Source organism: Oncorhynchus gorbuscha, linkage group LG17 (genome assembly GCF_021184085.1).
Source record: "Oncorhynchus gorbuscha isolate QuinsamMale2020 ecotype Even-year linkage group LG17, OgorEven_v1.0, whole genome shotgun sequence".
NCBI classification, from domain to species: domain Eukaryota; kingdom Metazoa; phylum Chordata; class Actinopteri; order Salmoniformes; family Salmonidae; genus Oncorhynchus; species Oncorhynchus gorbuscha.
In genome coordinates this window covers 50,910,507-50,963,613 of record NC_060189.1, presented here as the reverse complement: position 1 = coordinate 50,963,613, position 53,107 = coordinate 50,910,507, and the positions used below count along the sequence as shown (strand labels likewise).

Here is a 53,107-nt window from a genome sequence, read left to right as displayed (position 1 = left end):
ACTTTGTCATTACAGGGTATTGTGTGTAGATGGGTAAGAAATAAAAAAAAGGATTTAAAATCCATTTTGAATTCAGGCTGCAACACAGAATGTGGAATAAGTCAAAAGGTGTGAATACTTTGAAGGCACTGTATATTACAAATAGTACAAATTGATTATTGTACACAAATATGTATTAAGGTATTTACTATACAACTTTGTTGTGGAACCAGTACATTTTCAATCCTGGTCAACCACACCACAGGCACCTCTGAAGAATAAAATGCTGTCAAACAATCAGTCAGGTAGTCCCACAAGGAAGTGAAATGTGCTTTTTGCTAAATTCCAGTCACGCGCCCTTTTGTTCACATGAATTGATACAGCAAATAGTTTATAGTCAAATACTTTTTATTTAGTGTGATTTCATATCACCCTTAGTCAGTATCGTACAGCGAGTTAACAAAGTCTTTCATTTGTATGTGTGTGTGTGTAACGCCTACTGTGACCAGTGTGAAATTCTACTCCTGTTTGTCTCTACTAAAATCTTCACGCTACCAGAGACACATTTTCAGTTTGAAACACAAAAAAACAAAACATTGGGGGGGCTTGTACAATTAAAGGTCAAGGTCAGCAATAGGCCACACCCCCAGAACACTGAAGAGGCCAGAGAGAGGTCACAGGTTAAAGGTCATCGTCTTCATCTGGGAGCGCTGTTTCTGCGGCCACCTGGAGGTGTGAGTAAAAATTGTGTATTCATTATTTTTGTCACCTGTAAAACTAAATACTAGTATGCAAGTTCCTGATGTAAATAAATACAATTTCAATAAAGAACACATTAAACACTGACCCAGCCTGTGTGTGTACGGCGTGTGCGACTTCTGCATTTGTGTGTGTTCTGCATGCGGGTCCCCTGCATGTGTGTTTGTGTACGCTTTCAGCATGCGTGTGCGTACTCACTTTAAGGTCGTTCTCGTACTGCGCGGCCAGGGAGGCGTCCATGACAACCTCCGGGGGGGCGAGGGCAGGCATCTCCACAAACTCCAAGTTGGGGTCTCCTACCAGCTTCCTGGCCAGCCACAGGAAGGGCTTCTCAAAGTTGTAGTTACTCTTGGCTGAAATGTCGTAGTACTGATGAGGAGGTGGAGAGTGTCTTGATTAGGTATAGTCATATCTCTCTCAATATATATGAGAGATTAATTACTTAAAAATCATGTGATTTTCTGGATTTTTTTTTCCGATTCCGTCTCTCACAGTTGAAGTGTACCTATGATAAAAATTACAGACCTCTACATGCTTTGTAAGTAGGAAAACCTGCAAAATCAGCATTGTATCAAATACTTGTTCTCCCCACTGTGTGTGTGTGTGTAGTATATATATATTGCTCAAAAAAATAAAGGGAACACTAAAATAACACATCCTAGATCTGAATGAATGTAATATTCTTATTAAATACTTTTTTCTTTACATAGTTGAATGTGCTGACAACAAAATCACACAAAAATTATCAATGGAATTCAAATTTATCAACCCCTGGAGGTCTGGATTTGGAGTCACACTCAAAATTAAAGTGGTAAACCACACTGCAGGCTGATCCAACTTTGATGTAATGTCCTTAAAACAAGTCAAAATGAGGCTCAGTAATGTGTGTGGCCTCCACGTGCCTGTATGACTTCCCTACAACTCCTGGGCATGCTCCTGATGAGGTGGCGGATGGTCTCCTGAGGGATCTCCTCCTAGACCTGAACTAAAGCATCTGCCAACTCCTGGACAGTCTGTGGTGCAACGTGGCGTTGGTGGATGGGAGTGAGACATGATGTCCCAGATGTGCTCAATTGGATTCAGGTTTGGGGAACGGGCGGGCCAGTCCGTAGCATCAATGCCTTCCTCTTGCAGGAACTGCTGACACAATCCAGCCACATGAGGTCTAGCATTGTCTTGCATTAGGAAGAACCCAGGGCCAACCGCACCAGCATATGGTCTCACAAGGGGTCTGAGGATCTCATCTCGGTACCTAATGGCAGTCAGGCTACCTCTGGCGAGCACATGGAGGGCTGTGCGGCCCCCCAAAGAAATGCCACCCCACACCATGACTGACCCACCGCCAAACCGGTCATGCTGGAGGAAGTTGCAGGCAGCAGAAAGTTCTCCACGGCGTCTCCAGACTCTGTCACATCTGTCACATGTGCTCAATGTGAACCTGTTTCATCTGTGAAGAGCACAGGGAGCCAGTGGCGAATTTGCCAATCTTGGTGTTCTCTGGCAAATGCCAAACGTCCTGCACGGTGTTGGGCTGTAAGCACAACCCCCACCTGTGGACGTCGGGCCCTCATACCACCCTCATGGAGTCTGTTTCTGACCGTTTGAGCAGACACATGCACATTTGTGGCCGGCTGGAGGTCATTTTGCAGGGCTCTGGCAGTGCTCCTCCTGCTCCTCCTTGCGCAAAGGCGGATGTAGCGGTCCTGCTGCTGGGTTGTTTCCCTCCTGCGGCCTCCTCCACATCTCCTGATGTACTGGCCTGTCTCCTGATAGCACCTCCATGCTCTGGACACTACGCTGACAGACACAGCAAACCTTCCTGCCACAGCTCGCATCGATGTGCCATCCTGGATGAGCTGCACTACCTGAGCCACTTGTGTGGGTTGTAGACTCCGTCTCATGCTGCCACTAGAGTGAAAGCACCGCCAGCATTCAAAAGTGACCAAAACATCAGCAGAACCACTCCTTTATTGGGGGTGTCTTGCTAATTGCCTATAATTTCCACCTGTTGTCTATTCCATTTGCACAACAGCATGTGAAATGTATTGTCAATCAGTGTTGCTTCCTAAGTGGACAGTTTGATTTCACAGAAGTGTGATTGACTTGGAGTTACATTGTGTTGTTTAAGTGTTCTCGTTATTTTTTTGAGCAGTGTATATACACACACTTCTAAAGATATGTGAACCAGGAAAGGAGAAACACTGCAGACACACAACACTCCAGCTGAGGAATATAGACTTGTACAGACAGGTGTGGCAGTTGGCAGGTACAAAACACTTTCTAAAAGTGTGTGCGTTGGGCTGCCACGGTTACCTGAAGGTTCTTCTTGCGGTGGAACACGATGCTCTTGGCTTTGACCTTCCTGTCCTTGATGTCCACCTTGTTGCCGCACAGGACTATGGGTATGTTCTCGCAGACACGCACAAGGTCACGGTGCCAGTTGGGCACGTTCTTGTAGGTGACGCGAGATGTCACGTCGAACATGATGATCGCACACTGGGCTGGAGAGAGGTAGGGTACAGAAAAGTAGAAGGGGGAGAGTGATTGAGTGTTTCAGATAATCATCCGAGTCATTTTGCACCAGAGGGTAAGATTGTGTAGAGATCTGAGGTCAGGATGTGACCTACTCTGTATGTACTACAATAAACAGACATGTGACCCACACAAATGTGACGTACCCTGTATGTAGTAGCCATCTCTGAGCCCCCCAAACTTCTCCTGGCCGGCTGTGTCCCAGACGTTGTACTTGATGGTCCCTCGAGTGGTGTGGAAGACCAAGGGGTGCACCTCTACTCCCAGAGTCGCTACAGGGGAAAGAGGAGGGGGAGCGAAGGGCAGGTCAGCCATGGTTCAGGGATGTAGAAGGGTTTCAACTCTTGTATGGATAGCATATTTTGTTCATCATGCTACCCTTGCCTGCAAACTCAATTTCCCTCTGGAGAGAATTAAGTCTGATTATTGATTGAAGGTATGGTGGGGTTATGAAGGAGAAGAAGCAGAAGACGGCAAATAAGAGGTATGTAAAGCTGAGAGAGAGAGAGAAGAGGGAGAGAGGACTGTCTGGATTCTAAGGAACTCACCAACGTATTTCTTCTCAAACTCTCCCGTTAAATGCCTCTTCACGAAGGTGGTTTTTCCTGTGCCTCCATCTCCACACAACACTAGCTGAAACATGGACAGTAATTAATTAACACATTTGTTAAAGGTAATAGCAATGGAACGATGGAACAATTCCAAATGACACCTGTATTTTATTTTAGTCAGTCGAGAACAAATTCTTATTTACAATAATGGGCTACTTGTAAATCGTCAAAGATTCACCTTAAATTGTACATCTGGTTCTGCCATAGCGGTCTGTTCTATGAGTTGGTGATTAAACACTGGAATAACAAGAGGAGAAGAACAGGTCAACAATTGGCAGTGTTTGTGTCTCACCCTTTACAGTGCTGCTCAAAAGACAGCATCAAATCATCAATATTAGAAGCCACAAAGGGTGCTGCTGGTGTGATGTGGCGTCACAACAATACCTGCCAAAAGTGGCAACAGACAGACAACCATGTCCTATTAGTGTTAACTACTTGAGTAATTCACATGTTATTCAGTTATTGACACTTGGTTGACATGACTGTCTTGGCACTAGGAAAGCCATTTCAATGTGTTTTGTTTGAGACACGGTGGAGAGAGAGGCTGAAAAACCAGCCTGGTCTCAGACTAGGCGTAACAAATATGATAGGAGGGTGGTTGGTCAGGGTGGATAGGTAGGTACATAATGCGAACGTCTAGCAACCAAAGTTTGTTAAAATGGTGATGAGATTTGAACACGCAAACTTCTTAGCTACTTTGCAACTACTTAGCATACTAGCTAACCCTTTCCCTAAACCTTTAACCTAACTCCTAAACTTAAACCCCTAACCTAGCTAATGTTAGACACCTAGCTAAAGTTCAAATCAAATGTATTGGTTGCATACATGTTTAGCAGATGTTACTGCGGGTGTAGCGAAATGCTTGTGCTTCTAGCTCCGACGGTGCAGTAATAACTAACAAGTATTACTGCACCGTGCTTCTACACCTGCATTGCTTGCTGTTTGGGGTTTTAGACTGAGTTTCTGTACAGCACTTTGAGATATCAGCTGATGTAAGAAGGGCTATATAAATCAATTTGAAGTAATATCTAACATTTTCACAACATATATCCAAAATACACGTAAATCTAAGTAAGGAATGATTAAGAATATATTTACATACATGTCAGAGCGGCATTGGACTAAGATGGTGGCATAGAATAGAATACAGCATATAAACTCAGCAAAAAAGTAACAGCCTCTTTTCAGGACCCTTCCTTTCAAAGGTAATTCAGAATAATCCAAATAAAGTCACATATCTTCATTGTTAAGGGTTTAATCACTGTTTCAAGTGCTTGTTCAATGAACCATAAACAATTAATGAACATGCACCTGTGGAACGTTCGTTAAGACATTAAAAGCTTACAGACGGTAGGCAATTAAGGTCACAGTTAGGAAAATTTAGGACACTAGAGGCCTTTCTACTGACTCTGAAAAAAAACAAAAGAAAGCTCCCTACTCATCTGTGTGAACATGCCTTAGGCATGCTGCAAGGAGGCATGAGGACTGCAGATGTGGCCAGGGCAATAAATTGCAATGTCCATACTGTGAGACGCCTAAGACAGCGCTACAGGGAGGCAGGACAGACAGCTGATCGTTCTCCCAGTGGCAGATCACGTGTAACAACACCTGCACAGGATCGGTACATCTGAACATCATACCTGCGGGACAGGTACAGGACGGCAACAACAACTGCCCGAGCTACACCAGGAATGCACATTCCCTCCAACAGTGCTCAGACTGTCCACAATAGGCGGAGAGAGGCTGGACTGAGGGCTTGTAGGCCTGTTGTAAGGCAGGTCCTCACCAGACATCACCGGCAACAACGTTGCCTACGTGCACAAACCCACCGTCGCTGGACCGGACAGCAGTGCTCTTCACTGATGAGTCACAGTTTTGTCTCAACAGGGGTGATGGTCGGATTCGCATTTATCGTCGAAGGAATGAGCGTTACACCGAGGCCTGCAGGCAATCAGGCAATCTCAACGCTGTGCGTTACAGGGAAGACATCCTCCCTCATGTGGTACCCTTCCTGCAGGCTCATCCTGACATGACCCCCCAGCATGAAAATGCCACCAGCCACACTGCTCGTTCTGTGTGTGATTTCCTGCAAGACAGGAATGTCAGTGTTCTGCCATGGCCAGCGAAGAGCCCGGATGTCAATCCCATGAGCACATCTGGGACCTGTTGGATCGGGGGGTGGGGGCTGGGGCCATTCCCCCCAATAATGTCTGGGAACTTGCAGGTGCCTTGGTGGAAGAGTGGGGTTACATCACACAGCAAGAACTGGCAAATCTGGTGCAGTCCATGAGGAGATGTGCTGCAATACTTAATGCAGCTGGTGGCCACACCAGATACTGATTGTTACTTTTGATTTTAACCCTCCCCCCTTTGTTCAGGGACACATTATACCATTTCTGTTAGTCACATGTCTGTGGAACTTGTTCAGTTTATGTCTCAGTTGTTGAATATTGTTAAGTTCATACACAGATTTACACATGTTGAGTTTTCTGAAAATAAACGCAGTTGACAGTGAGTGGACGTTTCTTTCTTTTTCCGGGTTTACATATTAGATGGGTGATGCAATATTTACACACAATTAAAGTGACTAAGATACCATAGAATAGTATAGAGTACAGTTTATACACATGAGATGAGTAATGCAAGATACAGAGACATTATTAAAGTGGCTAGTGATCCATTCCTAAAAGTGGCCATTGATTCCTAATCTATGTCTATAGGCAGCCACCTCAGATGTGCTAGTGATGGCTGTTTAGCAGTCTGATAGCCTTAAGATAGAAACTGTTTTTCAGTCTCTCGGTCCCAGCTTTGATGCACCTGTACTGACCTCGCCTTCAGGATGATAGCGGGATAAACAGGCAGTGGCTCAGGTGGTTGATGTTCTTGATTATCTTTTTAGCCTTCCTATGGGATCGGGTGCTGTAGGTGTCCAGGAGGGCGGAAAGTTTGCCCCTGGTAATGCGTTCCGCAGACAGCACCACCCTCTGGAGAGCTTTGCTGTTGTGGGCGTTACAGTTGCCATACCAGGCAGTGATACAGCCCGACAGGATGCCCTCAATTGTGCATCTGTAAAAGTTTGAGGGTTTTAGGTGTTAAGACAAAATTCTTTAGCCTCCTGAGGTTGAAGAGTCTTCACCACACTGTCTGTGTGAGTGGACCATTTCCGTTTATCAGTGATATGTACGGCGACGAACTTGAAGCTTTCCACCTTCCCCACTGCGGTCCCACCGATGTGGATAAGGGGTGCTCCCTCTACTGTTTCCATGATCATCTCCTTACTTTCCTGGCACCACACTCCCAGAGCCCGCACCTCCTCCCTGTAGGCTGTCTCATCATTGTTGGTAATCAAGCCTACTACTGTTGTGTCGTCTGCAAACTTGATGATTGAGTTGGAGGAGTGTCATGAGTGAACAGGGAGTACAGGAGGGGGCTGAGCACGCACCCTTGTAGGTCCCCAGTGTTAAGGATTGGCGAAGAGGTGTTGTTAACGAGTAAAATACTTGGGAACGGTGGTCAGACCAGAAGACAGCCTTGAGTAGTTCTCCTCCGCCGCCATTGTTTTGGGTCAGCCTATGGAAAAGGTTGCTACGGGTTGGATTTTTTCCAGAAATTTTCCAATGGGACGTTAAGCAGAATTCTCAGGCTTAAATTCATCAAAAAAGTTAGCTTATAACAGTGAATATTTTTTTGTGGGATACACATAAGGCAATTCTAGGTCTTGTGGCATATTTTGGTTAATTTAAAGTATCCCCAATTCAATGGAATTGCAACCCTCTGAATGCACAGTGCATTCTTCTATCACATGTGCAGTGCGCTCTTCCATCACATGTACAGCTGATTCTCAAGATCTTGCACACTAATGAGATGCTATTGAGCCCTACGCTGTCTGAGCCAAGGGCTACATGCTTTCGGGTAAGTTTTGATTACCATACTGGGTGGGGTGAATATATTTTATATGATATACATGATTTTTTGTTAAGTAGTAAATAGTAGCCTACATCAAAGTGTGTTTAAATCATTTCTAACTTGTTAACAATTTCTGTATGTGTCTGTATGTAGCCTCGCTACTGTATATAGCCTGTCTTTTTAATTCTTTACTTACCTATTGTTCACCTAATACCTTTTTTTGCACTATTGATTAGAGCCTGTGAGTAAGCATTTCACTGTAAGTAGTAAACCTGTTGTTACGGATACAGTTATCCTGTGTGTGTGTATCCTGTGTGTTTCTTTTCTCTCCTTCTCCCCTCACAGGTGAAAATCATCACTCCCCAATCAGTCAACAATCAATCATCAATCAGAAGACACACCTCCTATTTCCTGACCTATCACAGTTCCTTCCCCATGGTTTAAAAACCCCATCATTTGTTTGTTCATGAGCTCAGCTCAGCTCAGCTCAATCTCTCTGTAAATGCCATGTCTGTAGGTCTCTGTGTTTCACTCTCGCTTTGTGTCTTAAACCTCTCTTTTGTTTAAGCACCTCCATAGCACTTTGTCATCACCTGTGAGTATTGTTTTTGTTTATGGTGTTTGTGTTTGATTGCTGGTGGGGAAAAAGGGGAAACCAAGACCAGTCGCCCATGGGCATACACTACCCGTAGGTGAACTTTGTTAAATAGACTAGGTAGAACTGGGCGGACCACCCACTGTATTTTTGGTTAGTTAGTTAGTTGTTGTTAAAGTAGGCTAGTCTAGCTTAGGGGTGTGTTTTTGTATATTTATTGTTTCTTTCCTTGGGTCCAGCTCAGCCCCTTTTCCTGCTCCCCCCATTACCGTGTGTTTATAAATAAACCTAGAGTTTGACGGTAGATTTCTGTTGTCGTGGTTATTTCGTGCACACTTTTACTTTGTCACAATAATAATTTGCATGAGTTATGTTACGGGTCTCATTACCATCCCCCCTAGACTGTCGGGCCAAAAGGGATTCGTAACACCTGTTGTACTCGGCGCACGTGACAAATAAACTTTGATTTGCTAGTTAGTTTTTGCTACCATGTGGGTTTTAGCTTGATTGAGCCAGCTAACTGAGGAGTGTTGATTCACCTGTTTCCATACATTTTCACCTGTTTAATTTAAAAACATGTATCTTACAAAGGAGTTGTTTAGTCTAACTGCTTAACTATTTATCTGTACATGGAATTGTATTTGGGTTTTCTAATCTTTACAGGAAAATCACTATCTGATGTAGAGCAACATTTCTCTGCAGCTGATGTAGAGTGAAAAGCAGTGTACATTTGCAAATACTGTGCCAAATCATATGTGAAGAATGCAACAAAAATGCAGAATCATCTGGCCAAGTGCATAAAGTTCCCTTAGCGCTCACAACAAGCAATCTCTGACTAAAGTCCCTCTACTTCTATTCGAGGTGAAAATGGTGAATCAGACACCTTATCGATTTGCAACAGCTCATGGTCCTCCTGGAATCAAAGTGTTTTTGACTCAATGGAGGAACGTAGTCAGGGAAATGCTGATTCATGTTTTGCTCGAGCTTTGTATGCAACTGGTTCACCTCTGATGCTCACAAGCAGTGTGTATTGGAAGGGATTTCTGAATGTTCTTCACCCAGCATACACCCCTCTAACCAGACATGCTTTATCTACTCATTTGCTGGATGCAGAGTTCAACAGAGTTCAAGTGAAGGTCAAGTAAATCTTAGAGAAAGCAGACTGTATTGCAATCAGCTCTGATGGGTGGTCGTATGTTCGTGGGCAAGGAATAATTAACTACATCTCCACCCCCGAATCAGTATTCTACAAGAGCAGAGACACAAGGGACAACAAACACACAGCAGATGAGCTGAAGGCAATCGATGACCTTGGACCACAGAAGGTTTTGGCACTGGTGACAGACAGTGCTGCGAACATGAAGGCTGCTTGGTCTAAAGTGGAGTCCTACCCTCACATCTCACCCATTGGCTGTGCTGCTTGTGCATTGAATCTGCTCCTCAAGGACATCATGACACTGAAAACAATGGATGCATTCTACAAGAGAGCCAAGGAAATGGTTAGGTATGTGAAGGGTCATCCAGTTATAACAGCAATCTACCTCACCAAGCAAAGTAAGAAGAATAAGAGCACCACATTGAAGCTGCCCAGCAACCCCTGTTGTGGTGGTGTTGATGTCACCATCCCTCCTGTCTCCTGGAGGGGAAGGAGTCTCTCCAAGAAATGGCCATATCACAGTCTGCCGATATGGACAGCACCATCAAGAGGATCCTCCTGGATGATGTATTTTTGGAAAGAGTGGTAAGCAGCCTGAATCTCCTGAAACCTATAGCAGTAGCCATTGCGCAAATTGAGGGAGAAAATGCCATCCTGTCTGATGTTCAGACTCTGCGTGCAGATGTATGAGAAGAAATCCATACTGCATTGCCCACTGACCAATACAAGGGTTGAAAAATTGGTGGCCATCCAGGCAACTTTTGAGGCTTTTAGAGCCTGACAGCGAGCCATCATCAACAAGGTTGGAAAGTGACAGTGAAGATGAGGCCTCAGAGTCTGATGTTGAAGAGGTGGACATTGAGGAGGTCCAGGGAGAAGGTATGTAGTAAGTCAGAGGAAGACAACCAAAGCTTTAATTTCTAGACTATCATTTTATGTTGAAAACGTTTTCGGGAGAGTCAAATAATTTAATTACAGTTCAATTCGTAACTATTTTTTATTTTTTTTACATTTCTATTGGAAGGATTTAATAATTTGCAATTATGTCTACTTATGATAAGTTAAAATGTTTATGTTTCTGTCTCCATATGATATGGTAAATATATCCAATGCAAAAAAAATCTACATTAAAAATGGTATTAATATTAATTTGCATACATTTCCGTTAATTCCCATATATTTCCACGGTAAGTTTCCACCTCTGAATATTCCCCAAAATGTGCAACCCTACTCTGGAATAAATTAAATTGCCCTGGGGAGAGAAACCAAAGGATTCGCTTCAGGGAAGTTCTGGTGAGGTACCGCCGCTCTTTATCTTTATATCCAATAGTTATTCCCAGGTGTATGTAATGACATAAAACCATTTCTGAGCTAAATAGTAAAAAAAAAAAATAGTACACAAACAAACAAAATAGTGGAGAGTTTCGTAAGCTAGTCGGGATGCTGTCATCTCCGTCAACACATCTGGACTTTTTTGGAGCAACAATTCAAACGTTTGCGTAGAAAATATACTGAACAAAAATATAAACGCAAAGATTTTACTGAGTTACAGTTCATTTAAGGAAACCAATCAATATTTATGACACCTTGAGTCTGGACCAGCCCCCCCCCTCCAAATACGGAAATTTCTATTAAAGAAAAACGCACCGGTCATACGAATAGAAATGTTATGGGCTTTAAAAAACGGCCATTATATCTATCGTTTCCATTACAAGTTGCAATGATTTTATTTGCGACATTTTTGTCGAATAAACCTGGGCCAATAGAAACCTGCCTACTGTTGCCTTATGGAAGTGGTCCAACTGTATACACCGTTTTGCTGCAGTTATAGCGTGCTATAGTTACATATGCAATAAGTCCAGTCAAACCGCCTACCCCTTATATTTAGCTAACTACAGCACTTTTTCACGAGGCTTCGCGTCACACTTGGTCCAGTATCTAACAACTTATTTTTACGACAATGTACCAAAACAAAACTGTTGCATTTACAACCCTGCATGACCATGATGCACTGATAAATCTCAGCTCGAGCGGAACAAGTCGATATGCTAACGTTAGCCACCGTGAACGAACGTCTTCTCTGACTATGCTAACAAGCTATACAACGTTAGCTAGCTAAATAACATAATTGTAAACGTTGTTTAGGACGAGGCACGAGTGTCAATACAATAATTATCATTCTGTATTCAGATCTTTGAATTGATGTCTGTGTTTTGACATGGATGAGTACATTTAGAATATTTTCAAAAATCTTACGTCCACACTTACCCCCACGATTTCGGATGGGACAGTTAGCTTGGTGCTGTTGGCCTTCGATTAATTTGGCTAATGTATGTGACGCTTTTGTGTCTATCACGTGATCTCTGACGGTCAACAGAGAAGGTTGTTGATGGTTTTATCAAAGAGTACAATATGAGTATAGGCAGAAACAGACGGGTTGTTTGTTAAGCAACAAAACCGACGGGGGTTGGCCTAGATTGTTGACAACATGTAAACGACACTGAGTGAGTGTACAAAACATTAGGAACACCTTTTCCCAAGACAGACTATCCAGGTGAAAGCTATGATCCCTTATTAATGTCACTTCAAATAATGTAGATGAAGGGGAGGAGACAGGTTAAATAATTATTTTTAAAGCCTTGAGACATGGATTGTGTATGTGTGCTATTCATAGTACATAGCAGAGTCGATTTCCGCGCTTATAAACCCAGGGTCGTTACAATATGAATGGGAAAAACAAAATATGCTATGATATATTATTTTGCCATGAAAATACTATAGAATGATTATAGGAGTCTCTAAAGTATGTATTTTTGACCTATAATAACTTTCAATGGTAATAAGATTTCAATGGTATAAATATTCTGCAGTATTTCTATAGTATTCTTCTGAATTTAAATAGCGTTCCTGCATTATTTTTTGTAGTATTCCCCTGAAGTTATTGAAGGCTATTCCTGTCGGGTTTGTAATAGTATTCTAGTTGAGGTGATGAAAATGATCCAAGCCAAAACATTTCCTGCAAGCAAAAACAGAAAGCCAACCAATATTTATTTTATATGCCAACATGGGTATAGCCAGGTTACTTTTAAAGTAGTGTGTATTTTTGGAATGGATACTTTCAATACATTACATCCATTAAAAACACGTTGGATCTTAGTAAAAACAGACCAGTAATATTAATTTAAAAAACATATATTTTTTTTACTGAACATGTGGTTAACATGTACAATACAATATATAAGTGATGGGCCTTGCATCACTGATGTATGTCCCTGATAAGTTATCAATGTGTGATACTATTAGAATCACACAGATTCAATGACATACAACACACATTCTGTGATCTCCAACTATTCCTCAAAACTAAATGCATGCGTTTTACCTGGAAGCTGCCCGTCCCTAACATGTCCTCACACTGGACGGACCTGAACTAAGGTATGTTGATGCTTTTCTTGGCCAGGTCACCATTGCAAATGAGAATCAGCTCTAATGATCAAATCAGCTCAATAACATCAACCAGCACACTAAAAAACAGCCATAACTAATCTCTCTCATAAGTGTTTGGCAGAGGGACAAGCCAGCAACCCACATAAATACATTTACACTTGATATCTTTTTTTTTTTGTCTCGAGCTCTCACCTTCACACTTTTTTTGATGATGAGATGCCTAGATTGCGGTTGATGAACATGCTGTCAGCTTGAATTACATATGGTTGAACCACAACAATGGGAACAGGTGGACATAAGCAGTTTGTTTGACAAAAGCAATTCAGTCTAACAAAGAACAGCAGTTGTGCACAACGTCCATTTTTGAACACGACTGAGGTAATTATCCCTTTTTTTCTGAGATTTTGTAGTTAGTTGTGTGATAAACAATCTGTTCATAAATGAATCGGCCTTATGTCTCCACAGGCTGGGACGAGGCAGATCCGGTAATTAGTTATTCTACAGCAAGTTTTACACAAGCTGTGAGGTGAAGAGGTACAGATTTTCCAAGAGTGTTGAGGGAGCCTGAGATTTTTTCTCCTTTCAGTCTCCTGTCTGCAAGGTATGTAAGGAATATACCGAACTCTAACTCTGGGTGAAATCCTAAAACACTAAGACGCTTGGGAATGACTTGCCAAAGAAAGAAAAGCTGGCAAATTCGTTCTGGAACGCACTGCGTCCCATGGAAAAGAGATTTCAAACTTCCATTGTTACCCTCAAATGTAAAAGATGACATTGCCCTGAGAGGCCTCCAATTCAGTACACTATCAGTAAGGTGGATTAGCTGATGACAATTGAAAGAAACATTTTCTTTCCATATAATTCTTCCATTTTCTTGACAAAGACGACTAAAGAAATGTGAGCTCGTCTAAGGTCACGCTGTGAAATAGATCCTTGAAGCAAAATGTGCATGCTGAATGGCAGAACAGTCATTGAATAAAACAGAAGAAATCCACAACACTCCGATGCTTTTCAGAATGTTCTTATATGCAGTGATCGCGGCATTCTTGTGGTTTCCTTTGGGGGCTTGAGATTTGGCAGTCGTGAGTCTAATTCTGTCATTTGTCGACCTATGTACCGTGGATTCAAACAGTTGCATGTATCCCGTTTTTGCTTCCGTCGTTCAACATTGTGTTTGGTTTTGTGCTTGACCACATGCATTCCTCGGCATAACTCTACAACTTCTGTCTCTTCGGTTGGACAACAGAAGCACAAACAGTGTTGACAACCCCTTTACACCATTTTACAGAATGTCAGTGCGAGCAGCGTGAAATGCATTATCACTTAAATTGATTGTGTGATCTGTCAATTTGGAGTTGTTGACTGTAAGGATCTTACATATCCTCTGCCTTTGGGGACAACTTTACCAGGGTGCAAGCACCAGTCACAACCATATTCACCATTGAATTGCTTACAGTAATGAAGGATTGGCCTGGCAATTGCATCTGAGGAACAAATCAAGGAGAAGACCTTTGTCCTCTTCAGAATCCCACTGTTCTCTCTTCAAAGTTATGGGTTTTCGGGCTAAATCGCAACATGAATCAATAAAAAGGTATCCATTCTGTGTTTTTCTGGGCCAAACCAAAGTCCTGCAACCATCACATTTTCTTTCCAATGTATGTAAGGCAGTTCATTTATGGTAAATTGGAAGGGGCCAAACTGAGTAATTTGAGGAGTTAAAAATGGGTACTCCATCACAGTTCCAGGTTCATGTTAAATCATCAGCAGATAGCCTCTTCTCTTTCAGTAATGTTTGGTACATCTTTCCATCCATGACATCCTCGATTTCATATTCTTCTTCCTTCACCGTTTTCCTCAAAATATCTATTCTATGGTTCTCCAGTGTATCTTGCAGAAGGTGCCTCAAAGGTATTGACAAAATTAAAACATTTTGTTTCTCTGATGAAGGACGTTCCACAATGTGAGCAATTTGTGTCTTCGGGTTGCTTTCCTAAGTAATTTTGACATTCATCACAAAATAAATGAGAGACAGCTGTCAGGGCTGGATTACCCAAAAACCTTTTGAAGAGATATTTAGATGTTTGAGACAAGCAAATTCAGCAAGGCAAGTAGGTCTATCAGGGCAGTTCCAGTCAGGTGATGACGCAGAAAAAATAGCATTATTGCCATAAGGCATTGCCCTTTTGTCACGATCGTCATATGGAGTAGAAGGTGAGGACCAAAATGCAGAGTGGTTAGAATACATTTCTTTAATGAATCACGAAAAAAACACGAAGTACACTGAAATAAACTATACAAAACAATAAACAAATAATGACCGAGTAGCTATACTGAGAATTGTGCTGACACAAGCAACAGACATAGATATAGAAAATCACCCACAAAGTACCCACAGAATATGGCTGCTTAAATATTGTTCCCAATCAGAGACAACGATAGACAGCTAGCTGCCTCTAATTGAGAACCAATCTAGGCAACCATAGACATACAAACTACCTAGAAAGGAAACAGCCCCATAAACATACAAAACCCCTAGACAAGAAAAACACATACACCCCCCATGTCATAACCTAACCAAAATAACAAGGAAAATAAAGAACACTAAGGTCAGGGTGTGACACCTTTTTCTACTGATTCCCCAGGGTAAATCCTTTCTTAATTTTAAAAAGAGTTAGATGCAAAGTATATTTAGACATTTGTTTAAGCCAGAAGGAAACCTATACTAAATCTGCAAAGGTAGAACAGATTGCTAAGGCCTGAGAGTTGTGTGTGTTTGTGCACCTGACACTAACCATCTCAGGGGCATCATCATAGTCTAAATGATCAGAGCCAGGTTGATTGGGGAGTGTCAGGGGGTCCTAAATTAGGAATACATGGAGAAAACCAATACAGAACATTATCTAACTGCAATATTTGCTAGAATAACACTGACTTCACAAGGGTGAGGCTAAGAAACTGAATGTCTGTGTGTGTTTGTACCACATTTATGTGGGTACCTGATGTCCCCACACGTATACAAAAACCTGACAAATTGGACCTCGTGGGGACATTTGGCAAGTCCCCTTGAGGGGAATTGCGATTTCTGGCTTAGGGGTTAAGTTTAGGGAAAACATACAAATGGATATAGTGTTAGAATTGGGGTTACTATTAGGTTGAGGCATTGCGGGTTGAGTTTAGGGTTAGGCATTAGGGCCAGGTGATTTTTAGGCTGAACAATTAGGTAATTGAGGTTAGGATCAGAGTTAGGGTTACGTTTAGGGCTAGGGAACATGTTTTTTTGGGGTCAAGTTTAGGTCTCAAGTCCCTACAAGGATAGAAAAACAAATGTGTGTGTGTGTGTGTGTGTGTGCATGTGTTTGTGCACCTGACACTAACCATCTCAGGGGCATCATCACGGTCTAAATCATCAGAACCAGGTTGATTGGGGTGTGTTAGAGGGTTCTAAAAAAGTAACAGAGAAAACCAACACAGAACATTATCTAATGAAAATATTAGCTAGAATACATGACACCGACTTCACAAGGGTGAGGCTAAGAAACTGAATGTCCGTGTGTGTGGGTCAACATGGCTCTAAATAATCAGAGCCATGTTGATTGAGGTTTGTAAGTAGCTAGCGAGAAACTAGATACTGAATACAAACACTGTCAGTGTACCATCTACCTAGTAAGTTCATTAGCTACTGTATCTAGCTAGCAGATATACAGCTAGTGTATACATACTAGTAACAGCATAGCATAAGCAACTGAACACACCAAATAGTAATATGGTTGTAGCTACATAAACAAATGAATCTAGTTTTCTAGAGCTCACACCGAGCAAAGGCAATGTAACAACAACACTTTAATATTCCTGCTTGACCTGGTGTGTCGAGGAAAAGGGAAGTTTTCATCACGCATCCATTTTTTATATTGTCGCCTTATCACTCAGACTGGAGGCATTTCTTACTAAGCAAATGAGCTAATTGTTGAAAACTGCTTGCATCATGTCTGATTCCGTATGTCTGAAACTGATTCCGTAGCTAGCTATAAAATAAACTTTGCAGCAAAGCATAAAAGATGAAAAAAAATTTTTAAACTAGGCGCAAGCAAAGAAACCGGTTTACTCTCAGAGCTAACATTAGTAACCTAACTAATTCGCTATAGTATTAACTGGTATACGACTCTTTGCCACTCAAGTTATAACATGTTAGTTGCTTACTGGACCCTGGAAATCTGTGTGAAATGTTAACTAGCTATCGAACAAACCACTATCTGTTAACTCATGTTTTCCCTCTACAGTATGTGGTTAATTTTTGGAATGAGAGAATTAGGTGAAAATGAGTGGATTCAGGGATCAAGTGGAGCTGGAGCTGGACCTGGCTTAAGCTGGATGCCACTATAGATGTGAAAGGACCACCACACACTTTCCCTCTTTCTCACTTTTGCTCAAACACATTGTAGAACAGATGTCCACAGGCAGAAAGGGTATAATTAGCAGTGTAGCCCAAATATATTGTTTTTGTTGTGTTGAACTTGACAGTAACACGTGTGTGAGTGAGGGGGATTATATTTATATTTTTTAATTTAGTGAACGTTATTTTTGCACACATGTTGCCTTGTGCACTTGATCGATGTCTATTGTATAGTGTGTATATATATATATATATAATAGAGAAAAAATAGAATGCATGTTTGGTTCATTCTTTTCTACTTTAAGATGTTTTTTTCCCAAGTGCAATATTTATGTGTGTGTGGTCACAAGCATTATATTATAAAGGCTGTCATGGCTAACTGCAATATTAGTGTATTGTTTTTTTCACAAGACTTAAGTGGCATTTGCAGTAAAGTTTAGGCAACAAATAACATTGGATTGCTATTTTGAATTTTTTTAGCTGTGAGTTAGGTTCCCATTAACCACTTTATTTTACACACAGAGACTGACCATGTAGATCATATTCTTTGTTGTTTAATTAGATAAAACCTGCATTTCTCCCTAGAAGTTTTTATTTTTTATTTTTCAGTGCAAAAAAAAAAGTGGCTTGGAAGACTAACGGGGCATTCATCAACCCGTACGGCATGACGAGGTACTCATAATGCCCTGAGGTAGTACTGAACGCCGTCTTCCAATCGTCTCCCTCCCGGATACGCACCAGGTTAAAAGTGCTCCTGTGGTCTAGTTTAGTGAAGAAGCGCCCCGTGCATTGACTCAATCGCCGTGGCTATGAGAGGTAGCGGGTAACTGTACTTCACAGTGATCTGGTTTAGGGCTCGATAGTCAATACACGGGCGCAGACCTCCCTCCTTCACAAAAAAATAAACTCGAGGAGGCGGGTGAGGGGAGCGTCAGGGGTGGACCAAATGTACCCCTGACGCAGAGATTCGGAGACATGTCTCCGTAGCCGCCGTCTCCGCCTGTGACAGGGGATACACCTGACTCCTGGGAAGTGTGGCGTCTACCTGGAGGTTTATCGCACAATCCCCCCTACGATGGGGTGGTAATTGAGTCGCCTTCTTCTTGGAGAAGGCGAGAGCCAAGTCGGAATATTCGGAGGGAATGCGCACGGTGGAGACCTGGTCTGGACTTTCCACCGTAGTAGCACCAATGGAAACCCCTAAACACCTCCCCGAGCACTCTCACGACCACCCCGTGAGAGCCCAGTGAGACCACCACGTCACTCGCTCTGAGACTTGGAGTAGTTGTTCCCCTTGCCCTGCAAGGGCCGTGGCTTTTGTGGAGCAATGTGTAACGCTGCTTCGAGGGTGGCTGTTGTCGATGTGTTCCTGGTTCGAGCCCAGGTAGGGGCGAGGAGAGGGACGGAAGCTATACTGTTACACTGGCAATACTAAAGTGCCTATAAGAATGTCCAATAGTCAAAGGTATATTAAATAAAAATAATATAGAGAGAAATAGTCCTATAATAACTATAACCTAAAACCTAGGAATATTGAAGACTCATGTAAAAAGGAACCACCAGCTTTCATATGTTCTCATGTTCTGAGCAAAGGAACTTAAACGATTAGCTTTTATTACATGGCACACTTTTACTTTCTTCTCCAACACGTTATTTTTGCATTATTTAAACCAAATTGAACATGTTTCATTATTTATTTGAGGCTAAATTTATGTTATTGATGTATTATATTGAGTTAAAATAAGTGTTCATTCAGTATTGTTGTAATTGTCATTATTACAAATACTTTTTTTTTTAAATCAGCCAATTAATCGGTAATGGCTTTTTTGGTGCTCCAATAATTGTTAATCGTAATCGGTCGACCTCTAGTAAGAACAGAACCCAACTGCGCCACAGAAACAAATGCCCAAAGAACAAGTGAGGCAGCACAAAGTACAACATCCAAGTACAAAGTACCGGCTGCCACAAATCACAGGTAACAAATAAAACCAGGCGCAAACCAGCCGGAAGCGTGCCAACCTAGACAATAAACAATACGCCACACAGACATGGAGGGAACAGAGGGCTAAATACACATAGTAATCATGAGGAGATGTAAACCAGGTGTGCGAGAAAAGAAGACAAAACAAATGGAAAATGAAAGGTGGAGCGGCGATGGCTAGAAGACCGGTGACGTCGACGGCCGAACGCTGCCCGAACAAGGAGAGGGACTGACTTCGGTGGAAGTCGTGACATATGGTCAGAAATACCTGGGCGAAGAAATCATCCATAAAGGCTTGGTTCTCCACTGGAACCTCCACATCGTCCCCAGCCACATCACTTCTCTGTTGACAAACACAGAGCCAGCAGAGTTGTTGTGGTGGTAGGTTTGTTGTGAGATAATCACACTCACAGGCTTTTTAGTGGTTCTTATGTCAGTGAAACAATGTGTTTTAAATCCACTGTAAAGTTTCATAAAAATAATTACCAGACAGAATAAGGCTTCCGATGCACACAAGCTGCAATGAATAACCTACAGTACATCGATAACCTTGAGACCTTGGAAGAGGTGGAGGAAATTAGGATAAAACAATCATTTCATATTTCCTTAATCAACCCTTCTGTTCCCATCTCTCTACCCACCCACCTCCATTTGTAACGCACCACCAATAAACAGCCTAAATATCATCACACCCCAATTAGGCCTACCTATTTCCTAGAATAACTTAATACCCTAATGTTTATTAGCCCAATGTTCAACGAGACTATTTCTGCTTTTCTAGGCCTGAAAATGGGATCAAACAGTGTGGTCAAACCGCTCATCCGGAATCAATTGCATCTGGTGCTCAAAAAAACCTAATAAATCGGATAAGTCGACAAAAACACACTCCTAAATCAGATACCTCGACAACAACACACTCCTAAATCAGATACCTCGACAAAAACACACTCCTAAATCAGATACCTCGACAACAACACACTCCTAAATCAGATACCTCGACAACAACACACTCCTAAATCAGATACCTCGACAACAACACACTCCTAAATCAGATACCTCGACAACAACACACTCCTAAATCATCCAGTGACTTGGCCAAAAATAAGCTTCAAAGTTAGTTGTAAAAAGATTTAGTAGGCTAAATGGTCATTAGCATATGGTCATTAAACAAACAAAAAAAGCAATATTATTTACAAAATGTCTGTTCAATATGGCTTTATTGGCGTGGGAAACATATAAACAAACGTGAAATACACAATACAAATTTACAGTAAACATTACACTCACAGAAGTTCCAATAGAATAAAGACATTTCAAATGTCACATTACATGTATATACAGTGTTGTAACGATGTGCAAATAGTGAAAGTAGGAAAGGGAAAATAAACAAACATAAAAATGGGTTGAATTTACAATGGTGTTTGTTCTTCACTGGTTGCCCTTTTCTTGTGGCAATTAGGTCACAGTCTTGCTGCTGTGACGGCACAGTGATATTTCACCCAAAATGGGGTTTGTTTTCAAATTCTTTGTGGATCTGTGTAATCTAAAGGAAATATGTGTCTCTAATATTGTCATACTGTATATTTGTCAGAAGGTTTTGTGGGCAGTGTTGCACATAGGCAGACCTGGCTCTCAAGAGAAGACAGGCTATGGTGGCCTTTCTCAATAGCAAGGCATAGTCCTTAAGTTTAGGTCAGTCACAGTGGTCAGGTATTCTGCCACTGTGTACTCTCTGTTCAGGGCCAATTAGCATTCTAGTTTGCTCTGTTTTTTAATAATTATTTCCAATGTGTCAAGAAATACTTTCTTGTTTTCTCATGATTTGGTTGGGTCTAATTGTGTTGCTGTCCTGGGTCTCTGTGGGTTCAGCTTGCTTAGGGGACTCTTCTCCAGGTTCATCTCTCTGGAAGGTGATGGCTTTGTTATGGAAGGTTTGGGAATTGCTTCCAGAGTCTCAATTTTGTGTTTGTCCCATTTGGTGAATTCTTGGTTGGTGAGCGGACCACAGACCTCACAACCATAAAGGGGAATGGGTTCTATAACTGATTCAAGTATTTTTAGCCAGATCCTAATAAGTATGTCGAATTTGATGTTCCTTTTGATGGCATAGAAGGCCCTTCTTGCCTTGTCTCTCAGCTCGTTCACAGCTTTGTGGAAGTTTCCTGTGGTGCTGATGTTTAGATTAATCTCTCTCTCTGATCAATAGCATGCATAAAAACACACGCAAAGTAAATATCACGCATGCTCTCTGTTTTGGGCACACTACTCAAACAGGGCACCGAATGGAAAGGTAGTAGGTTAAATTCTAAATCTGTCAAGTACACCCAGTGGGTTGTCCATCTAAAAATAAGATGAGGCTGTATTGTTATGTCTTGACCCCTTGTCGCCATCTGGTTGCTAAATAAGGTCAGGTCAACAAAAGAAAGTCATGCAACGATTATTGATTCATGAAGATATTGTTGTATTCCTTTTTTATTTGCTAGTCAAGCAATGCGCAGTGTTTCATAGTACAAACAAGTGAAGCAGCATTTCATCAACACAAATTCCCCCTGAAAATAGATTAGGTTACACTGTTTTCTGACAATAGGCCTCGATAGGATTCTCAAATGCAGTGGTGTAAAGTACTACTTATGTCGTTTTCTGGGGGATCTGTACTTTACTTTACTATTTATATGTTTGACAACATACTTTTACTCCACTACATTCCTAAAGAAAATATCTGTTTTACTGTTTTCTGACAATAGGCCTAGATAGAATTCTCAAATGCAAAGTGTTTAGAAGTTTCTAATACAATCAGTTGTTTCATTAAATCTTTGGGCGGACTGAAACTGACTGTGATGGTGAAAACTTTTAGCTGACAAAGGCTTAGTCTTTGAGCAGTGGGTTTTCTCTAACATTTTACAGGGTCCTGGGGTCGTGATGTCTGAGAAAGCTGTAATGCAAAGCGTATCTGACAGGTAGTATATACTGCTATACTGCTCATCTGTCATCTACTAAATGATAAACCCCCCACTCCCTTTTTCCACCATCGACTCCTCCTCTTCGTTTCCTCTCTTTAACCAGGTATGAAGGCACACAGAAAGTAATTGGTTTGGCTGCACGGGGTAATCATTCCACTCCCCTTTGCCTAGATAAATAGAGATGGAGAGATTAAATGAAAAAGTTAGTTTTATCCATTTTAAATCCCTTTTAGAGAGTTTTGAGCTGCATTAGTAGCGAAGCAGCCTTGTCCAAGCCAGATCTACATGAGCCTATCTACTGTTTCTGTAGCATGAGGCTTTTGACGTATCATTTAATACAAGTACACTAGTCTATCGCAGGGCCTTACTCTCAAAACTTCACTTTAATGCTGAGTGCCAAGCAATGAGGAATCTGTCTGCTTTTTGGTATGACTCGACCTGGGATCGAACCCCCAACCATCCAAACTCAGGACAGTCGCTCTTACCACATGGCCACTGATCTATATAACACAAAGCTATAAGATTTTTCATACTTGAAATCAAAAACATCCCACTCCCTTTTCCACAATAGTTAACACAATTCTGAATACATCAGCATACTAAATTTGGTGTAGCTGGTAGCTTAGCGGTGAAGAGCGTTGGTTCAAATCCCAGAGCTGACAAGGTGAGAAATCTGTCGATGTGCCCTTGATTAAGGTAATTAACCCTAATTGCTCTTTTCCCTTGCCCCCTACTCCTGAGTGGCGCAGCGGTCTAAGGTACTGCATCTCAGTGCTAGAGGTGTCACTACCGGCGCTGGTCCAATTCCAGGCTGTATCACAACCAGCTGTGATTGGGTGTCCCATAGGGCGGTGAACAATTGGCCCAGCGTCGTCCTGGTTAGGGTTTGGCCAGGGTAGGCTGTCATTTTAAATAAGAATTTGTTCTTAACTGACTTGCCCAGTTAAATTTAAAAAAGACTCCCTCCCTCTCTGCCTGCCTTCCCTCCCCTCCCATTATCCCTGACTTCTCTTGCTTACGCTGCCAGTTCATTTCCATGTACTGTCCGTCACCGGATGGCTGCCTGGGGTTCTGAAGCCAGGAATAGTAGTCCATGGGGGACCCATCAGTCCAGAGGTAGCGGTGAGGCTATGAGAGAGAGAGAAAGAGAGAGCGATACAGAGAGAGACAGACCGACCGAGACAGACAGACAGACAGACAGACAGACAGACAGACAGACAGACAGACAGACAGACAGAGAGAGAGAGAGAGAGAGAGAGAGAGAGAGAGAGAGAGAGAGAGAGAGAGAGAAGAGAGAGCGATACAGAGAGACAGACCAACCGAGACAGACAGACAGACAGAGAGAGAGAGAGAGAAAGAGACAGAGATCAAGCATAATGACAGAAGGCGTTGGGGGGCATGAACACTGTTGTCCACCTGGTTTTTATAATGATGATCAAGTTGAATGATGAACACTATGGGTTGGTTTCCTGGATACCGATTAAGCCTAGTCCTGGACTAAAAAGCAGACTCAATAAAGAAACTCCATCAATAATCATTTTTAGTCCAGGTCAATCTGTGTCCGGGAAACTGCCCCCTTTTAGTCTAAAACCACCACCTGAAGGGGGTCAGATACTGTAAAACCGCCAAGCCAGATGCGAGGGGAATCTCTGCTGAACGTCTGAGCAAAAACGTCCACATCCTTGTTCTCCTGGCTGGAGTGGATTGATATCAGATGAGATTTGTCCTTTTGAGAGTGGCAGAAACCCTGTGTGGGTGAGAATGAATGAATGAGAAAACGAAAGAGAGAGTTGTCATCATCAAACTCCATTTAGCGTTAGACACTAATGCACAACACTGGAAACGGGTAAAGACAATGGAGTGGATAACCTGAACTAGAGTACAGCATGCGGCTTTGAGAGTTAGTTATGGTGGTCACTTTGCGTATCATGTAGAGATACAGAGGTTCACTACGGTATGTCTACCTTTTACGAAAAGAGACATTGGTCTCAATGGGACTCTCTTGCCTAAATAAAGGTCAAGTAACTGAGAGAACATGGGTCTGTAGACTAAAACCTTAGAGAAGTCTGAATTTACCTCAGCAGATTGAAAGTCCAATTCCTCCTTGAAGTGCTTAACACATTTGTGCCCCAGTTTATACCAGGTAGAATGGCCAGGACAGTGAGAAAAGTCCTTGACCTTCCCAGAGACCTGCCTAGGTTCTTAAAGGACAAGGTAAGAACAAGGGAGAGATTAAAAGGACGGATATGAGAGAGGCTCCGTCCATATACTCACAGGGCTGGTTTCCCACCCACATGAAAAAAAACTACAGTTTACTATAGAATCTTACAGTACTTACTATAGAATTCCATAGTAAACTGTGGAACAACACTACACTACACACTGTTGTATCTCTCAAGCATGTGTAGTACTTACTATATAGAATGTTGTAGAATTCTATAGTAAATACTACAGTATTATCCACACAAAAACACTGTTGTAAATAGTACAGTATTTTCCGCAAAACACTACACTTTTTAAAAACTATAGTAAATACTATACTATCTTATGTGCATATAACCTGCCCATTTCCCTCACCCATATTGCAATTAATTTTTTCCACCCATAAGTGAGAAACCTACATGCCAAGTATATACCAAATATTGTGTTCCCTACAGGTTATAGAAAAGAGCAGAGTCGGGGTCTGTCTTAGACCCCTATAGTATTCACGCTGCAGTGAATACTATAGTATTTACATGTATACTATAGCATATATTTTCTTATGTGGGCAGACATAGAACTTCACATGGCTATTCTAATTTGAGCGTGCTTTTCAGTCCAGGATTAGGCTTATTCTCGGTCAGGGTAACCGGCCTTGAAAATACATCTTCTACTGAGAGAATCTACATCAGTCACTGTGGTGTTGAGATGATGAGGGAAGGCTACTGTACCGGTGGAGTTTAGACCATTGAGCACCATGGCAGACGTCCCGAGTAGCATCACGGCCAGAATGGGAAGGACCTTCATCATGGGATCTTCACTTCTCTTCAGCTGTTGGGAAAAGAGCAACGTTGATTATATATATTTTATAAAGGAAACTGGGAGTTCCGATGTGTGGGGGCGCTCAACCAGACTCCGGCACACTCAGAGACAAATAAGAGAGAGGTGCATTTTCTCATTACAGAATCAAATATTTGGGTTTTACCTTGGTGTATGTAAATGTCGTCTTTTTCCTCTATTCTTGCTTCTCCTTGCTTCAGATGCTCTCTTTCACTCATTTCTGCTTCCTTATATACCTATTCCATACCTCTTAATCTCCATCCTAATCTCAAATGTATTTCCTCTTTTCTGCTGTCTCAACCTCTTACACATACGAAGTTGCAACCCCTCTGGGTTTGTGTAGACACTATGTGCAATCCCTGGCTACAGTTGTCACCCTTTCACTTTTCAACAACAAAACATCTCCAGGTATTTGTTTTGCTTGTCCCATTGAAAAACAATATCTACAGTAATGTATCACCAAATTAAGCATTCCTACAACATTCCTCCCTAAAATCAAATATGGGAGAGTTTCGATAATGCTGTGGGGTTGGTTTGCTGCCTCTGGTACTGGGGGCCTTGAACATGTGCAAGGCATCATGAAATCAGCAGATTATCAAGGGGTTTTGGAGTGGAGTGTTTAACACGGTGTCCAAAAACTAGGTCTCTGTCAAAGGTCGAAGGTCGTGGGTATCCAGCAGGACAACGGACCCAAGAACATAAAAAAGCACCCAGGAATGGTTCGAGAAGAAACACTGGACTGGAGTGGCCACCAATGAGTCCAGATCTGTGTCCCATCGAAAACTTACGATGAGATGTGAAAACAGCAGTTGGTCAAAGGCAACCATCAAACATCGAAGAATTGGGAGCAGTTTACAGCTGAAGAGTGAGCAAAATTGGATCTGCAGAGAAGAATGGGAGAAACTCTCCGAATACAGGTACTTCAAGCTTGTTGCATCATACCCAAGAAGACTCCAAAGGTGCATCAACAAAGTACTGAGTTAAAGGGTCTGAATACTTATGTAAATGTGATATTTCAGCTTTTTTTGTGCAAACATTTCTAAAAACATGTTTTTGCTTTGTCATTATGGGGTATTGTGTGTAGATTAATGAGGAAAAAAATTGTTCATCCATTTTACAATAAGGCTGTAACATAACAAAATGTGGAAAAGTCAAGGGGTCTGAATACTTTCTGAGTGCACTGTATGTACAGTACCAGTCAAAAGTTTGCACACACCTACTTATTCAAGGGTTTATCTTTATTTGTACTATTTTCTACATTGTAGAATAATAGTGAAGACGTCAAAACTATGAAATAACACATATGGAATCATGTAGGAACCAAATATATTTTATAATTGGCATTCTTGGCATTCTCTCAACCAGCTTCATGAGGTAGTCACCTGGAATGCATTTCAATTAACGGGTGTGCCTTGTTAAAAGTTCATTTGTGGAATTTCTTTCCTTCGTTATGCGTTTGAGCCAATCAGTTGAGTTGTGACAAGATAGGGTTGGTATACAGAAGAATTTGCCAAGAGTTAGCGAAACACAAAATCTCAATTTAATCGATTTTATATTCAGGCTGTACCACAACAAAAATTGGCAAAAGTCAAGGGGCGTGAATAATTTCTGAAGGTAGTGCAGGAGGGAGGGCATGCAGGCTGTGTGATGTCATTATGTCCAGTTGTTTAAATCGAGACAAGACTGTTAAATGGAAACACATCGTAGCAGGCATTGTCAAATGTATTTCCTATGTAAACGTTCTAAGTGTCAACAAATTCACTGGACAAGTTAATGGAAACATAGCTATTGTTACGACGAGGGGTTACTTTTGTATTGTACAATGTAACGAGTTTGTTGTGAAATGAGCTTGTGAGCACCTGAAAGAGATGCATTACCTTTGTTATTGTGCAGGTCATTTTGGAGGTTTGCACATTGTAGCCAGCGGGGTTGGCTGGACCACACTTTATCTGGAGTTACTCTAATCAAATCAAATGTTATTTGTCACATACACATGGTTAGCAGATGTTAATGCGAGTGTAGCGAAATGCTTGTGCTTCTAGTTCCGACAATGCAGTAATAACCAACAAGTAATCTAGCTAACAATTCCAAAACTACTACCTTATAGACACAAGTGTAAAGGGATAAATAATATGTACATAAAGATATATGAATGAGTGATGGTACAGAGCGGCATAGGCAAGATACAGTAGATGGTATTGAGTGCAGTATATACATATGAGATGAGTATGTAAACAAAGTGGCATAGTTAAAGTGGCTAGTGATACAAGTATTACATAAAGATGCAGTAGATGATATAGAGTACAGTATATACGTGATGAATAATGTACGGTATGTAAACATTATATTAGGTAGCATTGTTTAAAGGGGCTAGTGATATATTTTACATAATTTCCCATCAATTCCCATTATTAAAGTGGCTGGAGTTGAGTCAGTGTGTTGGCAGCAGCCACTCAATGTTAGTGGTGGCTGTTTAACAGTCTGATGGCCTTGAGATAGAAGCTGTTTTTCAGTCTCTCGGTCCCAGCTTTGATGCACCTGTACTGACCTCGCCTTCTGGATGATAGCGGGGTGAACAGGCAGTGGCTCGGGTGGTTGTTGTCCTTGATGATCTTTATGGCCTTCCTGTGACATCGGGTGGTGTAGGTGTCCTGGAGGGCAAGTAGTTTGCCCCCTCTAATATTTCAACATGTCTTATGTAAGAGCGCTGGTCTATGATGCATTTCTTAACATGGCTAATGTTCACTCGAAGAGGCCGATAGTGTCGGTTGAGAAAACTATACTAGCACCGAGTTTCTAAACCCAGAGTCACAACATCATGAGACTTCTGAGAATGCTTGTGAAACAGACAAAGCAGACCAGGGTTTGCCATTTGAGAAGCCAATGAGAGAAGTGAAAAATGATTCCTTCGTTTTTAATTTTCTCAATCTAAAAAGCACCACTTAGATTGGAGCCAATGTCTTCAGTAGTTGAACATGTTATTAACTCCAACCTTGTGACAAACTAACGTTTTCATTTGTCAAAACAACTTCATATCGAAGGAGGGCCTTTGATTTGACGGCCTGCACATACACAGTTCGGCGCAAGACGACCATTAGTGTCATGTTTTGTCATTGGTTATCATGTCTTGTCTCTGTGCTTCCCTTCTATTCGTTTCCCTCTGCTGGTCTTATTAGGTTCTTTCCCTCTTTCTATCCCTCTCTCTTCCCCTCCCTCTCTCCCTCTCTCGCTCTCTCTCCTTATCGTTCCGTTCCTGCTCCCAGCTGTTCCTCATTTACTCTTTTCACACCTGTCCCCTATTTTGCCCTCTGATTAGAGCCACTATTTCTCCCTCTGTTTTCCGCTTCTGTCCTTGTCGGATCCTTGTATGATGTTCGCTGTTCTGTGTCCTTGTCTCGCCCTGTCGTGTTTTATCTTCTTCAGATGCTGCGTATGAGCAGGTGTCTTAGTCTGCTACGGTCGGTGCCTTCCCGAAGCAACCTGCAGTCTATGGTCGAGTCTCCAGTCAGTCCTCGCAACTACGAGTGGATTTCAGTTTTTCCTGTTTTGTTTTCTCCTTGATATATCCAGGATTATTACTTTTGTCAAATACTGGAATAAAGACTCTGTTTTCGTTAAGTCGCTTTTGGGTCCTCATTCACCAGCATAACAATTAGACTCCATGACGTGTTTCTGCACATAAGCTTAGCTGACCAACGTCGCCGTGACATCTCCTACAAGCAGTATCGGGCATTTTGATAGAAGACTCAAAATGCCTATAGAATAGAGAGTGTAAAAGTGTCACAGTTTCCTCACTAAATACGCCTGAAGATAGTCAAGCACTGACATCTAACTTGGTTATCTTTTTTGTTTTCTACAGAGACCCACAACAAAGGGGAACTGCTTGACAAGTGGGAGGCCGAGATCTTTGCCAACATACAAGCTGATTATCTCTATCGATAGACGGACAGGCTGGCTGACTCTTCTTCTTCTACATACACTGTGTTCCAAATGGTACCTTACCTCCTACATAGTGCACTACTTTTGACCAGGGCCCATAAGACTCTGGTCAAAAGTAATGCCCTATATAAGGAATAGGGTGGCTTTTGGGACGCAGTCCTACTCTTTATGTTTTAAGGGCAGAGTGTTGTCATTTTGTTCAAACTTTACACAACCAGTTGGCACATGATAGACTCAGGCACGTGTGTGTTGCTCTATTAGAACTATTATCATTATTATTAATATTATCCTCAAACTCTAGTAGATATATTAGCCTTCTGCAAACAAAGTTCAAGGTTGTTTTTTTTCATGAGAAATGTACAAAGGTTACATACTTGTGGACTCGATGTAGAATAAATCATGTTTTCAAATGGCCTGCGGCATCTTCTTTTAAAGGCCCAGTGCAGTCAAACACTTTATTTTATATATATTTCCACACTATGAGGTTGGAATAATACTGCTAAATTGTGGCTAACGCCCTTTTAGTGTAAGAACTGTTAGAAAATATCGCCCGAAAGTCATCTGCCTGGTGACATCACCAGGTATTAAATGAGTTCTATATGTCTGTTAGCAGACACTTTCACCAAAGCAACTGACATTCATGCACACATTTTATGTGGGGAAGACTCTGGGAATTGAACCCACTACCCTGATAGTGAGAGCATCATGCTCTACCAACTGAGCCATACAGGACCAGTTAATAGACCAATTAGAAAGAGAGTTACAAGGCTCTCCGCCAACAACAGGTCAATTTTCCATTTTCAAGTCACTTCAAGTCATTTTCAAGACTTTCTAGCTTTATGCTCCAAATAAGGTTACAATTACAAATAAGGTTACAATTACATGAAGCTTGCTCTTGCATCTCAAAACTTGGTTGATTGATGGTTCAACCCAGGCTATCCAGGCCCCAATCTAGGCCAACCAATTGGTCAAACCAGCCCCTACCAGAGTGGCCAACCCTACCCCCAGGACTCTTACACTCTCCAGGCGGCCTATTACCATCACCAGGTTCCAGCCCAGGCCCCAGATCAGCCCTACCAGCCCCTGGCCCAGCCAAACCAGCCCTACCAGGCCCCAGCTCAGCCCTACCAGCCCCTGGCCCAGCCATACCAGGCCCCAACTCAGCCCTACCAGCCCCTGGCCCAGCCATACAAGCCCCAGCTCAGCCCTACCAACCCCTGGCCCAGCCATACCAGGCCCCAACTCAGCCATACCAGCCCCTGGCCCAGCCATACCAGGCCCAGCTCAGCCCTACCAACCCCTGGCCCAGCCATACCAGGCCCCAACTCAGCCCTACCAGCCCCTGGCCCAGCGAAACCAGGCCCCAACTCAGCCCTACCAGCCCCTGGCTCAGCCATACCAGGCCCCAACTCAGCCCTAACAGCCCCTGGCCCAGCGGAACCAGGCCCCAGCTCAGCCCTACCAGCCTCTTGCCCAGCCAAAACAGGCTCCAGCCAAGGCCCCAGCTCAGCAATCAGCTCAAACCCATTAGCCTCCGGCCCATCCATACCAGTCTGGAGCCCAGGCCCCAGCTCTACCAGTATCCGGTCCAGCCCTACCTGACCGCAGTTCAGCCCTACCAGGCCCCAGCTAAGCTTCTACAGCTCACCATACGCAGCCTGCCCATTTACATTTACATTTAAGTCATTTAGCAGACGCTCTTATCCAGAGCGACTTACAAATTGCCCTTTATGCTTGCTTCGAGGCAAGCAACACATAAGCACCAGCTGTTCTGGACAACTGTGTGATAACGCTCTCGTTAGCCGACGTGAGAATGACCTTTAAACAGGTCAACATTCACACAGCAGCGGGGCCAGACAGATTACCTGGACGTGTGCTCAAAGCATGCCCGGACCAACTGACAAGTGTCTTCACTGACATTTTCAACCTCTTGCTTGTTTCAAGCACACCACCATAGTCCCTGTGCCCAAGGAAGCGATGGTGATCTGCCTAAATGATTACCGCCCCGTAGCACTCACGTCGGTAGCCATGAAGTTGTTTTGATGGCTCACTTCAATTTTTTTTATTTTTTTACTTCTCCCATTTGAAAAACGATATCTCAAGTATAACTACAGTAACATATCACCAAATGCAGCATTCCTACAGCATTCCTCCCTACAATCAAACATGGTAGAGTGTCAATAATGCCGTGGGGTTGGTTTGCTGCCTCTGGTACTGGGGACCATGAACATGTGCAAGGCATCATGAAATCAGCAGATTATCAAGGTTATCAAGAAAAACCAGCCCGGTCTCAGACTAGGCTGGCATTGTAAACATACACCCAGGACACTCATTAGTATGATATGTTATGTTTGGCAAGTTACTTAAGGCAAATATGATAGGAGGGCGGTTGGTCGGGGTGGATAGGTAGGTACATAATGCGAACGTCTAGTAACCAAAATATGCGTGTTTGAATCTCATCACCATTTTAACAATCACTTACTTTTTTGCTACTTTGCAACTACTTAGCATACTAGCTAACCCTTCCCCTAAATCTTTAACCCCTCTCCCAAACTTAAACCCCTAACCTAGCTAATGTTAGCCAGCTAGCTAAGGTTAAAAAAAAAATGTATTGGTCACATACACGTGTTAAGCAGATGTTATTGCGGGTGTAGCGAAATGCCTGTGCTTCTAGCTCCGACAGTGCAGTAATATCTAACCAGTAATATCTCACAGTTTCCCAACATATACCCAAAATACACGTAAATCTAAGTAAGGAATGGATTAAGAATATATACATATATATCAGTGCAGCATTGGACTAAGATAGTGTCATAGTATAGAATACAGTATATGCATATGAGATGTGTAGAAAAGGCCCATGGAGTTGGTGGAATACTCCTTTAATTCATTGCCATTTACTCAGCTGGGCCAGGGGCGCTTTAATTAGGTCAGGTGGAAATGTCCTACAGATCTCAACTCCATAAAAGGAGGAAATTGCCATCGCCTGATCTCGCTGCTGTCTCTTCCTTAACTCCATCTGATCCAGAAGTTCTGTGCGTCCATGAATCCACATAGGTCCACCGACTCTTACCTTTCATCTGAATGATCTGTGGTGATCGGGAGAGTGGGCCATTCAGTTATTGTTTATAGTTATCACCGCGGAGCGCGGCTTGGAGCGCACGCTTCAAACATATTGTGTAATGTGAATTGTCAATGATCACGGCCCCTCATAGGCCAATTATGCAATCGATATGGTTCATGTGTATTGAAATTAATTATATGTACACATGAAGACAATTGAAAGCGTGAAATGAGAAACGTCATTGTTTGCTAACTGATTGACTTTGATCATGGGGATTATAGATTGTATAACCATTCACTGTTTGTTTTCTTTCATGATTTATGATAAATAGTTATGAGCCTAAATGACTCACGGATGATTACTATTGACTTCTTAATGAACTGGACTGTTGAATTCCTTAACTTATGTTAATAATGACTGATATGATTTGATCTTTGATTATGAATTTGATTGTATACATGTTATTTGTTTCCTTTGTGATGCAGCACAGACTACTCAGTAAATATACCACTTTATGGTTAAAGGAATTCCTGCCTCAGTCTCATACATTCCTCTGTCACCTGACACGTGACCACCTGTTCACCTTCACTGTCAGTTATCCTACCTGTCCAGCTACCCACACAGATTCCAATAATCTTTCAATGGTCCTTTGAGCCGGATGATGACTGAACCAAAGACGGGTGAAAAGGAAATGGAGGCGGAGAGGGAAGAATTGTCTCCACTGGAAGGAAGAGAGGAGGAGAGAGCAGCTGAGAGAAAGGTCTTGGAACAAAGGAAATATCCAGGAGCTAAGCCTAAAGTAACAAAGGCTTCATCCTCAACTACCAGCAGCACCAGAAGAACCAGGCAAGCACCTGGTTATCTTAAGGATTATGCAGGAGCTCAAAGAGTTGATGGATCAACTATATGTTTCAGCCATCAACCATCCCCTCTGAGCCAAGGCCCGGAAACTGCTTTGGAGCAGGAAAGTGGTCTACGTGAAGAACCTATGGAGGAGGAAACTCCCACTGCACAGGTCGACCAGCTTCCAGCGGCAGGCTCCGCTCACCCCTTAACTAATGGGAAATCGTCGAAGCACTCTAGACGGAGTGGGAGTTCGACCAGTGGATACCCCTTTGGAAGTGGCCATGGCAGCCGCCATTCACTAGCCCTCAGCAATTCACAGACCGCTGTCCTACAAGAGAGGATGAAACTATTAGCTTTGGAGGAAATTGAGTGTCAGATTGAGGAGGAACGACAGGCTGACGAACGATGTCACCAATTGGATGTGCAGGCCCGTAGAGCTCTACAGGAAAGGGAATTCATTGCCAAGGACCTGGCACAGCAGCGACGGCACCGTCAAGCCAGAAGGGAATTAGAGGAGGCACGGATGGTCTCATCCTTCCTGGAGAAGAACGAACAGGGAGTTGACCTGACCACCCTTCCACATGGACCTGAACTGTCTGCCTTTCTTTCCCAATCTGCCCCTCTGGTACAGCATGGCACACAGTCCTCGGAGGCTCCGGGGTCAACAGCCAACACGGGGGACGGGCCACTCCGCCAACGCCCTCTATGCCAGTGACACAAGTTAGCATTCCTCCATCTGGACAAAGCATCACTCCTTCGCCTTTCCGCCAATTACCAACCAAGGCAAATCGTTCCTTTCGTCCAGGGCCAGGCCAGTCCTCAAACAACAGGTCGGAGGGCTCTCGCCCAATTCCGGCTGCCACAAATGGTGGGTCTGGGACAGTAGGTGACCGGCCCAATGAGGCCACAGTGGGCTCATCAGAAGTCCCGGGTTTATCCTTCACGCAACCAGAAGAGGGAGCCAACATTATGAAACTTCTAGTAGCGTCAGCCTATGGAATTCCCAGACCCAAACTGCCATACTTTGAAAATGGAAAGGAGAGTGAATTTGTCCTTTTGGAAATGGCATTGGAGAGCCTACTGGGTATTCACTGTCATCTGTCAGAACGCTACAAATACCAAGTACTAATGGATCATTTGCGGTTTCCCAGTGCATACAGGCTGGCCCAATCCTTTATGCACTCCGCAACACCATACACTGCAGCTCTCCAGGCCATCAGGAGCTCGGCAGGCGACGGCCCATGATGCAGTGGTGTAACTCTGTAAGCTAACAGAGCCCTGTATGGATCCTTGTTCTTTTTCAGCAGTCCCTTGCTCGTTAGCTAGCAAAATAATGATATGCGCTGTTTTATCTCCAACATTGTGCCCTCCCTGCTTTGAAACAGCCTGAATGTATGATTTACTTGGTACCTCCTTCACGTTTATGTGAATTTTAAAACCACTTCTGACACCATGTAGTATGATCTAAAATAAAGACGCGCGACAACGAGGTTCTAGCTCCAGCCCGTTTATTAACCTAACCCTTACATGTCCTAAATAGGTATGGGTACCCCCAAGTGATACAACCCGACAGGATGCTCTCAATTGTGCATTTGTAAAAGTTTGTGAGGGTATTAGGTGTTAAGCCAAATTTCTTTAGCCACCTGAGGTTGAAGAGGTGCTGTTGTGCCTTCTTCACCACACTGTCTGTGTGTGTGGACCGTTTCAGTTTGTCAGTGATGTGAGAGGTTGATTGAGTGAGAGGTTATTGTCCTGGCCCCACGCTCCCAGAGCCCTCACCTCCCCCCATTAGGCTGTCTCATCGTTGTTGGTAATCAAGCCTACTACTGTTGTGTCATCTGCAAACTTGATTGAGTTGGAGGTGTGCTTGGCCATGCAGTCATGGGTGAATAGGGAGTACAGGATGGGGCTGAGCACGCACCCTTCTGGGGCCCCAGTGTTGAGGATTGGCAAAAAGGTGTTTTTTTTCCTACCATCACCATCTGAAGGCGACCTGTCAGGAAATCCAGGACACAGTTGCACAGGGCAGGGTCCAAACCCAGGGCCTCAAACTTGTTAATGAGCTTGGAGGTCACTATGGTGTCAGCTATAGTGTGAGGTTCTAATTATTCAGAGTAAATAACTTACGGACACTAGGGAAGCTTAACCAAGTTGAATTCTTCCCAAAAGATTGTTACAGCTGTAATTCAGACACACAAAAAAACATTTCTCACAAGCACTGATATTCAACCCTTTCTCCTCGGCTGAGTCTCCTTCCCCACAACCACACAGCCAATTCATCCCTGTTGCTAGACAGAACCTTAGTTAGTATAGTAGGTAGTATAACAATGGTTGAGAGTTTTAGCGGCGCGAGTACAACAATCAATATGTTAATAGAGTTTTGGGAGCCTTTTCCTCAAATTTGTTTTGTTAAAATCGGCAGCTATAATAAATGCAGCCTCAGGATATGTGGTTTCCAGTTTGTTTTGGTTTCCAGTGAAGTTCTTTGAGGGCCGTTGTGGTATCGGCTTGAGGAGGGATATTGACCGATGTGGATATTATTGACTAAAAATATCTCGGGAGATAGTACGGTCGGCATTTGATTGAGATATTCTAGGCCAGGTGAACAGAAGGACTTGAGTTCCATGTATGTATTCACAGTTACACCATAATAATAAAACATATACAGTTGAAGTCGGAAGTTTACATACACCTTAGCCAAATACATTTAAACTCAGTTTTTCACAATTCCTGACATTTAATCCTAGTAAAAATGCCCTGTCTTAGGTCAGTTAGGATCACCACTTTATTTGAAGAATGTGAAATGTCAGAATAATAGTAGAGAATTATTTATTATTTTCATCACATTCCCAGTGGGTCAAAAGTTTACATACACCCAATTAGTATTTGGTAGCATTGCCTTTATATAGTTTAACATGGGTCCAACATTTCAGGTTGCCTTCCACAAGCTTCCCACAATAAGTTGGGTGAATTTTGGCCCATTCCTCCTGACAGAGCTAGTGTAACTGAGTCAGGTTTGTAGGACGTGCTCGCACACGTTTTTCAGTTCTAGCACTATTAAATCAGGAAGTAACTACAAACAATATACAGTGCATTCGGGAATGTATTCAGACCCCTTCCCCTTTTCCACATTTTGATAGGTTACAGCCTCATTCTAAAATGGATTTAATAATTTTTCTCTCAGCAATCTACACACAGTACCCCATAATGACAAAGCGAAAAAGTTTTTTTTCAACTGTATCAAAAATAAACAGAAATACCTTATTTACATAAGTCTGCAGACCCTTTGCTACGACACTCGAAATTGAGCTTTGGTGTATCCTGTTTCCATTAATCATCCTTGAGATGTTTCTACAACTTAATTGGAGGCCACCTGTGGTAAATTCAAATCATTTGGACACAATTTTTTAAAGGCACATACCTGTCTATATAAGATCCCACAGTTGACAGTGCAAGTCAGTGAAAAAAAACAAGCCATGAGGGCCCCAGAGTGGCGCAGCTGTCTAAGGCACTGCATCTCAGTGCAAGAGGTGTCACTACCGACCCTGGTTCGATCCTGGTCTGTATCACAACCGGCTATGTTTGGGAGTCACATAGGGCGGCGCACAATGGACCCAGGGAAGGGTACCAAAACATTTCTGCAGCATTGAAGGACCCCAAGAACACAGTGGCCTCCATCATTCTTGAATGGAAGAAGTTTGGAACCACCAAGGCTCTTCATAGAGCTGGCAGCCTGGCCAAACTGAGCAATTGGGCCTTGGAATCTGATGATCACTCTGTCAGAGTTCCAGAGTTTCTCTGTGGAGATGAGAGAACCTTCCAGAAGGACACATATCTCTGCAGCACTCCACCAATCAGGCCTTTATGGTGAAGTGGCCAGATGGAAGCCAGTAAAAGACATGACAGCCCACTTGTAGTTTGGCAAAAGGTACCTAAAGGACTCTCAGATTATGAGAAACAAGATTGTCTCTGTTCTGATGAAATCAAGATTTAACTCTGGTCTGAATGCCAAGAGTCATGTCTGGAGGAAACCTGGCACCATCTCTACAGTGAAGCATTGTGGTGGCAGCATCATGCTGTGGGGATGTTTGTCAGTGGCAGGGACTGGGAAACTAGTCAGGATCGAGGGAAAGATGAACGGAGAAAAGTACAGAGAGATCCTCTGTACGCGCTCCTGAGCCAAGACAAAGCAGGAATGGCATTTTGGGACAAGTCTCTGAATGTCCTTGAGTGGCCCAGCCAAAGCCTGGACTAGAACCCAATCTAACATCTCTGGAGAGACCTGAAAATAGCTGTGCAGCGATGCTCCCCATCCAACCTGAGAGAGCTTGAGAGGATCTGCAGAGAAGAATGGGAGAAACTCCCCAAATACAGGTGTGCCAAGCTTGTGGCGTGACTTAAATGTAAATGTAATACCCAAGACTCGACACTGTAATCGCTGCTAAAAAGGTACTAAACAAAGGGTCTGAATACTTACACATGTAAATGAGATATTTCATTTTATTATTAATACATTAGCAATTTCCGAACCTGTTTCTGCTTTGTCATTATGAGGTATTGTGTGTAGATTGATGAGGAAAAAAAACAATTTAATCCAGTGTAGAATAAGGCTGTAACGTAACAAAGTGGATAAAGTCCAGTGGTCTGAATACTTTCTGAATGCACTGTAAAGGGATAACCTGCCTTTCCAGCCACACCACATTCATACAATTCTCGGTCAATGAACACATCTCTGCTGTTATATGTTGTTTTCATTGTAAAAGGGCTCGCAATCAAATGTCAACAGGTGCATGCCACGGCCTACTGTACTGGAGTGTGGAAGCTTTTCAACTGTCCATCCAAATCCACTGCCTTGTCTACTAGTATATTCCCAACAGCCATCTAGAACAGTAGCAGTGAGATGACCAACCTCACAGCTTTTCAGTGTAACCCAGGTGTAAAAACTCATTCCACAGAGAACCGAGTGTCTGCAGGTTTCTGCTCCTCCCTTGTATTTGATTGATGAATTAAGGCCACAAATTAGTTTTAAAAAACTCCCCTCACCTGGTTGTCTAGGTCTTAATTGAAAGGATTTTTTAAAATTCGCAGACACTAGGCCCTCAATGGAATGAGTGACACCCCTGCTCTAACACAATAAACTAACTGCTGTTGCCTCTACTAATAATGAACAGATTTAAATGCACCAGTACATATCCTTAACGATCTATACTGGATTCTTTCCATCTCTAAAGCCAAGTGTTCCCTGCTGTTCCATTAACTACAGTATCTTGCAAAAGTATTCATCCCTCTTGGCGTTTTTCCTATTTTGTTGCATTACAACCTGTCATTTAAATCGATTTTTATTTGGATTTCATGTAATGGGCATACACAAAATAGTCCAAATTGGTGAAGTGAAATGAAAAACATGACTTCTAAAAAAAAATCTTAAAAAATAAAACGGAAAAGTGCTGCGTGCATATGTATTCACCCCCTTTGCTATGAAGCCTCTAAATAAGATCTGGTGCAACCAATTACCGTCAGAAGTAATATAATTAATTTTAAAAAGTCTACATGTGTGCAATCTAAGTGCCACATGATCTGTCACATGATCTCAGTATATATACACCTGTTCTGAAAGAACCCAGAGTCTGCAACACCACCAACGAAGGGGCACCATGAAGACCAAGGAGCTCTCCAAACAGGCCAGGGACAAAGTTGTGCAGAAGTACAGATAAGGGATGGGTTATAAAAAAATATCAGACACTTTGAATATCCCACGAAGCACCGTTAAATCCATTATTAAAACATGGAAAGAATATGGCACCACAACAAACCTGCCAAAGAGGGCCGCCCACCAAAACTCACAGACCAAGCAAGGAGGGCATTAATCAGAGAGGCAACAAAGAGACCAAAGATAACCCTGATGGAGCTGCAAAGCTCCACCGTGGAGATTGGAGTATCTGTCCATAGGACCACTTAAAGCCGTACACTCCACAGAGCTGGTCTTTACGGAAGAGTGGCCAGAAAAAAAGCCATTGCTTCAAGAAAAAAATAAGCAAACACATTTGTTTTTTTCCAAAGGGTATATGAGAGTCTCCCCAAAACATATGGAAGAAGATACTCTGGTCAGATGAGACTAAATTGTAGCTTATTTGGACATACGTAAAAATAATATTTTAAAAATCAAGGCAAATGCTATGTCTGGCGCAAACCCAACACCTCTCATCACCCCGAGAACACCATCCCCACAGTGAAGCATGGTGGTGGCAGCATCATGCTGTGGGGATTTTCCATCAGTAGGGACTGGGAAACTGGTCAGAATTGAAGGAATGGTGGATGGCTCTAAATAGAGGAAATTCTTGAGGGAAACCTGTTTCAGTCTTCCAGAGATTTGAGACTGGGATGGAGGTTCACCTTCCAGCAAGACAATGACCCTAAGCATACTGCTAAATCAACACTCAAGTTATTTAAGGGGAAACATTTAAATGCCTTGGAATGGCCAAGTCAAAGCCCAGACCTCAATCCAATTGAGAATCTGTGGTCTGACGTAAAGATTGCTGTACACTAGCGGAACCCATCCAACTTGAAGAAACTGGAGCAGTTTTGCTTTGAAGAATGGGCAAAAATCCCAGTGGCTAAATGTGCCAAGCTGTAAGTGTTGCAAAAGGTGGCTCTACAAAGTATTTTCTTTGGGGGGGTGAATAGTTATGCATGCTCAAGTTGTTTTTTTTTCGGGGGGAGGGGAGGGGGGGTATAGTAATGCACGTTTTCAGTTTGTCTAATTTATTGTTTGATTCACAAGAAAACATATTTTGCATCTTCAAAGTGGAAAGCATGTTGTGTACATCAAATTATACAAACCCCCCTAAAAAATCCATTTTAATTCCAGGTTGTAAGGCAACAAAATAGGAAAAAGCAAGTGACGCCCAGGTTTATACCGTCCATCTGCTTGGTCTCTAATTGATTATTCAGGAGTCAGCTCAAGACCACTTTACACGCCAGCAGCAACCTGGCATGTTTTGGTCTGGTTCACAAAGTTTCTAACCATTTCAACATGTGGACCGCAGCCTCACGTTCTCTGGACTGTATGTTCATTCTTAGCGAGTCCTTTTAAGCACTCTGGCCTTGGAGGTCATTCAGTCATGTTGAAAATAACTCGAGCTCACTTGGGCGTGGCTACTGACTGGGCACAAGTTCACATACAAAAACAATTATAATTTAGAAGGCTGAAATCAAAAGTATTCTCATATTTAATCATATAATTTCTACAACATTTAGATGCTAACTTAATACATAGGACACGTACACTTTCAGAGTTACAGTTACCTTGATATAACATCACAAAATATACAATGCGGCAGGTTTATTCTTGAAGTCCCCACTGACCATTTCCCACATTCTTTATGTTAGAAAAATTGTTCCAAAGTTCTTCTTTGGCCGTTAGACCTTTTAGGCGGGCCACACTCTGTAACAAAGGGATTTCTTTCCCAATACTGCAGGCCAGAAAGAGAAAGTTCTCTCTAAATTTACAACTGGTTCTTAAGTACCAACTCCTCCTCCCCCTCTCCTCTGTCACCTTTTATCCTCACCAAGGAGTCATGACAACAGTCAACTGTTTGGACCTTACATAGACAAGTGTGTGCCTTTCCAAATCATGTCCAATCAATTGAATTTACCACAGGTGGACTCCAATCAAGTTATAGAAACATGTCAACATTGATGAATGGAAACAGGATGCACCCGAGCTCAATTTCAAGTATCATAGCAAAGGGTCTGAATACTTATGTAAATAAGGTACTTGTTTATAAATGTGCAAACATTTATAAAAACCTGTTTTCGCTTTGTCATTGAGAAAAAAATATTTGATCAATTTTAGAATAAGGCTTTAACGTTACAAAATCTGGATAAAGTCAAAGGGAATGAATACTTCCCGAATGCACTGTATAACTAATTTACCACCTGGAAACATGCAGTCTTTTCAAACAGCTATTACACTAAAAGGGCATTATCAATTCCACAGTACTCTTCTAACCTCAGTGTGAAAATATAAAAACACAGGAAAATCACACCTTTGACTTCAATGGGACTTTAAAAGACAACGCTGCAGGCCATTTTAAAACTTAGGACAGAACAATATTTATTCTTCATAATTTCAAGTCCACAAGTACTTCACCTTTGTACAATTATCATGACAACAAACCCCCATGTAACTTTGTGTTTGCAGCAGGCTAATATATTCTCTAGTTTGAGGATAATAATAATAATTATAATAGAGCCAGAGTATCATGTGCCAACTGGTTGTGTATTACTCTCGGACAAAATGATAACACGCCGCCCTTAAAACAGAGTAGGACTGCGTCCCAAAAGCCACCCTATTCCTTATATAGTGTATTACTGTTGACCAGTCTTATGGGCCCTGGTCAAAGGTAGTGCACTATATAGGAGGTAAGGTACCATTTGGGACACAGAGTAGGTAGTTGTCCCGAACCACTAACACATGGTCAGATTTTTTTCTCTTGTCCCTACTGGTTCAAGTTAATTTGATCTGATCCTAAATCTGTGGTTTGGGGCAATATCTTACCTCGAATCAGATAAACAGTACTGTTGAGCATAGACATCAGGGGTGCGTTCTGCAGGGCACAGCGTTGTGGAACGTTCAGACATATGGTATGTAGAACAAACATGCCTCATTGACAAGTAGAATAAAGAATCATGTCAACTCTATTGATGTCATTTCTTTATGAAAATTTCCACAACGTATCCCTATTGAATGTGCCCCAGGATAGGTATCTGTGGGCTGGCTGCCGGTACAGGAGACCGAGGGTGCATCTCTCTGTGGGTGAGCTGAGCTTATTTTGACAGTGGTCCACATAGACCTGGTTCTAGAGAGCTGTGGCTCCCTGCTGTTTATTTTGTCCCAATAATCCAAGTCACATTCAATATCTATGCAGTATATGCAATATAGATATCCAGACAGCACTGTTTCTCTGGAAACAGGTCTTGGTGTGAACACTGATCTGGATCAACAGTACAGTATGGATGGACGTGTGTCTGTGTCAAAGAGGCTGAAGGATATCTATACAATGTGTGTGCCAGTTTGTCTTACCGCATCTGTGTGTGTTTCATGGTTATCAACAGAGCACGGTGGTTCAGTCTATCGGTGTGTGTGTGTGTGTGTGTGTGTGTGCGCCAGCCTGTCTATCGATAGAGGTAATCAGCTTGTATGTTGGCAGCGATCTCGGCCTCCCACTTGTCTCCGTTGTTGAGCAGTTTCTCTTTGTTGTAGAGCAGCTCCTCATGGGTCTCTGTGGAAAACTCAAAGTTGGGGCCCTGAGGGAGAGAGAGAGGTGAGAGAGAGGTGAGAGGAGAGAGGAGAGAGGAGAGAGGAGAGAGGAGAGAGGAGAGAGGAGAGGAGAGGAGAGAGGAGAGAGGAGAGAGGAGAGAGGAGAGAGGAGAGAGGAGAGAGAGAGAGAGAGGGGGGCGGGGGGACACCACACCAAATAGTTTTACAGGTCCTTCACGCCAACCTCAGTCACAGGAATTTGAACATCCAAACATCTACAGAGGAAGCTATGATAGAGGGGCACTCTTTAACCTACATAGTGCACTACCTTTGGTGAAATGTAGTGCACTCAGTAGGGAATAGGGTGCCATTTGGGACACCGACCACAGTAGAGGTGTAGAAGGTTTTGCTCACCTCCACGATGGCATCAACAGGACAGGCCTCTTGGCAGAAGCCACAGTAAATACATTTGGTCATGTCGATGTCGTAGCGCGTTGTCCTCCTGCTGCCGTCCGAACGGGGCTCTGCCTCAATGGTGATGGCCTATGCATTGGGGGGGGTAAATCATGTTTATGGCAGTGAGCCTTAAGGTGTTGTGGTATAGCAGACATAGGATTAGTCCCAAATGGCACCATATTCTGTAAATGGTGCACTTCTTTTGACCAGGGCCTATAGGGTGCACTATGTAGGGATCTGCGCAGCCATGAATGTATTTACATTGCAAAGTGCAGGTGTTTTAATGCCCTGGGAATGGTAGGGATATGCAGATGTGAATAGTACCGTTGTGTAAACACTACAGGATATGGTTGCTCCAGTTGGTCGTAGCTCTACTCAGACGTAAAATGCATTTAACGCCGAACAAAGAAATCATACCCGTTGCACCACCTGGGCGTCAGCAGTCTATGAGCTGTCTAGTAAGGAGCCGGAGTATGGTGTTAAATTGAGACGATCTTCATCACGATACCGATTAGAAATTAATAGTCCTCCATTTTCAAAAGCATGTGAATCTCGCGTTCGTATTTCACAACCTCCACTCACTTTTGGAGTTGCCTACGCACGAGTCATTAGCTAAATAACACTAGATTTGGGCAACATTATACCACGCTAAATGCTTCCGATCAGTGCTAGATGAGCAAACGAATAAATGAGCTGCCAACACTTATTTGCTCAGCCCGAGACCAATTAACCAAATATGCAGACGGAGATTGAGTGAAACAAAATCACATCGGACAAGTCACAGGCTTTTGGTCGGGAGTAAGCTACTATGTAAAGTAAATAGAAAAATCATCAACTTGTTATATGCTTCATATACATGCTATCAAAATGGTCTGAGTGCTAAATAATAGAGTTGTCGTCTTGACTAAAAGATAGGTTTCCCGCCTACAAATATCTTGGCATTTACATTTAATACGCACGACTGCATCCTGTATCAAAAGGCTGGCTGGTCCTCATTAAAGTACCGTAGACCACTTCACTATTCCTTGTTTGTTCAAAAATCTCTGACTACACACGCCTCTGATTTACCTAGCTTCGTTGTGAAAGTATCAAAACATAAGATATCAAACCAGTTCACTCAAGGTTCCTCTGGTCTCTCCACTGAATTAGGTTTTAATGCCCCCAATTTTAAAAATAAACTGCAGAACTGCATCTTGATTCCCCGGTGTCGCTAGGGCAGTTTAGGAGTCTAATGTTGAATTTGTTAAATGAGAATTGCATTTGTGTTGATTAAAAGCAACAAAAAAAATGGTGGTGTTGAATTTGTATTGTAACCAGTGTTCGAGACAATTTAGACATATTTGTATAAAATACAGAATATACAGAGCTCCATGTACATTAATGTATATGATGAAATTAGGTACAATCCTTTATGATTTATATTTACCTGATTGAGATACATTCCATTGGTATTAGTGCAAGTTAATTTTTGGCACCCATTCATTGTACTGTGGTAAATGTGTTGGTGATAGGACAAAGGCAGGAAGTATTTGTTATTTGCATTTTTTTTATTTCCTTTATTTAATAACTAGTTGGGCCTTTGGGGGGAGGGGAGTTCTTGAAAGACACGGGAGAAGTATAGTCTTGACTATACATGTCATGTAATCTATTCTTTAAGTTGATTGGAGAATCTTTTTTTTTAAATATAAGAACAACAAACCTTTTGCATCATATCCCTGGATCTCATTGAATTTGGGAACTTAGAATGTGGACTGTATGCGTCCGGGGAAAAAACTGCTTCAGGCTTGGGCAGTGGCTATGGTCAATTGGTAAGGAAGCACACACACACTACCGGTCAAAAGTTTTAGAACACCTACTCATTCAAAGGTTTTTCTTAATTAAAAAAAATATTTTCTACATTCTAGAATAATAGAGAAGACATCAAAACTATGAATTAACACATATGGAATCATGTAGTAACCAAAACAGTGTTAAACAAATCAAAAATACATTCTATATTTGAGATTCTCCAAATAGCCACCCTTTGCCTTGATGACAGCTTTGCACACTCTTGGCATTTGCTCAAACAGCTTCACAAGGTAGTCACCTGGAATGCATTTCTTCAAAAAAGTTTCTTCAAGTGCAGTCACAAAAACCATCAAGTGCAATGATGAAACTGGCTCTCACTAGGACCGCCACAGGAATGGAAGAACCAGAGTTACCTCTGCTGCAGAGGATAAGTTCATTAGAGCCTCAGAAATTGCAGCCCAAATAAATGCTTCAGAGTTGAAGTAACAGACACATCTCAACATCAACTGTTCAGAGGAGACTGCGTGAATCAGGCCTTCATGGTCAAATTGTTGCAAAGAAACCACTACTAAAGGACACCAATAAGAAGAAGACTTGCAAAGTTTAGAACTGCCACGAGGACGGTAAGAGCCTAGTAACAGGCGCTGCCTCGCAACCATCATGCAGGGATACAAAACAATCCCTGCTAGGGGGAAATGCAGGTTTTAACTAATTAAACAACAAAGAATATGATCTACATGATCAGTCTCTGTGTGTAAAATAAAAAAATGGTTGACGTGAATCTAACTCAGAGCTAACATTTTTTAAAGAAAGCAACCCAATATTATTTGTTGCCTAGACTTTACTGTAAATTACACTCACGTCTATAGAAAAAAAACAATACGCTAATACTGCAGTTATCCATGACAGCCTTTATAATAGAATGCTTGTGACCACACACATTTAAAAATTGCACTTGGGAAAAAAAAAATCTTAAAGTAGAAATAGAATGAAACAAACAGGCATTCTATTTTTGCTCTATTATAGTGGCCACTATAGTAGACGTCGATCAAGTCCACATGGCTTCAAGTGTGCAAAAAAACAACGTTCACCGGGTAAAAAAAAGTGTAATAATCCCCCCCCTAACTCGCAAGTGCTACTGTCAAATTCAACACAACAAAAGCAGTATCTTTGGCTACACTGCATATTGTACACTTTCTGCCTGTGGACATCTGTTCTACAATGTGCCAGCAACAGAGCATGATACCCTTTGTTGGCATAATTGATCTCTTTCAGGCAGAGAGTACACCTGGCATAACCCTTTTCATCCACTGTATTGAAAAAGTGAGAAAGAGGGAAAGTGTGTGGTGTTCCTTCACCTCTATAGTGGCATCCAGCTTAAGCCAGGCCCAGCTACACATGATCCCTGAATCCACTTGTTTAAGAAGCAATGCTTCATTCACCTAATTATCTCATTCTGAAAACGAACTATAAACTGTAGAGGGAAAACATTAGCTCACAGATAGCAGTTAGCTAGTTAACATTTCACACAGATTGCCAGGGTCCAGTAAGCAACTAAAACGTTATAACAGCAAGGAGTCGTAGACCAGTTAATACTATAGCGAATTGGTTAGGTTACTAAATGTTAATAGCGGTCTGACTTTATTAGCAAGCACATTTTCACACCATAAACTCAATTATTTGATCAGATAAGTTGGAAAATTTTGCTCAACATGTCTCTGGCTAGCTAACGAAGAATTTGATCCAGCTAGCAAGATACTTAACAAGCCACACCTTCTCCCTCACCTCAAACTTTCCAAATGCCAGTTGTTTTTCGGTTACAAATCATGAAGTACAGTCGTGACCAAAAGTTTTGAGAATGACACAAATATTAATTTTCACAAAGTCTGCTGCCTCAGTTTGTATGATGGCAATTTGCATATACTCCAGAATGTTATGAAGCGTGGTCAGATGAATTGCAAAGTCTCTCTTTGCCTTGCAAATGAACTGAATCCCCCCCAAAATATTTCCACTGCATTTCAGCCCTGCCACAAAAGGACCAGCTGACATCATGTTAGTGATTCTCGTTAACACAGGTGTGAGTGTTGACGAGGACAAAGCTGGAGATCACTCTGTCATGCTGATTGAGTTCGAATAACAGACTGAAAGCTTCAAAAGGAGGGTGGTGCTTGGAATCATTGTTCTTCCTCTGTCAAACATGGTTACCTAAAAGGAAACGCGTGCCATGATCATTGCTTTGCACAAAAAGGGCTTCACAGGCAAGGATATTGCTGCCAGTAAGATTGCACCTAAATCAACCATTTATCGAATCATCAAGAATTTCAAGGAGAGCGGTTCAATTGTTGTGAAGAAGGCCTCAGGATGCCCAAGAATGTCGAACAAGCGCCAGGACCATCTCCTAAATTTGATTCAGCTGCGGGATCGGGGCACCACCAGTACAGAGCTTGCTCAAGAATGGCAGCAGGCAGGTGTGAGTGCATCTGCACGCACAGTGAGGCAAAGACTTTTGGAGGATGGCCTGGTGGTCAAGAAGGGCAGCAAAGAAGCCACTTCTCTCCAGGAAAAACATCAGGGACAGACTGATATTCTGCAAAGGTACAATGATTGGACTGCTGAGGACTGGGGTAAAGTCATTTTCTCTGATGAATCCCCTTTCCGATTGTTTGGGGCATCCGTAAAAAAACTTGTCCGGAGAAGACAAGGTGAGCGCTACCATCAGTCCTGTGTCATGCCAACAGTAAAGCATCTTGAGACCATTCATGTGTGGGGTTGCTTCTCAGCCAAGGGAGTGGGCTCACTCACAATTTTGCCTAAGAACACAGACATGAATAAAGAATGGTACCAACACATCCTCGGAGAGCAACTTCTCCCAACCATCCAGGAACAGTTTGGTGATGAACAATCCCTTTTCCAGCATGATGGAGCACCTTGCCATAAAGGCAAAAGTGATAACTAAGTGGCTCGGGGAACAAAACATAGATATTTTGAGTCCATGGTCAGGAAACTCCCCAGACCTTAATCCCATTGAGAACTTGTGGTCAATCCTCAAGAGGCAGGTGGACAAACAAAAACCCACAAATTCTGACAAACTCAAAGCATTGATTATGCAAGAATGGGCTGCCATCAGTCAGGATGTGGCCCAGAAGTTAATTGACAGCATGCCAGGGCAGATTGCAGAGGTCTTGAAAAAGTAGTGTCAACACGGCAAATATTGACTCTTTGCATCAAATTCATGTAATTGTCAATTAAAAGCCTTTGACACTTATGAAACACTTGTAATTATACTTCAGTATTCCATAGTAATATCTGACAAAAATATCTAAAGACACTGAAGCAGCAAACATTGTGGAAGTTAATATGTGTCATTCTCAAACCTTTTGGCCACGACTGTACACTTCACCTTCTCACCCCCTGTCTCCGTGGTCAGGCTTCTCACCTAACATTACCTCTTTGTTATCGTTCAGGGGACGCGCTGCTGTAACTGGCAAGCTGCCTTTCCAGAGCATGCGCCGATACTGTAACTGACAAGTTGGTTCTCTCTTCCCTCTTCAGTCACGTGCTGCGATGCATTCTGTTACGTGAACGATTGGCTGAGCCTTGGATACAGACAGTATTGCTCCAAAACGCGCATCACTCGTTCGCTTACAGCCAGTAGTGATCCAGCCAGTAGTGATCCAAAGTCACCCCCACCAAACTTTTCTCATCGTCTCTACACGAATCACGTACGTCATCTATTTTGGTTTCAAAACGCCGAATTGTGCCGAAAAGTGACTCGATTGCATCCCTGATTATGAAGCATTAAATCTCATGAACGCACATTGCTTACACGGGACTTAGCTACGACGAGTCTTATTTTAAGTTGGTGCAACAGGTGGAAATTCTGATCACAAAGTCTGACGTAGCTACGCTTGACCTAGCATTTAAGACCACATTTTTACGCCCGACTGGTGCAACAGGCCACAACAGGTGTGTTTCTATGTACCTGGGCAGGGCAGATGGCTTCACACAGCTTGCAGGCGATGCAGCGTTCCTCTCCAGAGGGGTACCTGCGCAGGGCGTGCTCACCACGGAAACGGGGAGACAGGGGCCCCTTCTCAAACGGGTAGTTTATGGTGGCCGGCTCTCTGAACAGGTAGCTCATGGTCATGCCCAATCCTGGCGGAGCAGGAAGTGATGTTATACACTGCACCGGCTGCATCCAAAATGGCACGGTACAAGTACAGAGTTCAGGTAAAGACTACTTTGTCAGTATGTAGCCTTTATCACAGTCCTTGCAAGGCTGGTCCCTGATCTTTTGGTGCCCTCTTGTGAACTCCTATGAAAGTTGTCATAGGAGTTTCCAAAATACCAACAAAAAAATCTGGGACCAGGTTATTCAGTGGCTGTGTCTGAAATGACACCCTATGGGCCCTGGTCAAAAGTAGTGGACTATATAGGGAATATAGCACCATTTCAGACATGGGGGTTGGTGTCACGAAGAGTCAGGAGTGAAACTGACCTCTGAAGAGCTCTGTCCATAGCAGAGTCTGAGCAGCTCTGTCTGTTATGGACTTCATGTCTGTGGGCAGATCCTGAGCATTCACATACTCTACAAAGAGAGGGACGGAAGAGAGGGAGAAAGAGTGATATTAATGTTGAGTGTGTGTCTGAACATTCATACTAATCAAAGGCAAAGAAAGTGCAGCTGTGTGGGGAATGCAGTGGTCAGGTGTATTTGAGACACTGGGTGTGCTCGTTTTGAATTTCCCGGTGCCCCGGATGGGTGGGGGATGTCCCTTGAGGACTAATGGAATGTGCAAATGCCGCCCACCCGGGGTACCCAGTGATGCAAAACTAACGTGCCTTGAGAGCCGGTGGAAGAGGCCGTACTTACTGAATCCCTCTCTCTGGGCCGACAGACTGATTGGACGCACAAGATTGTGTCCAGCCGCAATGGTGCCTGTGAAAAAAAAAGAAGAAAGGAGTAAAATTATGACATAAGGCAGAGGATGGAATGGCACGACCAGGGAAATGTTTTCACCACAAGAGGTCAACAATTAGCAAGTATCTGTAACCACAGTTACCCCAAATAACTGAGTAGAGCCTAAATGTGAACTGTTGATGACCAATTTGACTTTCCTATCAATAAAGCAGTGCACCACATCATCAATATCCATCCATATTTCCATCCCTCCCTCTTCAGGTGAGGTCTTACCTGGCCGGGACACAGAATATAGTACACGCAACGCTGCAGACATGCCTGGAAAATTCCAATGCCACAGGAAGAAAGAGGTAGAGAAAGAAACAGAAACATGTTATTATTAACCATGTGACACAGAACAGGTGCAATACAGGGTCTATGCACAAAAATGGGCCAATATTTATTTGTAAAGGGTCACTGATCTATTAAACCGACAATGTGAAATCTATTGCCAGATAATACAGTATAATGCACTCATTCAGAAAACCGGCATTGGTCTTACTTTGTTTGTCATGACATAATGTAAAGATGTGCCTGGTCAAGAAATAGGTACATAGCTAACTAAGTTCCATAGCTAACAGGTTCGTATTTGTGCTTGTTAAGAAAATCATTAATGTGTGATGATCATTATGACCCTTATGTCAGCGCTCAGCTGGTCCTTGTGATGACAGCATGCGATGCGAGAGAAGCTACTACACTGCTGAATATCTGTTGACAGCATAGGTTAGCCAGTACGTTATCTCGCGAGTTGAGGACATAAGTGTTCTAGCAAGACTGTTCTCCCCGAAAACAAAAGTCAACCGTCTACCCAGGTGACCCAGGCCCCGTGACATGATATATTGTAGCAAAATGTCTCACTCACAATAAGCTAAATACCAAAACGTTATACACTATGACAAATGCTTGTTAGATAGGTATTAGCGAGCCGGCTAGCAACCGGTTAGCCATACCATCCTCAAGGACTTTTCCAATGACTGACGTTATGTCGCTTAGCTGTAAAAACAGCGGTCATACAAGCACCAAAAGTAGGTATAAATATAAAATATATTATTGTAAAAATATATATTGTTGTAAAATATATTTAAAATCAGTGCAAATAATGATGTAGTTGATAAAATAACTTGAAACTCACTGACCTGTCGCTATTTGGCCTTCTAAACCAGAACAGCGGACGAATTCGGAAGTGCAATCGGCGTGGGCAGGAAGTAAAATAACGTTATGACAGAGATCTCGTGTTGAACGTCAAAAAGTCGCCATGTTTGATGTGGCAAGTTCAAAAGTTTAAGAATATGATTTTCTATACTAAAATACAGTGCTACGTGAAATTATTAAATGCATCGTTGTTGTTTTGAATTGATTGTGCTCCATTCAGTATGTAGTAGTGATATTTTACAGACACACACACCAATGCTTGATATGGCATTTGCTAGCAAATGAAGCAGGATAGTATTAATTGGAGAAGGTGTTTTTGGTGACGTCGCTTTGTGTAATCTTCACTCTCCCATTCATAACTCCCTCTATCTCCTCATGGTTGTGGACTAAATATCCGTCTTAAAAGTAAATACGCTACTGTATTACAATTACATTAATTATTCTATAATATCAATGCTTTTTCTACACGTTGTGAGGCTTTCAAGATTGTATAATTTGACTAACCTACAGTAATTGACTGAATTCATTTATATCTTTATAAGTTATAATCACTGTTCTTTCTCTTCTCCATCGCTCAGTGAACGAGTGGGCCAACAGTACAGCAGTAGTGTTGGAGCAGTCGTGGACGAGGGTTGAGAGGTCAGTGCTGTTGGCAGTTCTGAGCATGGAGATGGTGCTGGGGGTCATTGGGAACTGTCTGGTACTACTGGTAAAAATCCTATAGGTAATTGTTATTAACTCTGAGCGTGACTTCTCTATCTCTCACATACACACACTTCTCTCCCTGAGTTACTGTTAGGAGATCCAACTAAGGACTCGTATATCCTCTTTTTATCCAGTGTTCTGACTGTAGTTTACTTCTGTGAATGTGTTTAACTTTACATATACCTGCTTGATGGTGGCACTCTTTTACAAATGTCATAGTACAAACAAGCTCTATCTGCTGATAGAGGCAGAGCCCATATATATAAAAGCTTGAAATCTCTTTCTCAGTGTAGGGGTCGGTTTCCCTGTAGATACTGGGTCCCCTTCGTCAATCTGACCCCTCTCAGCTGATACTCCTGGTTAGACTGGACCTATCCCCTGCACCTGATTGGCGGAGAACCTGTCGCCGGTGATGCTCTACCTGGACTGCGAGTTGAACCCCATCTTCTACTGTGCCAATCAGGACTTGCGGGAGGCGGGACTTGCTCTGTTCTAGACCAGTAGAAAGTTGTTATTCTCAGAGCCTGTGCTGACAAGCACGATAACGTTGGAATTGGAAAGATTGACAACAAAATAAATTACAGTGGTGCAAAAAAGTATTTAGTCAGCCACCAATTGTGCAAGTTCTCCCACTTAAAAATATGAGAGAGGCCTGTAATTTTCATCATAGGTACACTTCAACTATGACAGACAAAATGAGAAAAGAAAATCACATTGTAGGATTTTTAATGAATTTATTTGCAAATTATGGTGGAAAATAAGTATTTGGTCAATAACAAAAGTTTATCTCAATACTTTGTTATATACCCTTTGTTGGCAATGACAGAGGTCAAACGTTTTCTGTAAGTCTTCACAAGGTTTTCACACACTGTTGCTGGTATTTTGGCCCATTCCTCCAAGCAGATCTCCTCTAGAGCAATGATGTTTTGGGGTTGTTGCTGGGCAACACGGACTTTCAACTCCCTCCACACTTATATCATTTTTCACTCTGAACAAAACCTGATATAGGTCCATTTCAGCACCCCCTATAGGTCAATGGTGAAAAAGCACTCACCTGTATTGACATTTTGGGTCATGGCTTCCTCTGTGTTGCCCCAAAATTCCTTAAGATATTTGTATGTTATAACCTTTATGATTGCAACAATGATGAAAAGCATAAACTGCAGAAAACTTTCAATGTGATGTTTTAAATCCAAGTTACCTTTTACACTCAATTTTACACTAATGTATCCATCTCATAATTAAATGACAATTTACAAGATGGTTTTGTTATCCAATCATCATGATGCATTACACCTCATGGCACAACAAGCTGCTTAATACTGATATACAAATATACTTAATTTCAAACATACATTCCAGATGAAATCCTGCGATGGGTCATGTCCGGCTGCCCAACTACCTACCCGCTCGACCCCACCTTCTCCCTTTCCCCAGACCATCTCTGGAGACCTTCTTCCATTCCTCAATTCTCTCATCATCTAATCTCTGACCACTGACTTCAAGATAGCCAGAGCCCTCCTCAAGAAACCAACACTCGACCCCTCTGACATCAAACTATAGACTGGTGTCCCTTCTTT

At 42.4% G+C, this 53,107-nt stretch overlaps 3 protein-coding genes across 4 annotated transcripts; all 3 read right to left on the bottom strand.

The window, feature by feature from the left end:
- Positions 1 to 369: 369 nt before the first annotated feature.
- Positions 370 to 11,952, bottom strand: LOC124001714 (GTP-binding nuclear protein Ran-like). 2 transcript variants are annotated; one of them, XM_046308714.1, is made up of 7 exons: positions 11,807 to 11,952; positions 4,060 to 4,118; positions 3,819 to 3,903; positions 3,417 to 3,542; positions 3,052 to 3,239; positions 937 to 1,107; positions 370 to 705 (listed from the first exon to the last, which is right to left on the bottom strand). In XM_046308714.1, exons 2-7 carry the CDS (start codon positions 4,084 to 4,086, stop codon positions 661 to 663), a joined length of 642 nt encoding a protein of 213 aa, XP_046164670.1. In that variant the 5' UTR covers positions 4,087 to 4,118; positions 11,807 to 11,952; the 3' UTR covers positions 370 to 660. The 2 variants fall into 2 exon arrangements, with proteins under 2 accessions (XP_046164670.1, XP_046164671.1); XM_046308715.1 differs by having other exon boundaries at positions 11,795 to 11,889.
- A 9,858-nt stretch (positions 11,953 to 21,810) lies between these two features.
- LOC124001133 (C-type lectin mannose-binding isoform-like) lies at positions 21,811 to 25,551 on the bottom strand. Its single transcript, XM_046307713.1, has 6 exons — positions 25,501 to 25,551; positions 25,247 to 25,346; positions 24,393 to 24,517; positions 23,914 to 24,063; positions 23,336 to 23,444; positions 21,811 to 22,483 (listed from the first exon to the last, which is right to left on the bottom strand). The coding sequence occupies exons 2-6, from the start codon at positions 25,323 to 25,325 to the stop codon at positions 22,350 to 22,352; spliced, it is 597 nt and encodes a 198-aa protein (XP_046163669.1). The 5' UTR covers positions 25,326 to 25,346; positions 25,501 to 25,551; the 3' UTR covers positions 21,811 to 22,349.
- A 15,743-nt stretch (positions 25,552 to 41,294) lies between these two features.
- LOC124001865 (NADH dehydrogenase [ubiquinone] iron-sulfur protein 8, mitochondrial-like) lies at positions 41,295 to 50,885 on the bottom strand. Its single transcript, XM_046308992.1, has 7 exons — positions 50,807 to 50,885; positions 49,905 to 49,949; positions 49,584 to 49,649; positions 49,209 to 49,298; positions 48,693 to 48,865; positions 42,881 to 43,009; positions 41,295 to 42,513 (listed from the first exon to the last, which is right to left on the bottom strand). The coding sequence occupies exons 2-7, from the start codon at positions 49,945 to 49,947 to the stop codon at positions 42,382 to 42,384; spliced, it is 633 nt and encodes a 210-aa protein (XP_046164948.1). The 5' UTR covers positions 49,948 to 49,949; positions 50,807 to 50,885; the 3' UTR covers positions 41,295 to 42,381.
- Positions 50,886 to 53,107: the final 2,222 nt, after the last annotated feature.

Excerpts from the sequence above, each read along its gene's own strand:
- LOC124001714 (XM_046308714.1), bottom strand. The coding sequence starts at position 4,086 with ATGGCAGAACCAGATGTACAATTTAAG. Across the intron at positions 3,543-3,818 it reads GTTTGAGAAGAAATACGTTG|CGACTCTGGGAGTAGAGGTG; the intron begins GTGAGTTCCTTA and ends TTTCCCCTGTAG. Across the intron at positions 1,108-3,051 it reads ACCGCAAGAAGAACCTTCAG|TACTACGACATTTCAGCCAA; the intron begins GTAACCGTGGCA and ends CCTCCTCATCAG.
- LOC124001133 (XM_046307713.1), bottom strand. The coding sequence starts at position 25,325 with ATGATGAAGGTCCTTCCCATTCTGGCCGTGATGCTACTCGGGACGTCT. Across the intron at positions 24,064-24,392 it reads TGGACTTTCAATCTGCTGAG|GGTTTCTGCCACTCTCAAAA; the intron begins GTAAATTCAGAC and ends TCACCCACACAG. Across the intron at positions 22,484-23,335 it reads CATGGAAATGAACTGGCAGC|GCAAAGGGGAGTGGAATGAT; the intron begins GTAAGCAAGAGA and ends CTATTTATCTAG.
- LOC124001865 (XM_046308992.1), bottom strand. The coding sequence starts at position 49,947 with ATGTCTGCAGCGTTGCGTGTACTATATTCTGTGTCCCGGCCAG. Across the intron at positions 49,299-49,583 it reads GGCCCAGAGAGAGGGATTCA|AGTATGTGAATGCTCAGGAT; the intron begins GTAAGTACGGCC and ends CTCTCTTTGTAG. Across the intron at positions 42,514-42,880 it reads CTGTTGATGCCATCGTGGAG|GGCCCCAACTTTGAGTTTTC; the intron begins GTGAGCAAAACC and ends TCTCTCCCTCAG.